At 47.5% G+C, this 58,104-nt stretch overlaps 1 protein-coding gene across 2 annotated transcripts; it reads left to right on the plus strand.

Annotated features, from left to right (window-relative positions):
• The first annotated feature begins 19,528 nt into the window (after positions 1–19,528).
• Positions 19,529–43,128, plus strand: LOC144891819 (carbohydrate sulfotransferase 9-like). Of its 2 annotated transcripts, none has more exons than XM_078776533.1 (3): positions 19,529–19,688; positions 24,537–24,660; positions 41,870–43,128. In XM_078776533.1, the coding sequence occupies exons 1-3, from the start codon at positions 19,607–19,609 to the stop codon at positions 42,600–42,602; spliced, it is 939 nt and encodes a 312-aa protein (XP_078632659.1). In that variant the 5' UTR covers positions 19,529–19,606; the 3' UTR covers positions 42,603–43,128. The 2 variants fall into 2 exon arrangements, 1 of the variants encoding a protein (XP_078632659.1); XR_013623208.1 differs by lacking the exon at positions 41,870–43,128 and adding an exon at positions 30,859–31,714 and having other exon boundaries at positions 19,544–19,688.
• Positions 43,129–58,104: the final 14,976 nt, after the last annotated feature.

Below are 58,104 nucleotides of genomic sequence, written 5' to 3' on the forward strand. Positions count from 1 at the left end.
ATTGGTGTCTGAGAGTGGGATTCGGGGCCCGAACCAAATTTTTAAAACATCTAGAAAAAATTTGGTCAAAATTTGGAACGGCCGAAATTTGTTTTGTTTTTAAAGAAAAACCCGAATTTTGAAATCGCGCCATGGCTGGTCAAGGCGATCGGATGCAGGTGGGTGAGCTAGAGGAGGGGTTCGGAGTAACCCAGGATCAGAGGGACGAAGTAGTGGAGAACATTTGCAATGTGGTTGAGGAGGTTTCAGGCGCGCAAAATGGCGTCCTCGCGCACGTGGTTGAAGGGGCACAAAATGGCTCCTCGCACATGGCGGCGAGAGCCGCGCCCTCTGTACCAACGGTTGAAGAAATGCAATCATTTATGGCTGGAATGGAGGCCCTTATGGCCGAGATGAGGGAGCGAGTCAAAAAGGACTTGGGGAACCGGATGGATGCTCAGGGTGAGCGATTGGAGGCAATAATAAGCGAAATGAGGGCCGATAATGAGGGACTGGCGAGGGACAGGGTCGCATATGAAGTAAGGGAAGCGGAGAGGGACAGAGACCGCGGGTTGGGCGAGCAGGTCCCACGGGTGCACGAGAAGGTAACGCGGGTCGAGAAGCGCTGGTTGAGCGAAGCGGAGGAAAGCGCGGGTACAATGACGGGGGTAGAAATCGCGACACGGGGTATGGAGCAGCCGGCGACCGCTGAGGTCGAAGAGGGTGTTTTATTAAAGCCAACGGTCGTCGAGGGGAACAAAGACAAAGCAGTAGTGGGTACAATTAAAATTGAAGAGACGACGGGGGTAGCCCGGGAATTGCAGGGAGAAATGGAAAATGTGCAAGGTCTGTGCTCAACTCATAATGGTGTGCTCACTAACCAAACAAAGAGTTTGCAGGTGCGCGTGGAGAAAAGGATACCCCAGGTGAGTCGTGCTGTATATTGTGCGGGTAGATTTTGTAAGAGGATGTTTGGTGACAAAAGAATTTTCGCGCGCTTGGGATCGAGGAAGCATCCGGGCGTTGGTGAAGGGTCCCGTGTGAGTGGAAATGGCACGCGTGTGGAAAAAAAGTGTGCGTCAAGGGGTGAGCGTGTTACGAAGCGCGAGTGTGATACCGAGTGCGAGCGAGAATGCACGTCGGGGTGTACGGAGTGTGACACAGGGAGTGAGAGCAATAAAAAGTGTGCGTCAAGGGGTGAGCGTGTTACGAAGCGCGAGTGTGATACCGAGTGCGAGCGAGAATGCACGTCGGGGTGTACGGAGTGTGACACAGGGAGTGAGAGCAATAAAAAGTGTGCGTCAAGGGGTGAGCGTGTTACGAAGCGCGAGTTTGATACCGAGTGCGAGCGAGAATGCACGTCGGGGTGTACGGAGTGTGACACGGAGAGTAAGGTGGTGGTGGAACGTGTGCGAGGAAGCACACCTGAATTGGTGGTAGCGCGAGTGTGCGAGAGCCCATCTGAGCGCGTTAGTGGGTGGATGCAAGAGTGCACGCCAATGGTGAGTGTTACGGAGGACGTAACGGAGGAGAGGTGTGGACCGAAGTGTGCGAACGGCGAGTGTGCGCAAGAGTGTGCGCGAGAGGTGTGGTGTGTAACAGGGAGTGCGTTGGTGGAATGGACGGACGGCGTTGGAACGCCGGGTTTTGTGAGGGTGAAAGGGGTAGCGTATGCGTGTGAGCATGCAGGTGAAGCATCGACGGTAACCGGGTTAGCGGTTAGAGCGACTTATAGCCGAAGCGAGCACTCGGGGCGCGGTGTGCTTTGTTGGATGCAGGGCCCGGCGCAGATCGAAGCTGCGTCGTTTCTCTTCGAAGCGTCGTTGCCGATTCGGGCTTGGCCCCGCCCCGCACGGTCGAGTCCGGGCCTTGTCGGGCGAGGCGACCGGCCCGGTTCAAGGGCGAGTGGGAGGAAGCGGCACGGTGCCCCCGCGTGGGGACGGGGTTCCGACCGGGGGAGATTGAGCCATCGGGCCCGGGACCGCAAGGTACCGCGCCGATGGTGCGTGGAATCTCGGCCCGACCAAACCACCTCCCTTGAACCGAAAGCCGGATGGATTCAACCTGCAGGCGACCAAACCACCCGAATTAATTGCTCGGCTTTGCGAAGCCGGGTTTTAATGATGTCATGACGCACCGACGCTAGGATATAGCGGACGGTGATGATGATGATGATAGTGATAGTGATTTGATACGAAATTTAGAAAAGTGAATAGAATTGGCAGTAATTGGAAAATTTTTGATTGGTTGGAATTTGGTGTGCAAAATTGGTAGTGGGAGATGCCCGATGTGGTGGGATGGCAACTCTGTCATCCCTCACAGCGGGGGGCAAAGGAGCACTAGTTTTATGGGGTTTATGGCAGTGTAAGCTCGCCGAGGGAGGGTTTGGATAATGTGTAGGGCCCTAGAGATTGACATTAGGTAATGTTAAGGTTAGGAAGCGACTTTGAACCGGTAGTGGGGACATAGAGAGGGTAGTTGGATGATAATGACGTGGTATGTGCTTAGTTTAAAGGGAAGACGGGGAGCACTAAGTTAGCAGGGCACCAGGTAGTTTAGATGATGCCGTGTGAGTGTTGGAGGTGTATTCAAGTGTATTGAGCAGGGTATGAGTAACTGATTGTGATTGTGAGGAACAGGTGTGATTGCACAGGTGTGCAACTGGACAGGTGTGTGGAGCAGTGTTTGAGTGAGCGATAGTGATGTGTATTGTGTTGACCAAATGGTCCAGAAAGGAAGGAGGGTGCAGGTGGCACCAGGTGTGATTGCACAGGTGTGCAACGACAGGTGTATGGAGAATGGTTGTGTGGAATATATGGATTATGGAATACATGGAGTGTGGGATATATGGCGGATTGGAATGGATGGTCGTGGAGTGAGTATGGTGGAAACTATGGAGTGGAGTGGATGGTGCGAAGGTGTGAATGGGGGAAGGATGGACCCCCATCACGAATACCCGGGGCGGGTAGTGTAAGTGTTAGGTAGAGGGTATAGGTAAATTGTGGTTGGATATTGGCATCTGTGGTGCGGGTGGAAGAATGATGTTTGGATGGGTGCATTAGTGTTGTGGAAATGGCTGGGCGTGTAGCCTGTTAGTGTGTGTAGTTGGTTTGGGCACTCCACCACTGTGAGGATGTCGGCCAGGTGAGGCCGCAGGTGGGCTCTGGGAGCCGGTAGTTGTGGATGGGGCCCGAGGATCCGGAGGACGGACCCGGGTAGCCCAGTGCCAGAGGGCACCAAGGGGTGACAGAGCCAGGAGGGGCCTTCCCCAATTAGATAGGTTAGGGTGAGGAGCTAGACCACTGCAGTAAGCTCGGGTGGCAACTGCAGTGGTGGAGGTGTGCAGGTGTGTAGACCTGCTGGGAGAGCTACACGTCTCAGCCCAGAAATTGTGCAAGGGCACCGGGAGATGAATCGGGGGAGTGAGACCCCAAAATGGAGAAGCACCACAGTTTGGTCAATGGGAATTGGTTTTTAGAACCCGTAGTGTAAGTTGGCCAATGGATTGGCAGGGAAAGACCCCGCGTAGTGTAAAGTGTGTTAATGTCATTTAGAAAGTAGTTTGGATGAAAATCTCCTTGCACCATCTGCATCCACTCACCTGAGGTGACAGGTACTCCACACCATGCCAGGTGGTTTTTATTATTTTTATTGATGCAAATGTTTGGAATGTGAGACGCATCATGACGTGGGTGTGACATTGTGCCTTGATGTTCCATCTCTTCCTCCTTATGAGGGTTGATGATGAATTGGGTGATGGCAAATTTTGGATAGAGGGATTGTGGAGACGAATTTGGTGTCGGGGAAATATGGGGAAGATGTGACGGTAGCAACGGATTTGTAAAGGTGTAGATTTTGTAAATATGGGGTATGGGCAAGGGTAGAGTAGGTGACAGGAGGGGGTGACGTACGGTAGGGACGAGCTTTCTCACTTCGCTCTCCATACGCACTTCGCCTTGCATTGCCTTGTTTGATGTGTACCCTTGTGACCTTACCCCTCGCTCATCTGTCTTTCCACCCCTTTTTGTCTCCCACCTGAGGACTGTGCGCCACTGGGTGTTGAGGGGAGCGTGCGGAGGTCGTCTTGTGTGCCAGGACCCTCTCAACCAGCATGAATTGCATTGATGTACCACTTTATGGACCGCTGTTCTGCGGCCGAGTACCACTTGATGGACCCCAGGTTCTGGGGCAGGGCACCTCTGTTGGAGACCGGCCATAGTGGCCAGGGAATCTTGCTTGCGGACCTCGGTAAGGTGGCACCTATGCCAAACAGGTGGACCACCCTTAGTTGGCCCCTGTGGCCCTAAATAAAAATGGACACGGTTTGTGCTTTTTATATGTCCAAGTAGGCCGCATGAAGCAAGAAGACATCGGGAAGAACATCGGCCCAGCAGAGAAGAAGACCACCACCAGTTGTTTTTTTTGTGTGTTTATTGCAAACAGTAATGACTGTGCACTGGTTGGTGCGTTTGGGTGCTTTTGGGTGCTTTGGTGTTATTGGTACTGGTGCATCGATGCAATGCGTGCTGTCTCCTCCCTCCCAACAGGAATTTCCTTCTCTTTGTTTCCCTAAAAAAAGAAAAGAAAAAAAAACACAGGTCCTGGGTTGCGTTGTAAATAAGAAAGAACATCACTGTAAATAATGCTCCCCACCGTAAATGTATAGCTTGAAAACAATTCCGTAATTCGGTTATCCTGTGGGCGCAAATCTGTTAGGCAGGGTGCAATGCAGCAGGGGGACATATTTATTTGTGTTTTAAGATTGTCACACTCAGGGTCAGGTTAATTGTAGAGGGAATTACACCTACGTGTTACACTAAGTTAAAGTTTTGTAGGCCCGAGTCCGGGCCTGAAGAAAGGAGGGTGCAGTGTAACGAATTTGAGAAGTGTAACGGATTTGAGAAGTGTAACAATTTTGAGAAAGTGTAACGAATGTGAAAAGTATGGTTTTGTTGTGTGTAACTGACCCTCGTAATGTAAAGAAAGTTCGAAGCTCGTCCTCTTAGTTAATTTCATAAACCTACACACAGGACACGATATATCCTTTTAAATAGTTAGTCCCTTATTCTCTGTAGGCTAAGGATGTGTTTCCCACTAGTTTGACTCTTCATTGCACCGAATTAAATAAGAGTAGGCCCTCCGACGCCCCATGGCAGCTTCCAAGTGCCAGGTTTGCCACTTTGCTGCAATTGGCTCTTTAGGCACTTTGCTGTATTTTCATCTGCTGTCCACTTTGCTGCATTTGACTCCATTACGCACGAGGTAACGCCGAAGAAGAAAGGCGGGTCTCCACCTCGTCATAGAGGGGAGGAGTAAGTCGGCCCCGCTCATCCAACCCAGAACGAGGGGTTTGGCTTGAGAGGGCGGAGCGAGAACGCTTGGGGGAGGTTCGTAAAGGGTGAAGGGCGGGGCCTATATAACCCGCCGCGGGACGCTCCCCAAGCAGATGAGCTTTTACGAGATGAGCTTTTACAGAGATGGGTCCAGGAGATGCGCTGGAGACGAGCAGGTGTGACCGAGCCGCCGTGAGACGTGCCGCACTGCAGGAAAAGCGGCCCGGGGCAACGCAAGGAGCGCACGAGGCAGCAGTACGGAGAAAGGAACTTCGCCCGCGCAGTTTGAGACCAAAGCTCGGCTTCTTGACGGCGGTGCCTTCTGGCCCGACCGTGCCCAGTACCCGCTGAACCTTCCTTGCCTCTAAAAGCCACCCATCTCCAAGCCATTCCTTCCGGCCTGCACTTCCCCGTGTAAGTGTGATCGTCCGTCTGTCTTTCACGTTGTCCTGGGGTTTATTAATTAAGCTTGTATAGGTAAGCTAATGATTTCACTGTGTGTCTGCTCCTTCCAATTTCTTTATATAACCAACTGCTCTCTTTGCTTGGCTTGTGAAAATAATTAATAAAACCTGTTATTCCTCCGTACGTCTTCTTCTTCTTCCTCTTTACATTCGGTCGCTTTAGAGGTTTCCAAATTGAATATCTGTGGCGCGATTTCGGCCAACGTCCAGGAATCGGGTTAGTCGGGGAAAACTGTTCGGCCGCGGTGCCTCCGCTCGGCAAACCAACATCCTTAACCGCGGACCGTAACACTTGGTGTCAGGAATGTCGGATTCGGACCTGGGACTAAATTTATTTAGCCCAAATTTTGGAACACCAATTGTACTATTGGCGTAACAATTGGTGTCAGGAATGTCGGATTCGGACCTGGGACTAAATTTATTTAGCCCAAATTTTGGAACACCAATTGTACTATTGGCGTAACAATTGGTGTAAGAAGTGTCGGATTCGGACCTGAAGCGCTTAGCGCGCTCAAATTACGAGTGGCCCAAAAATTGTATTTTATAAAATCCTAAATTTGAAAGTCGCGCCATGGCTGGTCAAGGCGACGGGATGCCGGTGGGAGAGATAGACGGGGTAGAATCGACCCAGGACCTTGGGGAAATGTATGTGGAGGAAAGAGAGGAGGAGAACATTGGCAATGTGGTTGAGGAGGTATCAGGCCCGCAAAATGGCGCTCTCGCGCACGAGGTTACGGGCGCGCAAAATGGCGCCTTACACATGGCTACGGCGCCGGCGCCCGTAGTATTGTTGGATTCGAACCTTTTGCTACAAATGGAGGCCCTCATGCTAAAAATGGAAAACAGAATAATCGAAATGAGGGCCGATAGGGAGGAAATGGAGCAGAGGGACAGAGATCGCAGCTTGGGCGAGAGGGTCCCAGGGGTGCACGAGGAGGTAACGTGGGTCGAGAAGCGCTAGTTGAGCGAAGCGGAGGAAAGCGCGGGTACAATGACGGGGGTAGAAATCGCGACACGGGGTTTGAAAAAGCCGGCGACCGATGAGGTAGAGGGAATTTTATTAAAGCCAACGGTCGTCGAGGGGAACAAAGACAAAGCAGTAGTGGGTACAATTAAAATTGAAGAGACGACGGAGATAGCCTGGGAATTGCAGGGAGAAATGGAATATGTACAAAGTCCTTGCTCAAATAATGATGATGTACTCACTAACCAAATAAAGAGTTTGCAGGTGCGCGTGGAGAAAAGGATCCCCCAGGTGAGTCGTGCTGTATATTGTGCGGGTAGATTTGTAGAAGGATGTTTGGCGACAAAAGAATTGTCGCGCGATTGGGGTCAATATGGCACCCGGGCGTTGGTGAAGAGTCCCGTGTGAGTGGAAATGGCACGCGTGTGAAAAAAAAGTGTGCGTCAAGGGGTGAGCGTGTTACACAGCGCGAGTGTGATACCGAGTGCGAGCGAGAATGCACGTCGGGGTGTACGGAGTGTGACACAGGGAGTGAGAGCAATACGGAGTGTACGTGCGAGGGTGAGTGTGACACGGAGAGTAAGGTGGTGGTGGAATGTGTGCGAGGAAGCACACCTGAGTTGGTGGTAGCGCGAGTGTGGGAGAGCCCATCTGAGCGCGTTAGTGGGTGGATGCCAGAGTGCACGCCCATGGTGAGTGGTACGGAGTACGTACCAAGGGAGAGTGCGCAAGACGGTGCACGAGGTGTGTTAAAAGTGTGCGAACGGTGAGTGTGCGTGAGAGGTGTGGTGTGTAACAGGGAGTGCGTTGGTGGAATGGACGGACGGCATTGGAACGCCGGGTTTTGTGAGGGTGAAAGGGGTAGCGTATGCGTGTGAGCATGCAGGTGAAGCATCGACGGTAACCGGGTTAGCGGTTAGAGCGACGGATAGCCGATGCGAGCACTCGGGGCGCGGTGTGCTTTGTTGGATGCCAGGCCAGGCGCGGATCGAAGCTGCGTCGCTTCTCTTCGAAGCGTCGTTGCCGATTCGGGTTTGGCCCCACCCCGCACGGTCGAGTCCGGGCTTTGTCGGGCGAGGCGACCGGTCCGGTTCAAGGGCGAGTGGGAGGAAGCGGCACGGTACCCCCTGGCGGGGACGGGGTTCCGACCGGGGGAGATTGAGCCATCGGGCGCGGGACCGCAAGGTACCGCGCCGAGATGGTGCGTGGAATCTCGGCCCGACCAAACCACCTCCCTTGAACCGAAAGCCGGACGGATTCAACCTGCAGGCGACCAAACCACCCGAATTCATTGCTCGGCTTTGCGAAGCCGAGTTTAATGATGTCATGACGCACCGAGGCTAGGATATAGCGGACTGTGATGATGATGATGATGGTGTTTTTGGATTCGAAATTTTGGGATAGCAAATTTTTAATTGGTTGAAATTTGGTGTGCAGAAATTGGTAGGGAGAGATGCCCGATGTGGTGGGATGGCAACTCTGTCATCCCTCACAGCGGGGGCAAAGGAGCACTAGATTTATGGGGTTTATGGCAGTGAAAACTTGCCCGGGAGGGTTTGGATAATGTGTAGGGACCTAGAAGATGACCTTAGGTAACGTTAAGATTAGTTAGTGACAATGATACCTGTAGTGGGGACGCAGGTAGGTTAGTTTGGATGATAATGCCGAGGGAGCGCAATAATGTAAGGGGCGACGGGGAAGCGCAAGTTTCAGAGGGGAGTAGTTAGTTGAGATGATGCCGTGTGTTTGAGGATTGGAAGTGTATTGTGAAAAGTGTGTAAGGAACAGGTGTGATTGCACAGGTGTGCAACTGAACAGGGGTATGGAGCAGTGTTTGAGTGAGTGATGGTGATGTGTGTTGTGTTGACCAAATGGTCCAGGAAGGAAGGAGGGTGCAGGTGGTGGCACCAGGTGTGATTGCACAGGTGTGCAACAACAGGTGTGGAGAATGGTTGTGTGAAATACATGGAGTGTGGAATATATGGAGTATTGGAATGGATGGTCGTGGAGTGAGTATGGTGGCAACTATGGAGTGGAGTGGATGGTGCGAAGGTGTGAATGGGGGAAGGATGAACCCCCATCACGAATACCCGGGGCGGGTAGTGTAAGTGTTAGGTAGAGGGTACAGGTAAATTGTGGTTGGATATTGGCATCTGTGGTGCGGGTGAAAGAATGGTATTTGGATGGGTGCATTAGTGTTGTGGAAATGGCTGGGCGTGTAGCCTGTTAGTGTGTGTAGTTGGTTTGGGCACTCCACCACTGTGAGGATGTCGGCCAGGTGAGGCCGCAGGTGGGCTCTGGGAGCCGGTAGTTGTGGATGGGGCCCGAGGATCCGGACGGACCCGGGTAGCCCAGTACCAGAGGGCACCAAGGGGTGACAGAGCCAGGAGGGGCCTTCCCCAGTTAGTTATGTTAGGGTGAGGAGCTAGGTAAGCTCGGGTGGCAACTACAGTGGTGGAGGTGTGCAGGTGGGTAGACCTGCTGGGAGAGCTACACGTCTCAGCCCAGAAATTGTGCAAGGGCACCGGGAGATGAATCGGGGGAGTGAGACCCCAAATTGAGAAGCACCACAGTTTGGTCAATGGGAATTGGTTTTTAGAACCCATAGTGTAAGTTGGCCAATGGATTGGCAGGGAAAGACCCCGGGTAGTGTAAAGTGTGTTAATGTCATTTAGAAAGTAGTTAGGATGAAAATCTCCTTGCACCATCTGCATCCACTCACCTGAGGTGACAGGTACTCCACACCATGCCAGGTGGTTTTTATTATTTTTATTGATGCAGATGTTTGGAATGTGAGACGCATCATGACGTGGGTGTGACATTGTGCCTTGATGTTCCATCTCTTCCTCCTTATGAGGGTTGATGATGAATTGGGTGATGGCAAATTTTGGATAGAGGGATTGTGGAGACGAATTTGGTGTAGGGGAAATATGGGGAAGATGTGACGGTAGTGACGAATTTGTAAATGTGTAGATTTTGTACATATGGGGTAAGGGCAAGGGTAGTGTAGGTGACAGGGGGGGTGACGTACGGTAGGGACGAGCTTTCTCACTTCGCTCTCCGTACGCACTTCACCTTGCATTGCCTTGTTTGAAGTGTACCCTTGTGACCTTAACCCTCGCTCATCTGTCTTTTTCCCCCCTTTTGTCTCCCACCTGAGGACTGTGCGCCACGGGGCGCCGAGGGGGAGCGTGCGGAGGTCGTCTTGTGTGCCAGAACCTCTCAACCAGCATGCATTGCATTGATGGACCGCTGTTCTGCGGCCAAGTACCACTTGATGGACCCCAGGCTCTGGGGCAGGGCACCTCTGTTGGAGACCGGCCATAGTGGCCAGGGAATCTTGCTTGCGGACCTCGGTAAGGTGGCACCTATGCCAAACAGGTGGACCACCCTTAGTTGGCCCCTGTGGCCCTAAATAAAAATGGACACGGTTTGTGTTTTTTATATTTCCAAGTAGGCCGCGTGAAGCAAGAAGACATCGGGAAGAACATCGGCCCCGCAGAGAAGAAGAAAACCACCACCAGTTGTTTTTTTTGTGTGTTTATTACAAACAGTAATGACTGTGCACTGGTTGGTGCTTTTGGGTGCTTTGGGTGCTTTGGTGTTATTGGTACTGGTGCATCGATGCAATGCGTGCTGTCTCCTCCTTCCCAACAGGAATTTCCTTCTCTTTGTTTCCCTAAAAAGAAAAAAAAAAGGAAAAAAAAAACACAGGTCCTGGGTTGCGTTGTAAATAAGAAATAACGTCACTGTAAATAATGCTCCCCACCATAAATGTATAGCTTGAAAACAATTCCGTAATTCGGTTATCCTGTGGGCGCAAATCTGTTAGGCAGGGTGCAATGCAGCAGGGGGACATATTTATTTGTGTTTTAAGATCGTCACACTCAGGGTCAGGTTAATTGTAGAGGGAATTACACCTACGTGTCACACTAAGTTAAAGTTTTGTAGGCCCGAGCACGGGCCTGAAGAAAGGAGGGTGCAGTGTAACGAATTTGAGAAGTGTAACGAATTTGAGAAGTGCAACGATTTTGAGAAAGTGTAACGAATGTGAGAAGTATGGTTTTGTTGTGTGTAACTGACCCCCGTAATGTAAAGAAAGTTCGAAGCTCGTCCTCTTCGTTAATTTCATAAACCTACACACAGGACACGATATATCCTTTTAAATAGTTAGTCCCTTATTCTCTGTAGGCTAAGGATGTGTTTCCCACAAGTTTGACTCTTCATTGCACCGAATTAAATAAGAATAGGCCCTCCGACGCCCCATGGCAGCTTCCAAGTGCCAGGTTTGCCACTTTGCTGCAATTGGCTCTTTAGGCACTTTGCTGTATTTTCATCTGCCTTCCACTTTGCTGCATTTGACTCCATTACGCATGAGGTAACGCCGAAGAAGAAAGGCGGGTCTCCGCCTCGTCATAGAGGGGCGGAGTAAGTCGGCCCCGCTCATCCAACCCAGAACGAGGGGTTTGGCTTGAGAGGGCGGTGCGAGAACGCTTGGGGGAGGTTCGTAAAGGGTGAAGGGCGGGGCCTATATAACCCGCCGCGGGACGCTCCCCAAGCAGATGAGCTTTTACGAGATGAGCTTTTACAGAGATGGGTCCAGGAGATGCGCTGGAGACAAGCAGGTGTGACCGAGCCGCCGTGAGACGTGCCGCGCTGCAGGAAAAGCGGCCCGGGGCAACGCAAGGAGCGCAGGAGGCAGCAGTACGGAGAAAGGAACTTCGCCCGCGCAGTTTGGGACCAAAGCTCGGCTTCTTGACGGCGGTGCCTTCTGGCCCGACCGTGCCCAGTACCCGCTGAACCTTCCTTGCCTCTAAAAGCCACCCATCTCCAAGCCATTCCTTCCGGCCTACATTTCCCCGTGTAAGTGTGATCGTCCGTCTGTCTTTCACGTTGTCCTGGGGTTTATTAATTAAGCTTGTATAGGTAAGCTAATGATTTCACTGTGTGTCTGCTCCTTCCATTTTCTGTATATAACCAACTGCTCTCTTTGCTTGGCTTGTGAAAATAATTAATAAAACCTGTTATTCCGCCGTACGTCTTCTTCTTCTTCCTCTTTACATTCGGTCGCTTTAGAGGTTTCCAAATTGAATATCTGTGGCGCGATTTCGGCCAACGTCCAGGAATCGGGTTAGTCGGGGAAAACTGTTCGGCCGCGGTGCCTCCGCTCGGCAAACCAACATCCTTAACCGCGGACCGTAACAATATATATATATATATACTAGACGATCCATGACCCGTTGGGTCAATGTTATTATATATAATTAAGGGGTTACCATGGTTACAGTGGGGGTCAAAGGTCAACCTATGGTGAAGATATATAATTTTCTCACACTTTCTAATAGAGAGGCAAAATGCCATATAAAACTAAATTTACTGGTTCTAATTGCTTTTATTTATCAATCCTCACATAGAACAGCAGTTTTTAGTAATGAGCAGTGAGGAGAAGACCCCTCAGCCAATGATGCCACCCCTCAGCCAATGATGTGACCCCTCAGCCAATGATGCTACACCTCAGCCAATGATGCCACCCCTCAGCCAATGATGCCACCCCGCAGCCAATGATGTGACCCCTCAGCCAATGATGCCACCCCGCAGCCAATGATGCGACCCCTCAGCCAATGATGCCACCCCGCAGCCAATGATGCGACCCCTCAGCCAATGATGCGGCCCCTCAGCCAATGATGCTGCCCCTCAGCCAATGATGCGGCCCCTCAGCCAATGATGCCGCCCCTCAGCCAATGATGCCGCCCCTCAGCCAATGATGCGGCCCCTCAGCCAATGATGCTGCCCCTCAGCCAATGATGTTGCCCCTCAGCCAATGATGCTGCCCCTCAGCCAATGATGCCGCCCCTCAGCCAATGATGCCGCCCCGCATCCAATGATGCCGCCCCGCATCCAATGATGCCGCCCCACATCCAATGATGCCGCCCCGCATCCAATGATGCCGCCCCGCATCCAATGATGCCGCCCCTCAGCCAATGATGCCGCCCCTCAGCCAATGATGTCGCCCCTCAGCCAATGATGTCGCCCCTCAGCCAATGATGTCGCCCCTCAGCCAATGATGTCGCCCCTCAGCCAATGATGTCGCCCCTCAGCCAATGATGTCGCCCCTCAGCCAATGATGTCGCCCCTCAGCCAATGATGTCGCCCCTCAGCCAATGATGTCGCCCCTCAGCCAATGATGTCGCCCCTCAGCCAATGATGTCGCCCCTCAGCCAATGATGTCGCCCCTCAGCCAATGATGTCGCCCCTCAGCCAATGATGTCGCCCCTCAGCCAATGATGTCGCCCCTCAGCCAATGATGTCGCCCCTCAGCCAATGATGTCGCCCCTCAGCCAATGATGTCGCCCCTCAGCCAATGATGTCGCCCCTCAGCCAATGATGTCGCCCCTCAGCCAATGATGTCGCCCCTCAGCCAATGATGTCGCCCCTCAGCCAATGATGTCGCCCCTCAGCCAATGATGTCGCCCCTCAGCCAATGATGTCGCCCCTCAGCCAATGATGTCGCCCCTCAGCCAATGATGTCGCCCCTCAGCCAATGATGTCGCCCCTCAGCCAATGATGTCGCCCCTCAGCCAATGATGTCGCCCCTCAGCCAAAGATGTCGCCCCTCAGCCAAAGATGTCGCCCCTCAGCCAATGATGTCGCCCCTCAGCCAATGATGTCGCCCCTCAGCCAATGATGTCGCCCCTCAGCCAATGATGTCGCCCCTCAGCCAATGATGTCGCCCCTCAGCCAATGATGTCGCCCCTCAGCCAATGATGTCGCCCCTCAGCCAATGATGTCGCCCCTCAGCCAATGGTGTCGCCCCTCAGCCAATGATGTCGCCCCTCAGCCAATGATGTCGCCCCTCAGCCAATGATGTCGCCCCTCAGCCAATGATGTCGCCCCTCAGCCAATGATGTCGCCCCTCAGCCAATGATGTCGCCCCTCAGCCAATGATGTCGCCCCTCAGCCAATGATGTCGCCCCTCAGCCAATGATGTCGCCCCTCAGCCAATGATGTCGCCCCTCAGCCAATGATGTCGCCCCTCAGCCAATGATGTCGCCCCTCAGCCAATGATGTCGCCCCTCAGCCAATGATGTCGCCCCTCAGCCAATGGTGTCGCCCCTCAGCCAATGATGTCGCCCCTCAGCCAATGATGTCGCCCCTCAGCCAATGATGTCGCCCCTCAGCCAATGATGTCGCCCCTCAGCCAATGATGTCGCCCCTCAGCCAATGATGTCGCCCCTCAGCCAATGATGTCGCCCCTCAGCCAATGATGTCGCCCCTCAGCCAATGATGCCGCCCCGCATCCAATGATGTCGCCCCTCAGCCAATGATGTCGCCCCTCAGCCAATGATGTCGCCCCTCAGCCAATGATGTCGCCCCTCAGCCAATGATGTCGCCCCTCAGCCAATGATGTCGCCCCTCAGCCAATGATGTCGCCCCTCAGCCAATGATGTCGCCCCTCAGCCAATGATGTCGCCCCTCAGCCAATGATGTCGCCCCTCAGCCAATGATGTCGCCCCTCAGCCAATGATGTCGCCCCTCAGCCAATGATGTCGCCCCTCAGCCAATGATGTCGCCCCTCAGCCAATGATGTCGCCCCTCAGCCAATGATGCCGCCCCGCATCCAATGATGTCGCCCCTCAGCCAATGATGTCGCCCCTCAGCCAATGATGTCGCCCCTCAGCCAATGATGTCGCCCCTCAGCCAATGGTGTCGCCCCTCAGCCAATGATGTCGCCCCTCAGCCAATGATGTCGCCCCTCAGCCAATGATGTCGCCCCTCAGCCAATGATGTCGCCCCTCAGCCAATGATGTCGCCCCTCAGCCAATGATGTCGCCCCTCAGCCAATGATGTCGCCCCTCAGCCAATGATGTCGCCCCTCAGCCAATGATGTCGCCCCTCAGCCAATGATGTCGCCCCTCAGCCAATGATGTCGCCCCTCAGCCAATGATGTCGCCCCTCAGCCAATGATGTCGCCCCTCAGCCAATGATGTCGCCCCTCAGCCAATGGTGTCGCCCCTCAGCCAATGATGTCGCCCCTCAGCCAATGATGTCGCCCCTCAGCCAATGATGTCGCCCCTCAGCCAATGATGTCGCCCCTCAGCCAATGATGTCGCCCCTCAGCCAATGATGTCGCCCCTCAGCCAATGATGTCGCCCCTCAGCCAATGATGTCGCCCCTCAGCCAATGATGCCGCCCCGCATCCAATGATGTCGCCCCTCAGCCAATGATGTCGCCCCTCAGCCAATGATGTCGCCCCTCAGCCAATGATGTCGCCCCTCAGCCAATGATGTCGCCCCTCAGCCAATGATGTCGCCCCTCAGCCAATGATGTCGCCCCTCAGCCAATGATGTCGCCCCTCAGCCAATGATGTCGCCCCTCAGCCAATGATGTCGCCCCTCAGCCAATGATGTCGCCCCTCAGCCAATGATGTCGCCCCTCAGCCAATGATGTCGCCCCTCAGCCAATGATGTCGCCCCTCAGCCAATGATGCCGCCCCGCATCCAATGATGTCGCCCCTCAGCCAATGATGTCGCCCCTCAGCCAATGATGTCGCCCCTCAGCCAATGATGTCGCCCCTCAGCCAATGATGTCGCCCCTCAGCCAATGATGTCGCCCCTCAGCCAATGATGTCGCCCCTCAGCCAATGATGTCGCCCCTCAGCCAATGGTGTCGCCCCTCAGCCAATGATGTCGCCCCTCAGCCAATGATGTCGCACCTCAGCCAATGATGTCGCCCCTCAGCCAATGATGTCGCCCCTCAGCCAATGATGTCGCCCCTCAGCCAATGATGTCGCCCCTCAGCCAATGATGTCGCCCCTCAGCCAATGATGTCGCCCCTCAGCCAATGATGTCGCCCCTCAGCCAATGATGTCGCCCCTCAGCCAATGATGTCGCCCCTCAGCCAATGATGTCGCCCCTCAGCCAATGATGTCGCCCCTCAGCCAATGATGCCGCCCCGCATCCAATGATGTCGCCCCTCAGCCAATGATGTCGCCCCTCAGCCAATGATGTCGCCCCTCAGCCAATGATGTCGCCCCTCAGCCAATGATGTCGCCCCTCAGCCAATGATGTCGCCCCTCAGCCAATGATGTCGCCCCTCAGCCAATGATGTCGCCCCTCAGCCAATGATGTCGCCCCTCAGCCAATGATGTCGCCCCTCAGCCAATGATGTAGCCCCTCAGCCAATGATGTCGCCCCTCAGCCAATGATGTCGCCCCTCAGCCAATGATGTCGCCCCTCAGCCAATGATGTCGCCCCTCAGCCAATGATGTCGCCCCTCAGCCAATGATGTCGCCCCTCAGCCAATGATGTCGCCCCTCAGCCAATGATGCCGCCCCGCATCCAATGATGCCACCCCGCATCCAATGATGCCACCCCTCAGCCAATGATGCCACCCCTCAGCCAATGATGCTACCCCTCAGCCAATGATGCTACCTCTCAGCCAATGATGCTACCCCTCAGCCAATGATGCTACCCCTCAGCCAATGATGCTACCCCTCAGCCAATGATGCTACCCCTCAGCCAATGATGCTACCCCTCAGCCAATGATGCTACGCCTCAGCCAATGATGCTACCCCTCAGCCAATGATGCCACCCCTCAGCCAATGATGCTACCCCTCAGCCAATGATGCTACCTCTCAGCCAATGATGCTACCCCTCAGCCAATGATGCTACCCCTCAGCCAATGATGCTACCCCTCAGCCAATGATGCTACCCCTCAGCCAATGATGCTACCCCTCAGCCAATGATGCTACGCCTCAGCCAATGATGCTACCCCTCAGCCAATGATGATGATGATGCTACCCCTAGACAACCCATGACCCGTTGGGTCAATGTCAGTTTGAATAGATATGAGAATAGAACTAAAGCGAACGCTGGACATCATCAGGGAGATTATTTGGGCCAGCAAGCCATAAGGCTCACCTCTTCAGCGTTCTAAATCACTTACCTGTGACATGTGATTTCGGCCCTTATCTCCGATCACGTTGACGGAAATCACCACAGCATATCGTCAAGATCCCTCCAAAAGGCTCGTCTTTGTCACATACATCACGCAACGTGCGATCCACAGCCTCGAAACTCTCTCTCCTGATCATAGGACACTCATCCCACACGATGAGTTTTGTACTTCGAAAGAGGTCTGCGATAGTGGAATTTTTATCGATGTTGCATACGCCATCTTCCCTCGGTGTCAGAGGGATTTGGAACCTTGAGTGCGCTGTTCTTCCACCAGGCATGAGGGTAGCAGCTATGCCAGATGAGGCCACCGCAGGGGGCAACTTCTCCACTCGCTCTCACTTTAGAGAGAATCAGGTTAATAAGAAACGTCTTCCCTGTGCCTCCAGGCGCGTCAATGAAAATCATTGATGACTGATTCGTGCGGATGTTGCTATTCGCGTCCATAGACGTGAGGTGTGATTCGTTGTCCGCGTCCGTAGCGCCGTCGGAGGGTTGATACGACATTCTTCCTGCAAATAGTATTGTGTTTGTGCTATCGTTTTGCCGATCATCAAATGACAAATAAATTACATTGTGAAAATTTAAGATTTCAAATAAACCTATTTAAAGTGTATGCGCATATAAATAATAAAAAAAATCGAAGAAATATCTCTCGGTAATTTCCTGAAACATATTTTACTTCCGGGTAATAATGTTGAATGAAATGACGAAGATATATACTGTATGCCTGTTATTTTAGGCGGTGTATTTTCGTATATCAACGTGGCGCGATTTTTAAAATATATCTCTGCAATTTCCCGTGTGTGCGTGAATGTTCTCAATTATTTCTTTTACCGAGTCTAAAACCATCGATAAAAATGAAATCAGATGGCGACTTACATTGAAGATAAAGGCGTGAAACAGACTCAATGGCCTTGAAGATACAAGCCTTTCAGAATTCATTTCGTTCTATAAACGGAAACTTTCATCGGATTTTCTTCCCGTTTTTTTTCAACCGAGTCTAAAACTATGTTAGCGACTGTGAAAAATGAAATGATATATCGAATTTGATTTGAAATAAAACTGAGAGAGAGAGCAAGACACCATGGGCCTACAAAACAGGCCTCAAAGCTATGAGAGTTAATAAAATGGTGGATATTACTACTCTCTCAAAGGGGTAAGCCACGCCCCCGGACCGATCGAATGTTACATACAAACACGCAAGATTTCAATTATATAGATATATATATATATATATATATATATATATATATATATATATATATATATATAAATGTGTGTGTGCATATGTGTGCGCAGGTGTGTGAGGCATAATGTTTGTGTCTATTAATTACATACGTGTATTAATTGCGTATGACGTACTATTGAAATGTACCTTTTAACTCTTTAGACTGCTGAGACCCCTTCGTCCTTTGAAAACCCTTGAAGACCCCTAAGATCCTCAAGACCCCAAAGACCCCTAAACACCCAGAGGACCTAAAAGTCCCCGAGAACCTAAAATGCATTCACACGCTGGATGCGTACAAACTGTTCATGGTGGTGAAAAACCATGCACATTAGCATTGTTCCCAGTGTGAAGATGTTGCAGTCGAAGCAGCTAGGTTGGCAGTGAAACCCAAGAAAAAGCCAAGCATACATATTGATGTCTCATACAACAAGCTCAGGAACAGATCCGTGATAAGCTCACAGAAAAATGAAATACTTCAAGAAGCTCAACAAACAGTGAAAGAAATGATAATTTCTGCCTCTAGGGAGAAACGATTGGAGCAAACTTATGCTGATGTAACAAAAGCATACTTGGTAAACCAAGCAGGACATGCCAAGTCTTTAAACCGCTGAGACCGCTTTGACATTTTGAAGACCCTTAAAGACTCCCAAGATCCTTAAGACCCAGAGGACCCAAAAGACCACGAAGATCCAAATAACCCAGGACGACCCAAAAGTCCCCAAGGACTCAAAAGACCCACCCCACCCACTCCCCCAGAGTCCGGCAGGCATGTATGCTACAAGGCGATGAAGCCCAATGAAAATTTGGTCCAATGGACCAACGGGCCCTCGAGTATAATTCAAACGATATTTCATAATACCTCATCCCATAATACCTCAACCCATAATACCTCAGCCCATAATACCTCAACCCATAATACCTCAACCCATAATACCTCAACCCATAATACCTCAACCCATAATACCTCAACCCATTATACCTCATCCCATAATACATCAACCCATAAAACCTCAACCCATTATACCTCATCCCATAATACCTCATCCCATAATACCTCAACCCATTATACCTCATCCCATAATACGTCATCCCATAATACCTCATCCCATAATACCTCAACCCATAATACCTAAACCCATAATACCTCATCCCATAATACAGGAAAACATAATGTATCTGAAGCTACATTATTGGGTTGCAGGAAATGGTCTGTTTTAGTTTGTTTAGGCGCAAAATAAAACCCCAGGAATCATTGTACCAGATGTTTTTGTTGTTTCATTGAAATACGCAAATGCAATGTTATCAACCACAATGCACAACTTCCAAGAACTTCACAACCTTACTGTAATTATTTATTCACATGCTAATGATATTACTTAATGAAAATGATATTACTTATTACTACATGCTCATGAACTAACTTAATAAACTTTAAAAAATGAAACTTAATGAATGATATTACTTAAAAAAAGTTACGTACTTGATGTGAGATCAGGTGCGCGAGGACACGCCCCACACACTATGAGCCACGCCCCACACACTATGAGCCACGCCCCACACACTATGAGCCACGCCCCACACACGGTGAGACACGCCCCACACACGGTGAGACACGCCCCACACACGGTGAGACAATCCAGGGTGACACGGAACGACAAGTTTGTCCCAGACAAGTGATTGCAATGCCTTACTTCAGGATTTCTCATTTCTTTGTCTTCGTGTTGGCATCTCTGTTGGTGACGATTTTCATGTTCATGAAGCCAGGTTGGCTTCATTCAAATACATTTTATAATTTTGTGGTCAATTGATGAGAAAACAGTTAATCTCACTGCAATATTACGATGTGAAATGATTCATCTTTAAAAGTTTGAAGTCGAAAGTGATTTATTTTCGTATCATAAAGTATTTACGGACGGACTGACGGACGACGCGCCATCGCATGAGCTCCGCTAAACTTCGTTCCAGGTGAGCTAACTTCCGCCTGGCATGAGAGCATAGTAGACTTGTTCTCACCCCATCTGATTACAGTGTAGAATTTAAAATCCATTTCGCGTGATATGTTATTCTCCAATAGTTGATCTTCCCCAATATATCTTAAAAGGTTGCCTTTTTGAGGGGAAACACCTTTAGTTGTTATTTATGACTCCCCCATACTTAATGCAGCAAGTTTGGCTTTTATTCAAACTGGCTGCAAATGACCTTTAAGCTCGGCTTTATCTACAACCGAGCTGGATATAACCTTTGATCAATGGTTTAGATTAAATTTACCCACAACTTCTCCCCTTTTGTCACCTCGTGACAAATTTGACAATTTCATTGAAACAATTGATCAATTTAATTCTGCTTTCATGAATAATTCCTTTTCTGTTCGTTTCGGTTCTCAGGTTAATTAATTCTCAAAATTACCTGAAGACCCCAGCCCGAATAGTTTCCATGGGTGTACCCTCTCGTAGTCAGGGCAGGTATGAACAACAAAAATAATCTACAATGCAGGCCACGTGTTCAGCCCTTCATCTGGCAAAATTCCCTTATCCATCACAGCAGTATGTTCATATTGTTCTATTTGCAGGTTTACACACCTTTCTAAAAATTGTGAGGGAGTGTGGAAATCCAATGAGTCAATGCACACCATGCTTGCACATTTCTTGAAAAGATTCCTCACCTTGCATCATGGTGGAAGTAATTTTCCCAGTTCCTTATGCTGGCATGCATTTGATGAGGCACACCATAATTTAGTGATTAGGAGAACAGTGCCAATCAATTTCAAGATAGCAGCATCCCACGCTTTTAAGCCAGCATTGTGTCTGGTGCCATCCTATTTTGCATGACACTAGACCTTCTCTTCCTCAGATGCGAGGCCTCAGCAGGGGAGCCCTTTAGTAGACTTGAGTGTGGAATGATGTATTCCGCATCGCTACTACCATCTTAGACAGCACAGTCCTTTTGGGGGGGTGGGGGGGGGGGGGGGGTACTTAATGATAAATATGGTGGATTCATATGGTACTTGTAATGGGTCATATAACTATTAGAAAAGTTAGTTGGTTTAACCCTTAGATGCAGGAATTGGGCATGCATTTGAGCCTTACAAAATGTCCCACAAGGTTTTTGTTTTATTTGTTGTACAACATAGGTTTCAAATTAAATTGAAGAACAGTGTTCACTGTAGAACAGATGCAGGCGTCATCCAGGGGTCAGGCCTCGAGGCTAACCAGGCCCCAAACACGTACGACTAAACTGACCGACTAATACACAATTTTGCACAAAATGCAAAACACGATGGAACCAGAAACACAGTCGTCACATACACAGCAAAACAAAATACTTACCTTAGAGAAAAAAAAACTTAACTTTGATAGCTGTGGACGAGCTCAGACGACACACAACCTCACCTTGGGAACCAAAAACGGAAGTCCGATCCTTATGAGTTATGAGTTATGACACTTGCAACACCAGCCATGCATTTTTCTCCTCCACTAAATAACATATTTGCCGACCGGAGCCGAACACTACCATTGATGCCACCAGCCGAGTCATCGCAAGGGGTGCGAAGAGTAACCATAAGTAACCATGGCGCATTCGCGCTCTCTCTCTCTCTGTTCCTGGCTGCAGTGGAAGGCAGACGCATCCTTCTCTCTGATCCCGGTGGTGCTGGCTTCCTTACGACTGTGCTCCGTGCCGTGTGCGCCTGAAAGACCTCGTCACTTTGTGGAGCATGGGACAGCGGAGGAGAGAGCTCTGGCTGCCTCGCATGGGTGGCTGGCTGCGGCGCGAGTTCCCACCATTGTGCGTTTCCCGCACAAAGACTCGGGGACCCGTTTGACGGATGACAGGGTTCGAGGGCCGCTGGAGGAGACCAGAGCCGAGTCCAAACAACTGCTACGCACCACATTTATTTTTACTTTCATTTATTTATCCCTGTGTCTGTATTTGGATCCGTGCGGAGACGTCTCAATTTAGGGATTTAGTGTTACCTTTTTATCATGTTGCATTTATTTTCATTAAACCTTTATTTGTTGCCATCCCTGTCCCTGGTGTCCCTGGTCCCTGGTGTTGGGTCCCTGGTGGACTAGCCACCTGGTGGACAAGTCCCTGGTGTTGGGCTTGCGCCTAGGGTGCCAGCTTTGGATCCAAGGATCCTAGGTTCGAATCCCGGTCGATCGCTGAATTAACGCCAGGGGGGTTGACTCAGCCTGTCATCCTTCCGAGGTCAGCTAATTGAGTACCAGTTCACTGGTAATTCCCTGTGTCGTAAAAAGGCAACAAACAGGGTTGGCGGCAGGAAGGGCATCCGGCCGTAAAACATTGCTTCAAAAAGGGGACCAAAAAACAACAACAACCACGGTCCCCGAAAAGGCCAACCCCCGCTTTGCGGGGAAAAATGGCCTCTAAACGGTGGTTTTTAAACCTTTATTTGTTACCTTTTCCATTTCGTGTCTGTCTTGTTAAAATCTGGCATGGGTTCGAGGATGCCCAAATGAAACCCGTGCAGGTAAGCCTTGTAACCCTCCACCCCCGCGCGTGCAAAAGGCACCGCCATAGTTTGAGAAAACGCCTTGTAGTTAAAGCTCGGTTGGCCATCCGTCACCCAGGGAAGTTAATCCCGGGGACACGACAGTATTTAAGCAGATATAGCTTTTACAGTCATCTCAAAGCAGCAAGAACATCTGTTTCCTGTTTATTCAACAGGCAGCACCAAGCAGTTTCAAGCAGACAGTTAAGGCCAGGTGCATTGGCAATTCCTTTTTCAAGCAGAACAAGTCGCTTTGTGAAATAATATTAGTTCGTGGCTTTTTCCAGCAGCTAGATTTTAAACCCAACGTTTGTTCAATTAGAATTCGGAATTAATTTCTAAAGTGTTTTAAATTGCTCCTCCACAGGGGTAAGGTGTTCTATGAACACTCCAGTTTTCAATGTTTTCATTTCCAATTTAATATATGTCAAATGGACAATGTGATGGCTTTCAATTGATTTATAAATGAACAGTGGATTTGAAAATGATGTGGAAGATGAAAAAGAATGATGCCACCAATGTCAATAGGAAAAATATTTCTTCCTTCTGTTACATATTACCTCCACCAAACCCCGGTTACGGTGCACCTCAGAGTCTGCAGCGGGAAAAGATTTGTTATTTTGAGTGTTCTAATAAACCATGGTAAAACCACACCAATGCAATTGTAGAACAAAACAAGTAATTGTATTAATAACTCTCACATACACAATAACAACACTCTTAACGAAAGTACAATGAAAATATCACTTGCATCAAATGAACAATACATATGATGGTACCCATTGCCGGATTAACCATTAGGCAGACAAGGCATGTGCCTTAGGGCCAGCCAAAAATTCGGGCCACAAAAATGGCCCTTTTGTGCATTGAAAGTGATTTGCTCCGAGAACTGGACTTCAGTTCCGTAATTGAAGAGTTTGCAGTTGTAAACGCGCGCAAGGTTACAATCTAAGGTCTAGTAAACTGTAAAGCAAAGTGCCAAATCTGTGTGTGTTGTCATGCATATATTCATACATTGCAAATTGTATAGTCTAAACTAGTTTGAAAGTAGTTTCTTTTCACATTAAATATTTGTCTTTTTTTGTATTAAATATTTTGTTCATGAATCGGTTCATCTTTTGTCTGGGCTCCATTTCCATGAGCCCGAGATCTAATTTAAATTGTTCAGGCCATTCTCTAAAATTTCAAAATGTGCCTTAGGGCCAGCCGAGGCTTAATCCGGCACTGATTGGTACCATCATTCCCCAATGCTCTCAAAGCAATAAACTCACGATACGCCAAACAAACATGAGTGGAATGTAACATTCCCCAAAGTCTGTGCACGGATCCAAACGCTGGTTGAAGCCGTGCAGAATGACAAAACAACAAGCAGGTATTGGCGCGACTGTGGATGAGGAGTTACGAGGTGAGAGGTCGATATGGGAATTGAGCCGATATGGAATCCAACGGCAATCCACACGGTGAGGTCGATATGGCAATCCCAATGACAAGACAAGATGCACCAAGCTGACAGCCTCTTCGAGAACAAAATGGCGTATCGGCCTGTAATGGAGGCGCTGGCTCCCTCCAACAATGACTCACTCTTGGTGATAAAACCTGAGACTCAGGTTTAATAATTGCACTCCCAATACATGACGATGTCGCGGGCAATCCCTTTCCTGGGAAGCCTCAACTCATTCGCCACCAACATAAAAAAGTCCACTCGCAGCCTCGATGCAACTCACGGCTCTATCTCCCTCTCCTCTCCCTGCCGAATGCCGATTGCCGATAACGACTCTCCCAAGCTCCTCCTCTTTGCCGTTTTCTTCCGGTTTGTTTGCCGCGTATTCCTTTTTCCTTCACAAACACTTATTTTCACTTTTTACTAAAGTCATCTCCATTTCACACAAAAATCTTAACAACAATATTACCTGAAATTAAAAATCCTACAAGTATAAAATGGAAGTGACGGATCCATAACGCTTCAATTACAACCAATTAGCCACACTTTCAACAGGAAATAACTTGGTCCTAAAACTACATAAATGAATTGGTCCTAAGTTGGTCCTACCTACTCCTGTACAGCTTGTAATTGTACTAAATGAGCATAAATTGTGTTACAGGTCCTTTTGGAAGCAAGTGGAAGGTTGACACACAGCGAGAAGTAGCCAACAACATCCAAATGGAACAAATAAGACGGAAAGCCATTATTAAATCTGTCTGCAGGCAGAAGAACAGTCAAAAAAGGTAAATACAAATTATGGTGAATATACATGTACACAACACAGTTTCCTTCATTGTTACACGACTTGAGATAATAATAATAATAATTAATAATAATAATTCATTTATTTTGTATAGCGCTTTTCCAGAAGCCCAAAGGCGCTTTGACAGAGTGGAAAACATAATGCATAACAATACATGAAAACAACAATTGCAAAAAGACAAGAATCAAGAAAACAAACAGCAGCGATATACGGCATATATATAAGACAAGAATCAAAAAGACAAGACAAGAATCAATAGGGAAATATTTAAAGCAAAAGGAGGGAGAAGGAGAAGAGATAGTCAGGGGTTAAATGCTGTGGGTTGAATGTTGAATGCAGCGTTGAACAGGTGGGTCTTTAGTGATGTTTTGAATGTGGTGAGTGAGGAGGAGTCTCTGATGGTGTGAGGTAGTGAGTTCCAGAGGGTGGGAGCAGCGATGGAGAAGGCCCTGTCCCCCCAGGATCTGAATTTGGTCCGGATGGAGGGGGTCAGGAGGTTGGTACCAGCAGAGCGGAGGTTGCGGGTGGGAGTGTGTCTGGAGAGGAGGTCAGCCAGGTAGGATGGGGCCAGGTTATGGAGGGCTTTGTATGTCAAGAGGAGGATTTTGTACTGGATTCTCTGGGGGATGGGGAGCCAGTGAAGCTTGTAAAGGACGGGGGTGATGTGGTCACGGGTCCGGGAATGAGTGAGTAGACGGGCAGCGGAGTTCTGAATGTATTGGAGTTTATTGGTGATTTTTGAGGGTGAACCATAGAGGAGGCTATTGCAGTAGTCCAGACGGGAGGTGATGAAGGCGTGGATGAGGGTTTCTGCAGCCGTGGAGGAGAGGGATGAGCGGAGACGGGCAATGTTTTTCAGGTGAAAGAAGGCTGACTTTGTGATCTGTTTAGTGTATTTGTCGAAGGAAAGGGTTTGGTCAAAGATGACGCCAAGATTCCGGATGTGAGGGGAGGTGGATACTGGGATACCGTCGATGTTGAGGGCAAAGTTATGGGTGGATTTTGTGAGCGTTTTTGGGCCAATGATGATTATTTCAGATTTATCACAGTTAAGCTTGAGGAAGTTGATTTGAAGCCAGGATTTTATTTCAGTGATGCAGTTTGTCAGGATAGAGTGGGTGTCGGTGGAGACGGACTTGGTGGAGATGAAAAGCTGGATGTCATCGGCGAAGCAGTGGAATTGGAGACCATGACGGCGGATTAAGTGACCGAGCGGGGACAGGTAAAGGATGAAGAGGAGGGGGCCAAGAACTGAACCTTGGGGGACACCTTGGGGGAGGGGAGCAGTGGGGGATTTGCAGTTATTGATGGAGATGAACTGGCATCTGTCAGAGAGGTATGATTTAATCCAAGAGAGGGCAGTGCCGGTGACGTTAAAGGTGGATTCAAGTCGGGTGAGGAGGATAGTGTGATCGATGGTGTCAAAGGCAGCGCTGAGGTCGAGGAGGACGAGAATGTTGAGGTTGCCAGCGTCAGAGGAGAGGAGAAGGTCGTTGGTGATTTTGAGGAGAGCAGTTTCAGTACTGTGGTTGGAGCGGAATCCGGATTGGAATGTTTCATACAAGTTATTGGCAGAGAGATGATGTTTGAGTTGAGTGGCTACAGCGCGTTCCAAAACTTTTGACAGAAAGGGTAGGTTGGAGATGGGTCTGAAGTTGTTTAGGGTGTCAGGGTTTAGACCAGGTTTTTTTAGAATGGGGGTAACAGCAGCAATTTTGAGGGAAGGTGGGACGATGCCTGTAGACAGGGAGGAGTTTATTGTTGCAATGATAAGTGGAGAGAGAGCAGGGAGGGAGGCTTTGACAAAGCTGGAGGGGATGGGGTCAAGAGTGCAGGTGGCAGTTTTCATTCCTATGAGGAGTTCAGAGAGGTCAGTAGGAGAGATTGGGGAGAACCGAGACAGGGGATGGCAGGACAAGGGGGGGCAGGTGGTTGGAGGGGGAGCGGGTGCGGCGGTGGTCAAGCTGTTGTAGATGTTGTCAATTTTGCGTTGGAAGAAAGAGAGGAAGGAGATGCAGTTGTCTACTGTGAATGACTGGGTGGTGGTGTTCAGGGGGCGGAGGAGTTTGTTTATTGTCGAGAAGAGTGCTTTTGGGTTTCCGGAGCCAGAGTGGATAATTTGAGAGTAGTAGGCAGAGCGGGCGCGGGAGAGGGCATCTTTGTAGTGTTGTATGTGGTCCTTGTAGGCTTGGGAGTGAACTGTGAGACCCGTTTTATTGCGGAGTCTTTCAAGTTGGCGAGCACGAGTTTTCATCAGGTGGAGTTCAGGGGTAAACCAGGGAGCAGAATGGGTGAAAGAAACTGTTTTGGTTTTTACAGGCGCAAGCTGGTCAAGGCAGGAGGAGAGAGTGTGGTTGTAGTAGTCAGTGAGGTCGGAAGGGGTGTGGAGGTCAATGAAGGGAGAAGTGGACATTTTTTCAGAGAGGGTGGATGAGAATGAGGTAGGTGAAAGAGCGTTTAGCTTACGGAAGTTGATTGTGCGATAATGCCTTGGTGTTGGGGCGGGGATGTTGATGGTCAGAGTGATGGCTAAGTGGTCAGAGAGGGTGAGGTCGGAGCCATAGAGATGGTGCAAATTTAATCCAGTGGAGCAGACAAGGTCCAAAATGTGACCACGGATATGGGTAGGAAAGTCGACATGTTGAGTGAGGTTAAAGCAGGTGAGTAAATCAGTGAAGTCAGTGGTTATTGTGGAGTCAGTGGAGTCCATGTGGATATTGAAATCACCAAGGAGGAGGATTGAGGGGGAGAGGGAACATAGCTGGGTCAGAAAGTAGGAGAAGTCAGACAGGAATGATGGGTGTGGTTTGGGAGGGCGGTAGACGACAGCCATGACTGACTGCGTGTGACCAGAGAGTTTTAAAGCCAGGTGTTCAAATGATGGAGCAGATGAGATGGAGATGAGGTTGGTCTTGATGTCTTGACGGTGGATAACGGCAATTCCACCACCTCGGCCCTCCGAGCGTGGTTTATTGACGTAGGAATATCCATTGGGTGTGGTGAGGTTGAGTGTGTAGTAGTCCAGAGGTTGTTGCCAGGTTTCGGTGAGACAGAGAAAGTCCAGTTTGTTATCCAGGATGTATTCGTTCAGGATGAGGCATTTATTGTTGAGGGATCGGGTGTTGAACAGGGTGAGCTTGATGTTGTTTTGAACAGCAGGGATGAATTCAGGTGATTTAGCCAGGGTTCGTAGGCAAGAGGTGCGATCGTGTGGGTTGCTGTGACCAGGTGCGCTGGGACGAAGAGTGAGAGTGCGCTGAGCCGACCAGAGGACGGGGATGGAGTGACCTGATTGCAAATAAACAAACTTGCGACCGGAGCCACGGTGAATGTACCTGGGTCGTCGGAGGAGTCCATTTGATTTGATGGCAGAGATGCATGATGGGGTGGAGCGGGTATTGAGCAGAAGAAGCCTTGCGGCGGAGTACTTCAGAGCCATGCCAGGCAGGAGCGAAGGGACGAGTACGAGGCCAAGGTCGAGGAGGCAAAGCGGCAAACGCAGCGGCAAACGCAGCGGCAAACGCAGCGGCAAACGACTGCAGCCGCTAATCAAGACCACAGCGGCAAACAAGGCCACAAGGCCACCGGCAAACAAGGCCACGGCCACAATCAACGGGAGCGGGCCTTTCGAATTCCGTATTCCGTACCATCAAAAGCAGATTCCGTTATCCAGCCGGAGAACACGCGGCACGTGCGGGTGTGAAAAGGCAGGACAGGTGTGAGATGTCAGGTCAGAAAGGTAGAAGCAGACCCTGTACATCCATCCAGTCGGAGAAGCGGCGAATATGCAACGCCAGCGTCCTCTCGCAACCGAACCCGGTGAATGTTAATATAAGAACAACAAGGAAATAAATAAATACGAGTGTAAAACAATATTTTGCTATTATCTCAGAAAAAACCTTCTGAAAAACTGCTGCTCCAAATAAGACTCCACACGACATAACACTGGAAAACAAAGATTTTGCTACTGGGGTAGAAACATATGTTCTAGACTAAATCGAGTATGCCGATTCTGAATGTGGTCAGAATTTTCTTAGCAGGTCAGGATTTGGAGTTATACATATGGTCCAATTACAGTAGCTTACTCTGGGGGGTGATTTTGAGTGAGCATAAATTATTATTTTTTTGTTTCAATTACGCTTCAATTACAACCAATTAGCCACACTTTCAACATGGAAATAACTTGGTCCTAAAACTACATAAATAACTTGGTCCTAACTTGGTCCTAACTAACTTGGTCCTAACTAACATAACTTGGTCCTAACTTGGTCCAACAATAATTATCCACAACTGTTGTAGAATATTAGTTCTCATAAAAAGAGCTTTGGAATGCACTTTAAATTATTTTAAATGGATGAAAACTGACCAAGGTATGAATTTTTAAGTAAAATTTTCCACACGGCATTACAATTTTGTGTGCCGCTTCCATGCTGAAGAGTTAATAACTTGATACTAAAATGTTTAAAAACAATGTATATATTTACCCTGCGCTCGCGCAGCGAAAAGCAGGGTTCGGCATTCGGGTGCGTACGTGTGGCGCACATGCGTGCGTGTCTGAATTTTAAAAATTCATTTTCTCAGCAACCGTTGGTCCGATTGACACGCAACTTTACCACAGGAGTGCCTTCGCCTGTATAATTTTTTTATTCATAATTATGACGTCATAGGTCATGTGGTACAGATGCCATCTTGGAAAAAAGTTACACCTCTATATCTCCCAAACCACTCAATGGAAAAAATTGAAACATGGCTCATTGTCAAGTACTTCCCATGGGGAATAAGATATGTCGATGATGATGTCATCGGTGCCTTCATTATGACGTTATAATTCGACAAGTACAACGCTTGATCTGATCAGTATGAAAAAGAAAATTCCTCTGCAACTGTTAGTCCGATGGATGCGAACTTTTAAGAATATGAGCGGCTCCTCCTGTATAAATTTTTTTTATTGATAATTATGACGTCATAGGTCACGAGGTACATGCGCCATCTTGGAAAAATCGAAAAAAGTTGCATCTCTATATGTCCAAAACCGCTCCATGGAAAAAATTGAATCATGGCTCATTGTTAAGTACTCCCATTGGGGAATAAGATACGTTAATGATTGTCATCCATACCTTAATTATGACATCATTATTCGACAAGTACAACGCTTGATTCGATCAGTATGAATTTTTTTTCTCTGCAATTCTTGGTCCCATTGACACGAAATTTTCACCAGAGGAGCACCTCCTCCTGTAAAATATATTAATGATAATCATGACGTCATAGGTCATGTGATACAGGCGCAATCTTGTAAAAAAAAAAAACGTTGCACCTCATTATCTCCAAAACCGCTCTATCGAAAAAATTTCAACGTGGCTCATTGTAAAGAACTCCTTAAGGGGAATAAGTGTTGTTAACTATTACGTCATTGGTGCCATAATTATGACGTCATAATTTGACAGGGACAATGCTTAGTCTTATCAGTTTGAAATTTATTGAGCATGATCTACGCAACAATTATATTAGAGAATATAAATTTATGACGTCATCGCTCATGGGTCTGGCACCCTATTGGATCAAAAAAGAAAAAAAAAACGTTCAAAAACAGAAGAGTTGGCTCGCACCAAGTTGACTGCGCAGGGGTAAGTATTCTATGAATACCATCTAGTTCAAGAATGTATCAAGTTTGGAATTCATATCATGCTAATAGTATCAATATATTTTCAGGTTATAACCTAATATATTTTTACTGTATATTTTCAGGTTAGGCATATTATGTTACTACAGGAATCATGAATATGTGAGGCTATGTGAATCACCCTGATAACTTTTGTTATATATCTGTGGGAAATACACTCCACGTAGCCAGTGCAAGAACCTTACCAAGAGGGTGAAAGCTGCTTACAAATATTATTTTGAATGTAAAGTTGGAGACTAAGACAAGAGCTGGGCACCTCATGTTTGCTGCACCATGTGTAACTCGGGCTTACGCAGTGGTTGAGTGGCAAAAGGAAGGGAATGCCTTTTGCTGTGCCAATGATATGGTGTGAGCCAATGAATTATCACACTGACTGCTACTTTTGTATGACAAATATTGCTGGTTTCTCAACGAAAAACAAGTAAAAAATTGTATATCCAGATTGTCAGTCTGCTCTGAATCCGGTCCCCCATTACTTGGATTCTCCTGTGCCAGTTCCACCAGAAGCTGCTGCAGATGAAAGCGATGGCAACTCTGACGATGCTATGGGTGATATGGATGAACTGAATGAACCTGAATCTGAAGAAAAGAAGCCACATTTGCTTAATCAAGCAGCATTAAACGATCTGGTGAGAGACCTGTCATTGTCAAAGGAGAAGACTGAAGTGTTGGGCTCCAGACTACAGCAATACAGCAATTAAGATAGAAAATGATGTTTGTTTCTTTGCTGATGTTAATGGCCTAATGCATGAGCTAAGAAACAAACACGTGCCCGATGAATGGAGACTCGTCATAGACTCCAGCAAAGTTAGCCTCAAAGCTTTTTTGTGCACAGTGGTAACAAAAACCTCCTCTGTTCCTGTAGCTCATGCTGTCGGCATGAAGGAGACATACGAGTCCATGGAAATCCTTCTAAAAGTGATTAAACACTCTGATCATAAGTGGAACATTTGCAGTGATCTAAAAGTGATTTCTCTTCTCCTCGGACTGCAGCGGGGGTACACAAAATACATGTGCTTCTTGTGCCGATGGAACAGCTGCGATGACAGCAATCATTATGTTGTAAAAGACTGGCCTGAAAGGCATGAGCACATATTTAGCAGGTACAATGTGCATCATAAGCCATTGGTAGACCCCCAAAAAGTCTAACTTCTACCACTTCACCTCAAACGTGGCCTGATGAAAAACTTTGTAAAGGCATTGGATCACGACGGTAATGGCTTCCAATATCTCAGAGAGAAGTTTGGCGCAGAGAAAACTGATGCTAAACTCAAAGCAAGCATTTTCGTTGGGCCCCAGATCCGAGAACTGATGTGTGATCCCGAGTTCAAAAATAAACTGAACCCACTTGAGTTTGCAGCATGGGAAGCTTTTTGTTGGTTGTGCAGAACTTTCTTGGTAACCATAGAGCTGAAAAGTATTGTTACAGGCGTCGGGGATGAGGACCTGAGTCCCAAACGTCACTCCCGACCGACTAAGTGTGTTATAGGGTGACTAATGTCAGCGACTCTAAGTACTATCCCCAACCCGCCGGGCCGGGGCCCGCAAGCTGGCCGAGCGGTTTTTGGAAGCTTGAACGTTTGGCTTAGTGCAAAGAGTTTAACCTGCCACACAGGCAGCTCATGGGAGCTTGCAAGCCAATCCGAAAAATGTCAATCAAACAAAATGAAGAACAATAAATTTACTTCACAGAATGCAAAACGATGCAATAAGCAAATCATATAGGTACGACGATGGACTTAATTAATTAACAAGCGTTACGCCTAGGTCCCCCGTCGGTGAAGTGATGTGAGTTGACAAAGTGGAAGACACAGAAAACATGCTATGATATGATATTTCGCTCACAAGGTTCAGACATACATGGAGGCGGCCATCTTGGATTTTCAATCTTTTGATTTCAATTTTCAATCCACCCAATTTTCAATAGCGTTCTTCCTTGTGCCGAGATACACTCACACACCAAATTAGAAGTAGGTACTTCGCTTATCTTTCAAGATATTCTTCTCACAAGATTCAGACATACATGGCGGCGGCCATCTTGGATTTTGACGTGGCGACCCAATTTTCAATAGCGTTCTTCCTTATGTCTAGATACACCCACACACCACATTAGAAGTTGGTACTTCGCTTATTTTTCAAGATATTTCGCTCACAAGGGTCAGACATATATATGGTGGTGGCCATCTTGGATTTTGACGTGGCGACCCAATTTTCAACAGCTTTCTTCCGTATGGCGAGATACACCCACGCACCAAATTAGAAGTTGGTACTTCGCTTATTTTTCAAGATATTCATCTCACAAGTGTCGGACATACATCGTGGTGGCCATCTTGGATTTTGACGTGGCGACCCAATTTTCAATAACCTCCGTCCTTATGCCTAGATACACCGACACACCAGATTAGAAGTTGGTACTTCGCTTATTTTTCAAGATATGCAGGTTACAAGGTTCAGACATACATGGCATCAGACATACATGGCGGCGGCCATCTTGGATTTTGACGTGGCGACCCAATTTTAAACAGCGTTCTTGCTTGTGCCTAGATACACCCACACACCAGATTAGAAGTTGGTACTTCGCTTATTTTTCAAGATATTTCGCTCAAGGTTCAGACATATATATGGTGGTGGCCATCTTTGATTTTGACGGTGCGACCCAATTTTCAATAGCTTTCTTCCTTATGCCGAGATACACCCACACACCAAATAGAAGTTGGTACTTTGCTTATTTTTCAAGATATTCATCTCACAAGTTTCAGACATACATGGCGGCGGCCATCTTGGCTTTTGACGTGGCGACCCGATTTTAAAAAGCATTCTTCCTTGTGCCGAGATACACCCACACACCAGATTAGACGTTGATACTTCGCTTATTTTTCGAGATATTTCGCTCACAAGTTTCAGACATATATATGGTGGCGGCCATCTTGGATTTTGACGTGGCGACCCAATTTTCAATAGCGTTCGTCCTTATACCGAGATACACCCAAACACCAGATTAGAAGTTGGTACTTCGCTTATTTTTCAAAATATTCATCTCAAGTGTCGGACATACATCGTGGTGGCCATCTTGGATTTTGACGTGGCGACCCAATTTTCAATAGCGTTCGTCCTTATGCCGAGATACACCCAAACACCAGATTAGAAGTTGGTACTTCGCTTATTTTTCAAGATATGCAGGTTACAAGGTTCAGACATACATGGCATCAGACATACATGGCGGCGGCCATCTTGGATTTTGACGTGGCGACCCAATTTTAAAGAGCGTTCTTGCTTGTGCCTAGATACACCCACACACCAGATTAGAAGTTGGTACTTCGCTTATTTTTCAAGATATTTCGCTCACAAGGTTCAGACATATATATGGTGGCGGCCATCTTGGATTTTGACGTGGCGACCCAATTTTCAATGGCTTTCGTCCTTTTGCCGAGATACACCCACACACCAAATTAGAAGTTGGTACTTTGCTTATTTTTCAAGATATTCATCTCACAAGTTTCAGACATACATGGCGGCGGCCATCTTGGCTTTTGACGTGGCGACCCGATTTTAAACAGCGTTCTTCCTTGTGCCTAGATACACCCACACACCAGATTAGATGTTGGTACTTCGCTTATTTTTCGAGATATTTCGCTCACAAGTTTCAGACATATATATGGTGGCGGCCATCTTGGATTTTGACGTGGCGACCCAATTTTCAACGGCGTTCATCCTTATGCCGAGATACACCCACACACCAAATTAGAAGTTGGTACTTCGCTTATTTTTCAAGATATTCATCTCACAAGTGTCGGACATACATCGTGGTGGCCATCTTGGATTTTGACGTGGCGACCCAATTTTCAATAGCGTTCGTCCTTATGCCTAGATTCACCCACACACCGGATTAGAAGTTGGTACTTCGCTTATTTTTCAAGATATTTAGGTTACAAGGTTCAGACATACATGGCATCAGACATACATGGCGGCGGCCATCTTTGATTTTGACGTGGGTTGTACCCACACACCAAATTCGAATGTGGTCCTTCGCTTACGCACACACGCACTCAAGGACGGACGGACACATGGACGGAGGGGAAAGCCATAGTCCCCCTTTCGCTCCGCTGAGCGACGGGGGACAATAATGACAGATTGAAACGATCAACACAGGCCACATACAACCGAAACGAAAGGCCGACACAACATCCACACACAACATTCTATCTAACCCAGGGAAGGGAAGGGAAGCAAAGTAATAGCCGGCGAAGCCGGTGTTGTGAATGAACGTGTACGTATTATGTTGAAAAGCCAGATTTTGCTGGATCCCTTGAGAATTTCGAAGCTTTGACGCACCAAAACGCCCTATGGAGGCCGCCATCTTGCGGATGCGGAAGTATGCATAACAATTGCGAAAAAGTTCAATATGAGTTTGTTTCACCCGTCTGTTTTTGATTCACAATCTAATGCACCTCTAATTTGTAATTAAAATACTTTAAGACCAACCTCGTTCCCCGGGCCCGCACGGGCCCTGGTTATCTTCAACGAAAATCGTCCCCAAACACTGGAACCAATGAGATTCGAGCATTTTAAAAAACATTTCAAAAAAGCTTTTTACCACATTTCGGACGCTGAAAACGGCGTCAAACATTCTAAAATTGACGAAGAATTATTTTTTAGAAATCTCGCGGCCGTAGGGGTTAGTTTTTCACGGCCGGAAATATCCGAAGTTGAGACGGAATTCACCCAATTAATCAAGAAGGAAATTTTAATCTCATCCAGAATGCAAATGGTGTCATTTTGAACTAGGTACGGTACCTACTACACCTACCAACTACCTAACCTACTGATGCCATAGTGATGGGTAAAATTGCGGCTTTGCAGTCGGGTACTAGTAAAATAATATTTGCAGGGAATTTAAATAAAACGGGATATGAGGATGGGGATGGAATGGGGTTGAGGCCTGTTTGAAGAGCAGGTTCATCAACGTTCGTCAGAGCGGGACTTGGCGGGAACAAACGTGAATGGACCAGTCAGCACGCCCTGCGACTCATTTCTCCTTTGATCCCTTTCCTTTTGTCAACCTCCTTCATACAACACAGCAAATCCCTCAGCTCAGAAAGATCGTAGAGGTCGAGTCTCTCACACCAACAAGCTCTCTGAAGCCGTTCACACCACGAGCAAGGATCGCTTTTTCACCACCCCACCAAGAGCCACTCTTCTTCTTCTCTCTATTCTTTTCCCGCACTTTCTCTTGCTTGAAAGCAAAAGGGTTGAATCCTTCCTAAAGCTGTTTTTGTGCAACACCACCAACAGTCAAAATCATATGGCGCAAAGGGAGTCGATATGGGGTAAACTTTAAGAAAAAGGAAAAAGAAATAGGAAAAGGTCCTATTTGGGGATCCACAGCTGAACTGGCACTTCTATGCAATACACCCTAAACAACACGACTCCTAAATGATTGACATTCCCACAAATGTAACAGTATTCTGAATTAGTGGATCACATGCAAAAGGCATATCAGCGAATGGGCTGTAGGATATCTCTTAAAATGCACTTCTTCTTGTATTCTCATCTTCATTTTTTCTCACCTAATCTGGGTGAGGTAAGCGATGAGCATGGCAAAAGGTTCCACCAAGACATTTCGGTCATGGAAACGAGGTATCATAAAGGCCAGTTCAACCCAAACATGATGGGTGATTACTGCTGGTTCTTACAACGTGAGACCAATTCCACACACAAGCGCAAGAGCAAGTGTCTCACACACTTCTGAACACGTCTGAACAGGGCCGACGCTGACTAGATTGCAAGTTAGAGTGTAAACCTGAAGTGTTGTTCCTGAAACACTCACAATGGAGCAGATTTAACAATTAAGTTTACACCCTTGCGAAGATTACCATGTTCTAATGTTTTATTAACTTCTTTTTCTGCAACTTGTTTATGTTCTTGGTTTGTATACTAGACATTATACACGGAGATTAATCCTTGTTATAATATTATTTATGACGTGAAAGTAATTACTAATCACTTTTTTTTTCTTTTTCTTTTTTTGTATACAGAGTCGAGGCTCGTGAAAGAGCTAACATTTATCAAACAAACAAATCAAACAAACAAGCAAACAAAGTATATAAAAAGGGGAGCGGTCGACAAGATGGGGAGAGAAGGGGAGGAAGCACACAAACACAACACCCGAGAGCAGGGACATCGGGAGATGTTTTTGGAGGGGGAGGGCCTGGGGGGAGGCAGGATAGGTATAAAACGCAAGGACACCAAGGACTTCCAGGAAAGAAGTCAAAAGTCACCTCAAAAAAGTGGTTTGGGGTGAAATTAGCGGGGGTAGAAAAGATCAAGGTTTTGGATTGGGGAAGATAAGAGGTGGTGGTGAACAGCCGTTTTAAAGACCTGGAGGGAGGAGTGGGATTGAAGAGAGTGAGGGAGTTTGTTCCAGAGGTGGGAGAAAAGAGGAATGAAGGAGTGAAGGTGAGCAGAGAGTCTTGATTTTGGCAGTTTAACCACAAGAGGGTTGCAGGCAGATCTTGTGCGACCTGCAGGAATATTTGGGGGACAGCCCAGAGAGAGCTGGGGGAGCAAGGCCAGAGAGGAGCCTTTTTTAAGTTGTATACTGAATCGAGGCTCGTGAAAGAGCTAACATTTATTTCACAAACAAATCAACCAGACAAACAAAATATATAAAAGAGGAAGCGGATGACAAGATGGGGAGAGAAGGGGAAGCACACAAACACACAAACACACAACATTTGAGAGCAGGGAGAAGTGTGGGAGGGAGAGGGCTTGGGGGCAAGAGGCGTCGGAAGGGGGGGGGGGGGGGAGAGGTATAAAACACAAGGGGACCGAAATTAGCGGGGGTAGAAAAGATCAAGGTTTTGGATGGGGGAGGATAAGAGATGGTGGTGAACAGCTGTTTTAAAGACCTGGAGGGTGGAGTGGGATTGAAGAGAGTGAGGGAGTTTGTTCCAGAGGCGGGAGAAAAGAGGAATGAAGGAGTGAAGGTGAGCAGAAAGTCTTGATTTTGGCAGTTTAGCCATAAGAGGGTTGCAGGCAGATCTTGTGCGACCTGTAGGAATACTTGGGGAACAGAGCCGAGAGAGAGCTCGGGGGGGGGGGGGGGGGGGGCAAGGCCAGAGAGGAGTCGGTAGAAGACGGAAATATCACCAACCTGCCTGCGGTGAGTGAGTGAAAGGCCCTTGGAGCTAGCTTCATCGCGGGAGATTCCAATAGAAGACGGAAAGACCACTAACCTGCCTGCGGTGATTAAGTGAAAGGCCCTCGGAGATAGCGTCATCGCGGGAGATTCCAATGATTCTGAACGCTTTGGTTTCAACAGCGTGAAGACGAGCTAGGTGTGAGGCAGGAGCACCAGCCCAGAGGGGAGAGCAGTACTCCATTGAGCTGCTGATGAAAGCCTTGTATGTGGTGAGGAGCTCAGGTGTGCCAAGGAAGGACTTCGCACGACGGAGGATGCCCAGTCGGCGACTGGCTTTGGAGGCCAGCTTGGAAATGTGGTTTTCCCAGGAAAGATCATGGCAGATAGTGAGACCCAAAAGCTTGAGTGACAGAACTTCTTGGAGAGGACTATTCAGAAAGTAGATGGGAGGGTTGTCCAGTCGGTCTTTTTCGGAAAGACATCGCAAGAGTGTGAGATTTGTCAGGCTTGAAAGACATGTTCCACTTGTTTGCCCAGTCTGTGATTTTGTCCAGGTCTGCAGAGAGTGAGGAGGCTGCAGACTGCCGATCTGAGGGATGAGGAATGGAGCGGCAGAGAGTGGAGTCATCAGCAAAGAGATAGAGAGGATTTTCAAGAGAGTCAGAGAGATCATTGATGAAGACCAGAAAAAGCACAGGGCCCAGAACACTGCCTTGGGGAACTCCAGCCTGAACAGAAAGAGGAGATGAGAGAAACCCATTCAGGGCCACACGTTGACTACGACTAGAGAGGAAGTCCACCAGCTATGCGTGGAGATTTCCATGGATACCAAAGGAGGAGAGTTTGGTGAGCAGAGCGGGGTGCCAGACCGTATCGAAGGCACGTGATATGTTGAGGGAGACAGCTCTAATTTCCTGTTTGGCATTGAGGACCTCCATCCATTGTTGAGACAGCAGAAGCAGCATGCCCAGAGTAGAGCGACCTGGTCTGAAACCAAATTGATGATCAGAGATCAAGCCATTGGAGAAGAGGAAAGATTTCATATCTGAAGCAATGATGGATTCCATGACTTTGCTGATAATTGGGAGAAGGCTGATTGGTCTGTAGTTGCTAGGATCTGTTTTTGCACCTTTTTTGTGCAAAGCGGTGATGTTGGCTGATTTCCAAGCAGATGGCAGTTGACCTTGAGCAAAAGAGAGGGTGAAGAGAACAGAGAGAGGGAGTGAAAGAGCAGAAGAACAGGATTTTAGGACCCGTGGGCTGATGCCGTCAGGTCCAGTTGCAGAATCAGAGTCGAGGGTTGACAGAAACTTTTCCACCTTGTCAGGAGGAAAGGACACGGAGTTCAGGAGCAGCTGGGTACGACTGGGTATGGAGGGTACAGAGAGGGATGGGTTTGGGACACAAGATTTAGAGGCAAACACAGAGTTGAGGCATTCAGCTTTTTCACGTGCGGAGTCAGCTGTGTAGCCATTTGAGGTAAGGGAGGGGATGGAGGGGGAACAAACACCAGAAACAGATTTGACCAGACGCCACCAGGATTTGGAAGAGGGAGACAGATAAGAGAGTTCGGTCTTGAGAACGGAGAGATATTGTTTCCTGGCTCTCCTGAGGGTGGACACACACTTGTTTCGGGCTTTGTGAAAGGAAATGAGATTTCCTTCCGTTGGATTTGCTTTCCAGGAGACGAAGGCAAGTTGTTTCTGGGCAACAGCCTCACCACAAGATTCCGTGTACCATGGATGGGAGGAAGGGTATGACAACTGAAGACGAGATGGGATAAATCTGTGCATGAGAGAGAGCAATTTACTTTGGAAGAATTCCCAGGATGAGTTGATGTCAGAGGTGGTCGAGATGGGAGACCAGTCCAGATGACTGATGGCTGCTTGAAGACCGTGCCAGTTGGCCTGAGTGAAATGCCAGACTCGTCGACGCTGAGCAGGCTCCCTGAGAATGGTCAGAGAGATGTCACTTTAACAAGGACATGATCAGATGATCCTATTGGAGCAGAAGAAGAGCAGCAGACATTTTCAGGGAAGTTAGTCATAACCAGGTCCAGAAGAGAAGATGCTCCATTGACTGAGATCCGGGTCGGGAAATTGACAGATTGTGTCAGTCCCAGTGAGTCGCAGAAGTCCTTTGCTGAGGAGCCATGGCTGGTGAGAGAGGTACCCACACCCAGCCAACTGGCATGGTGACAATTGAAATCACCACATATGAGGAAGAGAGAGTTGGGATTAGTAGATAGAAGTTGGTCCATATTATCAGACAGCGAGATGTAGATGGAGTCATCACTGTTTGGTGGACGGTACAACACACATATGAACAAGAGGTGGGAGCGAAGGGGAAGCCATAGCCAGAGGTATTCCTGGGGTTTAGGTGGAGAGAGTGCAGTGCATTGCGAGTGAGGAAGAGAGTTTTTGATAAAGATAGCAACCCCACCTCCAGGATGAGGCTCAGGTCTATCATACCGGAGGAGGGAGTAACCCGGGAGAGATACTAAGGAATCAGAGACATCATGAAGGTGGAAAGTTTCTGTTAAGCAGATCACGTCTGGTTTGACAGAAGCAACCTGTATGGAGAGATCAGTTAAGTTTGAACGAAGGCCCCGGATGTTTGAGGTCCATACCGTTAATGAAGAGGAAGGGGGAGCATCGGATACAGAACAGGGGGGAGGAGGGGTAGGGTAAGATGTGGAAGAGGTGGAAGAGGTCGGGAGAGCTGTTGAAGGTGCGTCAGAGATTTCAGAATAGCTCGGAGAAAGGGAAGGATGGGGCGGACAAAAGGTTTGATGGTGATTGGGTGAGGGACAATGAGGTGTTATTTGAGGAGGGGGAAGAGCGAGGCAGAAGGTTGGGGGAGATGGAGGTGAGAGTTGGAAGGGGGAAGAAGCGGGGAGGACGCTTTGAGGAGGGGGAGTGAGAGGGGGGAAATTGAGAAGAAATGAGGGTGGGGAGATTTGAAGGGGAGGGGCGAGGGGGGACTTTGGGAGGGAAGGGACAAGGGGAGGGATTTGAAAGGGATGGGATATGGGGGAGATTTGGAGGGGAGGGGTGAGGGAGGAGTCTAGGAGGGGAGGGGCGAGGGGGAGTCTTGGAGGGGAGGGGTGAGGGGGTAGTTTAGGAGGGAGGGGGCAAGGGGGAGATTTGAAAGGGATGGGTGATGGGGAGGATTAGGAGGGGAGGGGAAAGGGGGAAGATTTGAAAGGGATGGGTGATGGGGAAGATTTGGAGGGGAGGGGTGATGGGGAAGATTTGGAGGGGAGGGGTTATGGGGAAGATTTGGAGGGGAGGGGTGAGATTGGATTTTAGAAAGTGTACGATTAATGGGAAAACGAACATTTATTGCAAAATGAGTTTCTTGTGACCTTCGAGTCAAAAATACGTTTAAGGACGCTGGATGGAGGATGGAGTGCAGGAGAGTTTAGGGAATGTAGAAAAAAGGCACTATAAGAGATGGAATTTTTTTTTGGGATGAATAGATTTGGTGAGCAAGTCGAAAGCAGCCTTTCAAAAGAAGAAGAAGAAAAAGGTGTTATAATATACGACGGAATACAGAACTTGAGGGGAAAGTGTAAACATTGTAAGGTTAATAACAGTGAAAACTATCTGGGGAAATGGGGGAGAAACACGTGGTCGAAGAACGAACGAACGAATAAGAACGAATAAACGAATGAGAACAAAGAATAAGAACAGAGAAGGAAATGTTTTTTTTTTTTGTTTTTTTAGTTGAGATTTACACAAGGAAGTAGGCTATGGGGTGAAAAGACTGGGAAAACAGAGAACGAAAGTTATTGGAGCACAAACGACGGACCGCTGAGAGAAAAACAAAGCCTCAAGGTTGTACACTGTACAAGGCCTCAAGACACGACACGAATTAAAACGATTTTCAATACAGGTATGAAAGGTTTGCACCGAAAATCTTCCTCGGGACACAATATACGTACACACACCATAAAATAAATACAGTTATAACGAAAATACAAATGGGAACAATTACTTAACTTCGATTTCGATGGAGAGCGTGGAGAGCTGCGAATACACGAAACCTCGACGGCAAGACCGGAAGCCAATCACTGATATTAGATGTACAATATGGGGATCTGCAATAATAAAGTATCTAATATAGCATGCCGAGTATCATTAATATATATATATATATACATATTTTGAAAACCTGACGTGCTGGCTAAATTCTGACTGCAGATTTGAAATCAGCGGCCCAGATTTAGCCAAGAACACCTGCATTTCCCTGAGTAGCAGACGAAAAGTTTTTTTTGTTGCCCAGTGTGGAGAGCATTCTTCAATTGCATTATAATGCATTCTTCAATTTAATATTTTCCATGTCTCCATTTGCTGAAACCAGTGAGAACATCAACCGAAATAAGCTGCAAAGAATAATTGTCGAAGACGACTTTCAGCTGCTGTACTGTGAGGTGCCCAAGGTGGGTTGCACCAACTGGCGTCGATTATTGCTTACACTTGGTGGTCATGTGAAAGTCCCACCTGAGTCACTAACAGGGAAGTATGTACATTCCAGTCAAGCTCTGCGCTCGCTTTCCTCTTACAGTGAAGATGAAATACGTGTGCGGCTCCAGAACTATACCAAGTTCTTGTTCGTACGTGAGCCCTTCACCCGCCTGGTCTCTTGTTACCGCAGTAAGATGGAGCGACCCAATCCTTATTACCATAATTATGTAGGTCGTATGATCCTAAGAGAGTTTCGGCCCAATGCCGATAAATCTCTACTTGCCACTGGTGATAATGTAACTTTTTCTGAATTTGCCCAATTTGTCATCCAACATAATAATTTCAATGATGGGCACTGGTTTCCCATTGAAAATATCTGTTATCCCTGTGATATTAACTATGACTTCATTGGGAAAATTGAACATATTTCTGTTGAAGCACCATGGTTCTTGGAGAGTGTTGGAGTGCCTCTTTCATACTCACGCCATAAGGCGACAAATGATCCAAGGACTGATGTGGCTTTGACAAAGCACTTTGTGCAACAACTAAGCCATGAGCAACGCAAGGCACTATATAAATTTTATCAGCGAGATTACGAGATATTCAACTATTCCCGTCCAGAATTGTAGGTTTATACCACAGATACGGCAACGTTTGGTATTGGTTGAGCATGTTGAAGTCAGAGGCTAACTAAATCAGAATTATATTCAATAATAGTTTTGTGATCATTAAAATATTTTATTTTAACTTGTATTCGGTGAAAATAATTGAATGAATCAATCTAAGAGATGGAAATACAGGGAAATATAACAAAATATATGAATTCGTACAGAAAAAAAACATATAGGTCATCAGATCCATGTTGCATCATTTCAAAATGCAAGGTTTGCACGTGAAGGAGACACTACATGCAATAAACTGTGGCCACACTCCTTGTTTGGTGTATGTGAAACTGAGAATATTATTATTATAGAGCAAACGTATGTGGTTATGTCGTTACGTATATATGCGGCCAAAACGTCTTCTTCTTCAAATAAAATTATTACCCTCTTAATTAACCATCTTAATTACGTTTTGACTGCTGAGACACCTCAGACCTTTGACGACCCTTTAATTCCACCAAGACCCTGAAGACCCAAAACACCCCAAAGACCCAAAATACCCTTGAAGGCCCTGAGACTCAAAAAGACCCTAAAGACCCAAATGGCCCCAAATACCCAAAAGACTCTGAAGACCCAAAAGACCCCAAAGACCCAAAACACCCCGAAGACCCAAAAGACCCCAAACACCCAAAACACCCCGAAGACCCAAAACACCCCAAAGACCCAAAACACCCCGAAGACCCAAAACACCCCGAAAACCCAAAACACCCCGAAGACCCAAAACACCCCGAAGACCCAAAACACCCCAAAGACCACAAAGACCCAAAACAACCCAAAGACCAAAAATACCCTTGAAGGCCCTGAGGCTCAAAAAGATCCTAAAGTCCCAAAATGGCCCCAAAGACCCAAAAGACCCCAAAGACCGAAATCACCCCGAAGACCCAAAAGACCCTGAATACCTCAAAGACCCCAAAGACCCAAAATACCCTTAAAGGCCCAGAGGATCTGAAAGACCCAAATGGTGCCGCAGACCCAAAATACCCAAAATACCCAAAAGACCCCGAAGCCCAAAAGACCCTGAAGACCCAAAACACCCCGAAGACCCAAAACACCCCGAAGACCCAAAACACCCCGAAGACCCAAAACACCCCAAAGACTCAAAACACCCCGAAGACCCAAAACACCCAAATCTCCCAGAAGACCACAAAGACCCTTAAAGACCCTGAAGACCCCAAAGTCCCTGAAGACCCCAAAGACCCAGAAGACCCAAAACACTCCAAAGACCCAAAATACCCTTAAAGGCCCAGAGGATCCAAAAGACCCTGAAGACCCAAATGGTGCCAAAGACCCTGAAGACCCAAAGACCCTTAAAGACCCAGAGTAACCAAAAGACCCATAAGACCCAAAAGCCCCTTAAGGCACTGAAGACCCAAAATACCTCAAAGACTCTGAAGACCCAAAAGACACCAAAGACCCAAAACCTGAAGAACCAAAAGACACCGAAGACCCAAAACACCACGAAGACCCAAAACACCCCAAAGACCCAAAGACCCTTAAAGACCCAGAGTAACCAAAAGACCCATAAGACCCAAAAGCCCCTGAAGGCACTGAAGACCCAAAATACTCCAAAGGCCCCAAAGACCCAAAACACCCCGAAGAACCAAAACACCCCGAAGACCCAAAACACCCCGAAGACCCAAAAGACCATGAAGACCCAAAATATCATGAAGACCCAAAACACCCTGAAGACCCAAAACACCCTGAAGACCCAAAAGACCCTGAAGACCACAAAGACCCTGAAGACCCAAAACACCCCAAAGACCCAAAATACCCTTAAAGGCCCAGAGGATCCAAAAGACCCTGAAGACCCAAATGGCGCCAAAGACCCAAAATACCCCGAAGACCCAAAAGACCCGGAAGACCCAAAATACCCCGAAGACCCAAAATACCCCAAAGACCCAAAATACCCCAAAGACCCAAAATACCCCAAAGACCCAAAATACCCTTGAAGGCCCAGAGTAACCAAAAGACCCCAAAGGCACTGAAGACCCCGAAGACCCAAAACACCCTGAAGACCCAAAACACCCCGAAGACCCAAAACACCCCGAAGACCCAAAAGACCTGGAAGACCCAAAAGACCATGAAGACCCAAAACACCCTGAAGACCCAAAACACCCTGAAGACCACAAAGACCCTTAAATACCCTGAAGACCCCAAATATTCAAAGACCCCAAATACCCTGAAGACCCAAAACACCCCAAAGACCCAAAATACCCTTAAAGGCCAAGAGGATCCAAAAGATCCTGAAGACCCAAATGGCGCCAAAGACCCAAAATACCCCGAAGACCCAAAAGACCCAGAAGACCCAAAATACCCCGAAGACCCAAAATACCCCAAAGACCCATATTACCCCAAAGACCCAAATTACCCTTGAAGGCCCAGAGTAACCAAAAGTCCCTTAAGACCCAAAAGCCCCTGAAGGCACTGAAGACCCCAAAGACCCTGAAGGTCCCAAAGACCCAAAAGACCCTGAATAACCAAAAGACCCCGAAGACCCCAAAGACCCCGAAGACCAGAAAGACACCATGAAGACCCAATACACCTTGAAGACCCAAACCACCCTGAAGACCCCAAAGATCCTTAAAGACCCTTTAGACCCAAAAGACCTGTAAATACCCCTGAAGAACCAAAATACCCCAAAGACTCTTAAAGACTCAGAGGAAGCAAAAGACCATTAAGACCCAAAAGCCCCTGAAGACACCGAAGACCCAAAATACCCTAAAGACCCTGAAGACCCAAAACACCCCAAAGACCAAAAATACCCTCAAAGGCCCAGAAGACACAAAACACCATGAAGACCCAAAATACCCCAAAGACACCGAAATGGTCAAAGATGCCTATCCCTCTGAAATGACGTGTGGTGAGGCGCACGGAGCGCACAAAGTCACGCTTGTGTGAATAATGGAGGTAATCAAAGTCGAAAGCTGAAAGTCTCCAAAAGTGATGCAAAGTGGCAAGTGAAGATTTCACGGCTTTTATTCCTCTTGATCCAGCCAGTCAGCCAACCTGATTTGTTGATATTATTATTATTTTTTAACCAATATTCAACTGCTCCCCAAAGGTGGTGGCTGGCTTAACATCTTAGGGTCCTGATTTTGAGCCCCTGTCATTCCAATGAAATAACACCAGGTGGGTTGACTCAACCTGCCGTCCTTCCAAGGTCGACAAAATGAGTACCAGCTTACTGGAATGAATGATCCATTCGAGTGTCCTACGTTGGAGTGGTGAACCATTAAGGATTGTGCCCAATAGCCAAGAAACTGCCCCAGCAGCCCTATGCCTCTGAAGATACAAAAGGAGGATGAAAAAGTCTTAAATCTAGTTAACTGGCTGAAGCTTTTATGATTTAGAAAATGTAAATCAATGTTTTGATATTTTTATGGATATTCTTATGTCACATTATGACCAAAATATTATTGTGTGCATCAAAAGTTATTCTAACTTTAAAATGTATCTACATCAACATGAACAAAAGACTCTGAAGATCAATCAACCGCGAAAAAACATTTATTCTATAAACACAAATTAAATGCTAATGAGCAATCCCAAAAAACAAATACAACTTGTAAAAATACTCTCACGAGTGTTTCAGAGAGAGAAAAAGAGTTATTTTTTCTAGCCAATTTAATTCTTATACAAATGTTATTAAATACTAATGGAAAGTGCGCCCATTCCCAAACGTTCCCACGCACGGGCAGGAGAAGGGGGGGAAACGCCAATAGCAGGGCAGAGGGAGAAGTTACACGGAGACGGACAAACAAGGGAGGTATCGATGAGGGTCTGGGGAGAACGTGAGGGGTGGAAAAGGTGGATGCAAAAGCAAAAGTTTGTGAAGGGTGGGGGTGGTTTAATGGGTGCAGAAAAGATCATGGCTTTGGATGGGGGATGACCTGAGATCCGGAGGGAAGAATGATATTGAAGAGAGTGTTGAAGGCATTTCCACAGGCAGGAAAATAGAGGAATAAATGAGTGGAGGTGACAAGTGGTTCTGGATTTAGGCAGTTTCACTCGGACGGGGTTGCCTGCAGATACTTGGGGGGGGGTGGGGGGGGTGGGGGGAGGGTTACACAGAGCACAGAGAGGGCAGAGGGTGCAAGGCCAGAAATGAGGTGGAAGAAGACAGGGAGTCCACTGACCTGTCAGCGATGGCAAAGTGATAGGCCCATAGACTCAGCTTCAATGCGAGAGATTCCATTGATCTTGAAAGGCTTGGTTTCCATAGTGTCAAGCTAAGAAATATGTAAGGCTGGAGAGCCAGCCCAGAGGGGAGAGCAGTACTCCATCAAGTTGCGGATGAAAGCCTTTAATGTGGATAGTAGCTCAGGTGTATCAATGAAGGAATTTTCATGACGGAGGATGCCCAGTCGGCGGCTGGCTTTGGAGGCCAACTTGGAAATGTGGCTTGTCCAATATATATCATAGCGGAGAATGAGACCCAAGAGTTTGAGTGACTGAATCTCTTCGAGACTGTTGTTGAGAAAGTAGAGTGGAGGGTTTGCTGAACGGTCCTTTTGGAAAGAGAGAGAGAGAGAGAGTATTGATTATATTGAGGATCCACACACCATGGCTAAATGTTTTCATGAGTTTTTGATAATGTTGGTCTAAATCTTTCTATAATTACTCCTGTTATAAATAGATCATTTGATGAATTTTTGAAAAATCCAAACTCGAACTCTTTATATTTGTATCCTTATTCACGAAACAGAGGTTGTATATATTGTGAATAATTTACATACCAAATATAAGAAAAGTGTTGGACGTGATGGGACAGAGAATTTTCTTTAAAAAACATCTTTTTGGAAATTGCACATCCATTTGTTCATATTTTGAATACTAGCAACGGTGGGTCTTGAATTGATGACATGTTACACACCCTATGGGTGGGGCTTGAATTGGGAGGCCCAAATGGAAAGGAAAAATATCAGAAATTGAAGGCTTTTTTATTTTAAACGATTCATATAAACATCCGTTGAATCATATCACACACAAATCATCAAAATCTAAAAAGTACATGGCGCTAAATTTTAAAAAAAGATTGAATTCTGCAAAACGGCATGGCTGCTGCATCGCTTTGCACACGCTGCCATGTTACTTCGGAGTCACACGTTTATAGAGGAAGAGTTCGTTAGGAGTCGATCTACTATCTCCTGGTACGTAGAATAAACAGTATTTGTAGAATTTCAACAAAAGCCACATCACTGTTCATATCGGTAAATATTATTCCATCGTGTTTGGAAAAACTGGAAAATTGGAAAATTGGAAAACTTTGAAAAACAATATAGCCCATTTTACTCCCAGGGGTCCCAGGAATACCCACCCAAAATATCGTTGCGTTCGGTCGAGCCGTTTTTGCGGTACCTTCGAACGGACGGACGGACATTTGGTGAATTATAGTGAGCTATCTGTTGGTATTGGTGTTATACCTGATAAAATGAAGATCCTGTAACTAAAGTGATCGCTATTATTAAAAGGTAATTTGGATAGAGGTTAAGCAATTATAGATCAATATCTCTACTGACCTCATTCTCAAAATTTATTCAAAAAGTTGTTTATTAACAAACTGTTATTCTTAAAAAGGTATACAGTATATTTTTGTAACTCACAATTTGGCTTTGGAGAAAAACATAACACGTCACATGCAGTTTTAACTTTCATTAAAAAAGCAGCCCACACCATTGATAAGTTATCTCACACAGTGGGTAGTTTCCTGGACTTTTCCAAGGCTTTTGATACAATTAATCATGATGTTCTTGTATAAACTATCATCAAAATTAGAGGTGTGGCCTTGGAGTGGTTCAGGAATTCTTTACGTAAAAGGAAACAATTTGTCTTTCCGAATGGCTGTGATTCCGCTATGAAATTGGTCAGGTGTGGTGTGCAGCAAGGGTCCGTTGTTGCAAGTCATCAAATGCTATGTCTTTTATTATTTTTGCTGATTATTCAAATCTTTTTGTTTCTCCCATCGAGACCCAAATGGTCTCACAAATATTAATTTGGAATTGAAATCCATTTTCGGCTGCATAAAAGCCAATAAATTGTCACTTAATTTACCGAAAACGAATTACATGGTGTTTAGTAATTCCATAATTATCCTCCCAGGGGATGTTATGATTGACAATGTAAATATGAACAAAGTTTATTGTACCAAGTTCCTTTGTCTAACAATTGATGATAAACTGTCATGGAAAACCCATATTGACAACTTGAGTAAAGATTATTTCAATAAATGTTGGTGTCATTAATAAATTGAAATTATACTTTTCTTTACCTGTGTTATGCCTTCACCTTTTCTTCACCTTCACATATTTCTTCACCTTCACCTGTGTTCATATATAAATATGAACAAAGTTTATTGTACCAAGTTACTTTGTCTAACAATTGATGATAAATTGTCATGGAAAACCCATATTGACAACTTGTGTAAAGATTATTTCAATAAATGTTGGTGGCATTAATAAATTGAAATTATAATTTTCTTCACCTGTGTTATTCATTCTGTACTCCACATTGATCATGCATTATTTAAATTATGGTATACTCCCCTGGGGCAACTCGACAAAAACTCTTGGGGACCTTGTGAGTTGGCAGGTCCCCAGGTGAAGCAAACTCCATGGGACTGAGATGTTTGCAGAGCTCTAAGCAAAACGAACTCAATGGAGCACATTTGATTTTTCTCTTCTTGCAGTAAGTACATCGTGAACCAATCCAGCCAACCATCCAATTCTGCACCAACTTGTGGAGATGTGTCATCCTGCCTTTCTGATTGGAGGATTGACTATCCATGTCCTGAATGAAGGAGCAGATGTCAGTTCAGAAAACACTGGTAGAAAACATCCAGAGGTTGCAATCTATGATTGGTCCAGCAAGCGGAACACTCATACCCTGGCATTCAGACTGTCCAATCAGGATGTGTCCTGGGGTTCAGTGACGGCATAGGGCTTAAGTCATGTCACGCATGACACTATCCGTGAAGAACATGGAAAATATAATAAAAACAATAAAATAATCAGAGAAATGATAGACATGTAAAATAGCACATAGGAGACATCAAATATATCGAATTAAACTCTCCCTTCCCCTTAGCCTATATATATATATATATATATATATATATATATATATATATATATATATATATATATATATATATACATATATATATATATATATATATATATATATGCATATATGTATATATATATATATATACATACACGACATGACCAAAAGTATGTGCACACCCGAACATCACACATCTCATTCCAAAATCATGGGCATTAATATGGAGTTGGTCCCCCCATTTGCTGCTATAACAGCCTCCACTCTTCTGGGAAGGCTTTCCACTAGATGTTGGAACCTGCGGGGATTTGCTCCCATTCAGCCACACAAGAGCATTAGTGAGGTCGGGCACTGATGTTGGGCGATTAGGCCTGGCTCGCAGTGGGCGTTCCAATTCATCCCAAAGGTGTTTGATGGGGTTGAGGTCAGGGCCCTGTTCAGGCCAGTCAGGTTCTTCCACGCCGATCTCGACAAACCATTTCTGTATGGACTTCGCTTTGTGCACGGGGGCATTGTCATGCTGAAACAGGAAAGGGCCTTCCCCAAACTGTTTCCACAAAGTTGCAACCACACAATCATCTCGAATGTCGTTGTATGCTGTAGAGTTAAGATTTCCTTTCACTGGAACTAAGGGGCCGAGCCCGAACCATGAAAAACAGCCCCAAACCATTATTCCTCCTTCACCAAACTTTACAGTTAGCACTATGCATTTGGGCAGGTAGCGTTCTCCAGGCATCTGCCAAACACAGATTCGTCTGTCGGAGTGCCAGATGGTGAAGCGTGATTCATCTCTACAGAGAACGCGTTTCCACTACTCCAGAGTCCAATGGCGGCGAGCTTTACACCACTTCAGCCGACGCTTGGCATTGAGCATGGTGATCTTAGGCTTGTGTGCAGCTGCTCGGCCATGGAAACCCATTTAATGAAGCTCCCTACGAACAGTTGTTATGCTGGCATTGTTTCCAGGGGCAGTTTGGAACTCGGTCATGAGTGTTGCAACCGAGGAAAGACGATTTTTATGCACGGCGCGCTTCAGCACTTGGTGATCCCGTTCTGTGAGCTTGTGTGGCCTACCACTTCGCGGCTGAGCTGTTGTTGTTTCCAGACGTTTCCACTTCACAATAATAGCACTTACAGTTGACCGGGGCAGCTCCAGCAGGGCATAAATTGATTAACTGACTTGTTGGAAAGGTGGCATCCAATGACGGTGCAACGTTGAAAGTCACTGAGCTCTTCAGTATGTTCCATTCTACTGAAAATGTTTGTCTATGGCGATTGCATGGCTGTGTACTTGATTGTATTGTTGCATGACTACCTTGTGTGATGAACACCGTAGGGTAGCACGGATGACCAAATGAGCTGTTACTCCGAGGCGTTCATCAAATGGCAGAGAATACGCATGGGGAAACAAGAGGGAGGGCAAGAAACCTTCACGGTCCCACCGGCAGTCTCCAAACCCTGCAATAAATTAACTCAAACAAAAACGGAATTAAAATGTACAAAAATAACAGGTTTATTAAATGAAATGCCGGTTAGTACAAAGAAAATGTGCGATAAACTAAATTCATAACTTGAGGGACCCTCCACACCAGACCAAAACACGGACAAAGGGAAATATAATGATGTAAAAATAAAAGGTGTAATTTTATTGCACTTAGCTCAACTCGATCGGTGCGTCTTGCCAGGAATCGTCAAAGTTGTCTCAGGCCTTCACGGTAAAATGCACTCGCTCTTCCACGCAGCCCATGGGCAGTTAAAAACTAGGCCTCACGGTGGGTCGTGCTCACCCCGGGCCTTGTGCGCGAATCGAATGGGCCGCACCTGTCCACTCACCGTTCCTGCTTGGAAACCTGCGGATCCCAGTCCGTGGCTCTGCCTCCTCACGACCAACAGCAAGATGTTGGCACACGGCCGCCCGCGGTGAGATCCAAAATCAGAGAAAGGTCAGAAGGCGCCGATGCGGAGAGAGATAAAAATGCGATCGTTCACCTACAAAGTTCAAAACGAGCAGGCACAAGAGGGAATCAGTCAGAACAAGGAGCCAAGGAGAAGAGAACAGAGCAAAGAGAAGAGCGAATAACAAGGAACAAAGAGAATGTCCACTTGCAGTGAGAAGCCAAGAAGAAGCGCAAAATGTCTGCAATATCATTCTTTTCTCACCCAGGCTCTCACGTCATCTGTCCTGCTTTACCAATCAGCAAGTTGCTCCCTACCAGTCCTTCCTGTCAATCAAAACCCCGCCAAATCATGACTCCTCGGGGCATGGTCTCGGTCTGCCCGACCTGTTTGCTTCCCAAGTCAGGGTTGTCAGCGGTAGGGCTTGATGCATGACTTCCGGTTAGCTTTTTAATTAGTGAGTTTAAATGCGGGCGATTGCGTGGCTTGTCTATGTGTCTATGGTGTGGCTTGTCGATGTGTACATCTCATTCCAATATCATGGGCATTAATATGGAGTTGGTCCCCCCGTTGCTGCTATAACAGCCTCCACTCTTCTGGGAATGAGACCGTTCAACATCCATGAGATGTTGGAATATTGCTGTGGGGATTTGCTTCCATTCAGCCACAAGAGCATTAGTGAGGGTGGGCACTGATGTTGGGTGATTTAGGCCTGGCTCGCAGTCGGCGATCCAATTCATCCCAACGGTGTTTGATGGGGTTTGATGAAAATATCAAGTTCTTCCACATCGATCTCGACAAACCATTTCTATATGGAGGTCGCTTTGTGCACCGGGGCATTGTCCTGCTGAAAAAGGAAAGGGCCTTCTCCAAACTGTTGCCACAAAGATGGAACCACACAATCATCTGGAATGCCATTGTATGCTGTAGCATTAATATTTCCCTCCACTGGAACTAAGCTGCCGAGCCTGAACCATGAAAACAGCCCCATACCATTATTCCTCCTCCACCAAACTTTACAGTTGGCAGTATGCATTCGGGCAGGTAGCATTCTCCTGGCATCTTCCAAATCCAGATTTGTCCATCGTGCTGCCAGATGGTGAAGCATGATTCATCACTCCAGAGAACGCGTTTCCACTGCTCCAGAGTCCAATGGCAGCAAGCTTTACACCACTCCAGCCGACGCTTGGCATTGCGCATGGTGATCTTAGGCTTGTGTGTGGCTGCTCCGCCATGGAAACCCATTTCATGAAGCTCCCGACGAACAGTTCTTGTGCTGACGTTGCTTCCAGAGGCAGTTTGGAACTCGGCAGTGAGTGATGCAACCGAGGACAGACGATTTTTATGCACTACGCGCTTCAACACTCGGCGGTCCCATTCAGTGGGCTTGTGTGGCCTACCATTTCGCGGCTGAGCTGTTGTTGCTCCGAGACGTTTCCACTTTACAATAACAGCACTTACAGTTGACCGGAGCAGCTCTAGCAGGGCATCCTGTGACGTTGGTGCCACGTTGAAAGTGACTGAGCTCTTCAGTCCAGCCCATTCTACTGCCAGGGTTTGTCTATATAGATTGCATGGATGTGTGCTTGATTATATATACCTCTCAGCAGTGGGTGTGATTGAAATAGCCAAATCCACTAATTAGAAGGGGTGTCGGCATACTTTTGGTCATGTCGTGTATATGTATATATTTGAATCTGTCTGTCTCTGCCTCTGTCTTTCTCTCTCTCTCTCTCTCTTTCTCTTTCTCTTTCTCTTTCTCTTTCTCTTTCTCTTTCTCTTTCTCTCTCTCTCTCTCTCTCTCTCTCTCTCTCTCTCTCTCTCTCTCTCTGTTCCATATGCGCGGTCACATATTTAAAGCCACAAACTCCATACTCGGGATAAAGATACAAATGTGTGTTTATGCAACATGGGCCATGTGGCGGTGGCCTCAGATGCCATTTTGAGGCCGCAAATTGAAGCCAAAGTTACCAATATAGCAATTTTTGGCAAACAGGACGACCAATTGGTCTCTAATTGAAAAGGCCGGATATTTGTCGTGCAACACAATCAACCTTTTAAAAGTCCATTACATAATTTAAATTGATAGATTAACATAAACTTTAACATATCTCATCACTGGAAAAGGGTATTCTGCTTACTTTTCCCATCACTGGGGATGGGTACTTTTGCTCATACCATATGTATTTTTGCATTTACCACTCACTGTTTGGAGTCGCATAATATCTGATCTGATATATCTATATTATAAAACAGGAGTGTCCATCTGTCTGCCCATCCATCTGTCCGTCCTCGAACTACTCCCTCAGTTTTTGGGGCTTTCCCTGGCAAAACCAGCCAAACCACGTTTTGGGGTCCCAGCAGGTGTCTGTACTAAGGTGCAAGTTTTCGTAAATTCCTCAGTACCATTATGATTTTGAGTTTCGATCTCTGCAAAGCTGCTCCCGATCCGGAAGAAAACATACATTCACGGCTTCAGCAGAAACATTCGCTGGTTTGATAATATCTCAACGCAATTGTGATTTTGAGTTTCCACCTGACCGACGTCGCTTTTATCCATCCAAAGGTGGGTGGAAGATTCCATAAATTTCTCAATAAAATTATGATTTTGATTTTCGATCTGTACGAGTTGTTCCGTATCCGCTCTTTCTCGCTGGTGTTTTTGTCTGTATGGGTTATTGTGTCAGAATGGCATCTATATTCGTTCACCAAACGAGTGTTTGGAACATTGTATTTTGTTATATTAATGCTGTCGTATTAATTTGTGATTGGAATGATGCTGTTTGGAATGAAAATACAGAGACATTTAGTTTAAAGGAAATGATGTGAGGGTTTCCACCCATGACATTCATGGATTCGCAATTTGCAGTTTCATTACTGACTGGGTATAGAAACATTCAGCTGCAGTACCTTTTCTGCCCAAGTGCTTCACAAACTGGCTGTCAATGCCTGACTTTTGACAGAAGGTGGCACAGGAATGTGGAATTTATTGGCCTCGCCCGACAAGGCCCGGACTCGACCGTGCGGGGCGGGGCCAGGCCCGAATCGTGCGCGACGCTCCGAAGCGGGGCGACGCAGCATCGATCCACGCGAGGCTTCGCATCCAACAAAGATCGCCCCGCGTGAGGCTTCGCATCCAACAAAGGTCGCCGCGCACCGAGCGCCCGCTATCCGTCGCCCTAGCTGCTAACCCGGTCAACCTCGATGCTTCACTTGCATGCTCACACCACACGACCCGTTTCACACTCACAAAGCCCGGCGTTCCAACGCCGCCCGTACATTCGACACACTCCGTCCATTCCACCAACGCACTCCCTGTTACACACCACACCTCCCGCGCACACTCGCCATTCACACACTCCCTTAACACACCTCGCGCACCGTCTTGTGCACTCTCCCTCGGTACGTACTCCGTACCACTCACCATGGGCGTGCACTCTTGCATCCACTCACTAACGCGCTCAAATGGGCTCTCCCACACCCGCGCCACAACCAACTCAGGTGTGCTTCCTCACACACGTTCCACCACTTTACTCTCCGTGTCACACTCACCCTCGCACGTACACTCCGTATCGCTTTCACTCCTTGTGTCACACTCCGTACACCCCGACGTGCATTCTCGCTCGCACTCGGTTTCACACTCGCGCTCCGATGTGCTCTCTCGCACTCGCACCACCACCAACTCACTCTCCGTACACCCCGACGTGCATTCTCGCTCGCACTCGGTTTCACACTCGCGCTCCGATGTGCTCTCTCACACTCGCGCCACCACCAACTCACTCTCCGTACACCCCGACGTGCATTCTCGCTCGCACTCGGTTTCACACTCGCGCTCCGATGTGCTCTCTAGCACTCGCGCCACCACCAACTCATTCTCCATGTCACACTCCGTACACCCCGACGTGCATTCTCGCTCGCACTCGGTTTCACACTCGTGCTCCGATGTGCCCTCTCGCACTCACGCCACCACCAACTCACTCTCCGTACACCCCGACGTGCATTCTCGCTCTCACCCGGTCTCACACTCGCGCTTCGTAACACGCTCACCCCTTGTCGCACACTTTTTTTTCACACGCGTGCCATTTCCACTCACACGGGACCTTTCACCAACGCCCGGGTGCCATATTGACCCCAATCGCGCGAAAATTCTTTTGTCGCCAAACATCCTTCTACAAAATCTCCCCGCACAATATACAGCACGACTCACCTGGGGGATCCTCCTCCTTCGCTCCAACACCACCTGCAAACTTCCATTGGTGTTATTAAGCACAGCATCGTGATGTGAGCAGGGACTTTGCACATTTTCCATTCCTCCCTGCCGCGAGTGCTTTTCTAAGCCCCCGGTCTCTCCAATTTCAATTCCCAGCACTTTTTCTTTATTCACCTCGACGACCGCTGGCTTTAATAAAATTCCCTATTCTACCTCAACGGTCGCCGGCTGCCCCATACCCCGGGTCGCGATTTGTACCCCAGTCCAGTTACCTGTGCTTTTCTCAACTTCGTTCAACCAGTGCTCCTCGACCCGCTTTACCTCCTCGTGCACCCGTGGGACCTGCTCGCCCAACCTGCGGTCTCTGTCCCCTTCCAGTCCCTCATTTACTTATTTGGCTTGGGCGGTTATGTCCTTCAATTTGTCCCCTTTTATTCTATTACAACACCCTTCAATTAGATTTCCCAATTTTTCTCTCTGAGCCCTCCTTTCATCCCTTATTGCCCCCATTTGGCCTCCCATATCATTTCTCAATTTGTTTAACCCATCTTCCATCTGGCCACTCATTTCTCTTCGCTCTCGGATGGATTTATCACTTTGGGCATCCATTTTTGCCATCATTTGAATCATAAAGACTCGCATGTACTCTGGCATCTCGGGCTCGGCTGCTGCGACCACGGGCGCAGCTAAATTTGGTGCCGCTACAACCACGTGCGCGAGGGCACCATTTTGCGCACCTGATACCTCTTCAACCACCTCACCATTGCTCTCCTCCATTTCCTCCCTCTGATCCTGGGTTACCCCTAACCCCTCTTCTAGTTCCCCCACCGGCATCCCGCCGCCTTGACCATCCATGGCACGATTTTAAATTTAAGATTTTATAAAACAAAAATTTCGGCCCACTCCTAATTTGAGCGCGCTAAGCGCTTCAGGTCCGTATCTCACTCGCAGACACCAATTGTTACGGAACCCAACGTCGGCCTATGGTTCCCCTTTGAGGGGGGATTAGTCCCCTCGTTTGACACTGACCGACGGGGTCCCTGAAGCTGCACCGTGACCTCCGGAAAGGCCGGTGAGCAGCTTCGTTCGCGACCATGAATAAGATGGTAATTTGCCGAGCGGATGGCAGCCGCGGCCCGAACCGTTAACAAAGACTAACCCGATTCTGAACGTTGGCCAAATCGTGCCACAGGTATTCAATTTGGAAAAGACAAAGACGACGGATGTGAAGAAGAAGAAGACAAGAGGTAGGAAATACGAATATGATTTATTACTATTTACAACCAAAAGAAACCAAGGAGAAGGAAGGATAATAAAATAAAGGCAGAAAGAGGGACGGACCAGAAGGACACAGTGAAACTCTAGCTTACCTATTCAGTCTATAGTAATACCCCAGGACAAGACACACAAAACAGACTACGAGCAAATTCACACGAATGGGGAAATTGCAGGCAGGAATGGAAGGACTGGAAGGAGAGGAACGCTCCGCTCGAAACGGAGCACGGTCGGCCCGGGAGTCAGCAGCCGCCGCCCTTCCTCGATCGGCACGTCCAGCAGCCGCCGTCAACGCCATAGCTGCGGTCGTGCAGGCTGACGTGATACGAGCACCCTGGCGGAGTCAAAGCTGCGTGGCTCCAAGCTGGTGGTGGTGGATTTCAAAGCTGCGGTGGTTCAAAGCTGCTTCTCTGGCTCACCTGAGGACGCGTCTCCCTTCTCTCTCCGAGGGCTCGTCTCGACTCATCTGCCGTCTCTGGCGCAACTCTCCTTCTTTACCCACTCTTGAACCCTCTCACTCAACTCCTAGAACTCTCAAAAGGCTTGCTGTCTCTTCTTTCAGCCACCAACAACCAACTCCTCACCACCGAGTCACTGACAACCACTTTTCTGACGCATGCGCACCTGTTTTATAGCGCGCCTGGCGATCAAGACGCCGGCCGCTAGGACACGCCCATCGGTGAGCTTGCCTCGGCCCTGATTGGTCGCGAGGGCTCACCGACCCCACCCTTAGAGGAGGCGTTGGCTAGGCCACGCCTTGTCCCCGGCGCTGGGCCGACTCCTCCCACCTTCTGTTTCGAGATGACCTCGTGGCTAATGGAGTCTTGCGGCGATGGAAAACCACTCGCACCGCTGGGATGAAAAGGAAAGGGGACCTAGGTTATTTGACTTCGGTGCAATGGAGTATCAATTAATGGACGACATAGCCTTAACCTAACACACAGAATAAGGAAATAAACGACCAACAAGGAGGAAATCTATGATTGGCTAACGTGATTGTATATGACCTAACTACGGGACGCACTTTGA

This window comes from Myxine glutinosa, chromosome 4 (genome assembly GCF_964187855.1).
Source record: "Myxine glutinosa chromosome 4, kmMyxGlut1.1, whole genome shotgun sequence".
In the NCBI taxonomy this organism is placed as follows: Eukaryota; Metazoa; Chordata; class Myxini; order Myxiniformes; family Myxinidae; genus Myxine; species Myxine glutinosa.

Coding starts and splice junctions, on each gene's coding strand:
- LOC144891819 (XM_078776533.1), top strand. CDS start 19,607: ATGCCTTACTTCAGGATTTCTCATTTCTTTGTCTTCGTGTTGGCATCT. Junction 19,689..24,536: donor TTTCATGTTCATGAAGCCAG/GTTGGCTTCATT, acceptor ATTGTGTTACAG/GTCCTTTTGGAAGCAAGTGG. Junction 24,661..41,869: donor CAGAAGAACAGTCAAAAAAG/GTAAATACAAAT, acceptor TGCTGAAACCAG/TGAGAACATCAACCGAAATA.